The 71,514-nt window shown below is 46.8% G+C and overlaps 7 protein-coding genes and 1 pseudogene across 8 annotated transcripts; all 8 read left to right on the forward strand.

Moving 5' to 3' along the window:
- Positions 1-1,467: 1,467 nt before the first annotated feature.
- Positions 1,468-13,411, forward strand: LOC308174258 (F-box DNA helicase 1-like; annotated as a pseudogene). Its single transcript has 5 exons — positions 1,468-1,608; positions 2,333-3,131; positions 10,708-11,009; positions 11,311-12,694; positions 13,141-13,411. The product of its transcript is annotated as an F-box DNA helicase 1-like (transcript).
- Positions 13,412-14,654: 1,243 nt separating this feature from the next.
- On the forward strand, positions 14,655-18,018 carry LOC308174259 (E3 ubiquitin-protein ligase TRIM35-like; the record flags this gene model as incomplete). Its single annotated transcript, XM_080549332.1, has 2 exons — positions 14,655-15,443; positions 17,776-18,018. The coding sequence occupies 2 exons, from the start codon at positions 14,655-14,657 to the stop codon at positions 18,016-18,018; spliced, it is 1,032 nt and encodes a 343-aa protein (XP_080405458.1).
- Positions 18,019-24,451: 6,433 nt separating this feature from the next.
- On the forward strand, positions 24,452-25,333 carry LOC308174261 (E3 ubiquitin-protein ligase TRIM35-like; the record flags this gene model as incomplete). Its single annotated transcript, XM_080549334.1, has 1 exon — positions 24,452-25,333. One exon carries the CDS (start codon positions 24,452-24,454, stop codon positions 25,331-25,333), a length of 882 nt encoding a protein of 293 aa, XP_080405460.1.
- Positions 25,334-26,498: 1,165 nt separating this feature from the next.
- On the forward strand, positions 26,499-27,243 carry LOC308174262 (uncharacterized protein; the record flags this gene model as incomplete). Its single annotated transcript, XM_080549335.1, has 2 exons — positions 26,499-26,646; positions 26,810-27,243. The coding sequence occupies 2 exons, from the start codon at positions 26,499-26,501 to the stop codon at positions 27,241-27,243; spliced, it is 582 nt and encodes a 193-aa protein (XP_080405461.1).
- Positions 27,244-31,195: 3,952 nt separating this feature from the next.
- Positions 31,196-33,301, forward strand: LOC308174263 (uncharacterized protein; the record flags this gene model as incomplete). The annotated part of the gene is made up of 2 exons (XM_080549336.1): positions 31,196-31,984; positions 33,059-33,301. The coding sequence occupies 2 exons, from the start codon at positions 31,196-31,198 to the stop codon at positions 33,299-33,301; spliced, it is 1,032 nt and encodes a 343-aa protein (XP_080405462.1).
- An 8,071-nt stretch (positions 33,302-41,372) lies between these two features.
- Positions 41,373-42,227, forward strand: LOC308174264 (E3 ubiquitin-protein ligase TRIM35-like; the record flags this gene model as incomplete). The annotated part of the gene is made up of 1 exon (XM_080549337.1): positions 41,373-42,227. One exon carries the CDS (start codon positions 41,373-41,375, stop codon positions 42,225-42,227), a length of 855 nt encoding a protein of 284 aa, XP_080405463.1.
- A 2,013-nt stretch (positions 42,228-44,240) lies between these two features.
- On the forward strand, positions 44,241-46,940 carry LOC308174265 (uncharacterized protein; the record flags this gene model as incomplete). The annotated part of the gene is made up of 3 exons (XM_080549338.1): positions 44,241-45,036; positions 45,149-45,289; positions 46,639-46,940. 3 exons carry the CDS (start codon positions 44,241-44,243, stop codon positions 46,938-46,940), a joined length of 1,239 nt encoding a protein of 412 aa, XP_080405464.1.
- A 1,182-nt stretch (positions 46,941-48,122) lies between these two features.
- LOC308174266 (E3 ubiquitin-protein ligase TRIM35-like) lies at positions 48,123-57,652 on the forward strand (the record flags this gene model as incomplete). The annotated part of the gene is made up of 3 exons (XM_080549339.1): positions 48,123-48,911; positions 49,819-49,931; positions 57,616-57,652. The coding sequence occupies 3 exons, from the start codon at positions 48,123-48,125 to the stop codon at positions 57,650-57,652; spliced, it is 939 nt and encodes a 312-aa protein (XP_080405465.1).
- Positions 57,653-71,514: the final 13,862 nt, after the last annotated feature.

Here is a 71,514-nt window from a genome sequence, read left to right on the forward strand (position 1 = left end):
TATGCGTACGCATGGGTCCCAGTGTGCTTAGAGGTGCGCACAGTTTCACGGCAAGTTCCTTTTTTATAAATCCCAAATTTGCGGGAGGATTTACGTACGCATGTACGTACGCAAGTCACAGAATCAATACAAGAGAAACAAATCCCCCAAAGTAGATTGTTATAAGATAAATTGATTAACAACATTAACCTTCGGTGACCTACCTTGAACAACCTGTGTGGTGGTGAGGATTTTGGCCTTGCGTTTAATGAGGACTGGGTCACTCAGGGGCACGTTGCCTGGGCAGTGCTGGCATACCATTTCCTGTGGAATGAGGTGCCTTGGATACTCTTTTTCCACTGATGGAAGGCGTACGTCTTCAGGGAGAACAGCAGGCAATTTCTTGTGTTTTAGGATATACTGCACCATGCCTTCCATTTTCTTATAATCGGTTGGTGGATACAGAAGATCTCCCAGATCAGTCGTCTCATCATCATGACTGTCTTGGTCCTCTGTTGCTGTGCTCTGGAAGTCCACATCAGTACTCCGGACTTTTCTAAATAGTTCGCAATCTGTTTGAAAGAGGTGCCATTTGGCGATGTATTTATGTGGGCATGATCTCTTAGTCTTTAGGCACGGACAGTGCCAGGTGTTCTTTTTGATGTCATACGACACCATGACTCTTCCCAAACGACTGTAATATGAAAGTGTGGGTTCATAAACTGATATGTACTTTTTGGACTGAGGGGCTCCAACTTCAGTGTGCACAGAGAGAGGCATTTTGTTGTTTTCTGCAAGCTTTTGTCGAGTGAGGCAGAGCTGTTTTTTGTCTTCCCCAAACCACTTGCTGGTAACCATCTCTTTAAGGGTTCCCTCATGAAGTACCGGAGGAGAAGCATATGATGTACAGTATCCTATAGATTTCAGGTGTATGCATTGAAAAGAGACTAATCCACTCCTCCATGCAAACTCCATGTTCTTTTGGCACTCTGCAGATTCACATGAAACATGTTGATTTTCCCCCCATACTTTTAATTGGGCATGCAGAGGAGTGCTGGCACCATGAAACGTCTTAAGGACAGCATAGATCCCATTGATAGGATCTATACAGTCACTTTGAAGGTGGGAAGTTGCTGTTATGTCCTTCTGCTATGTTAAGATGGCAGATAGGACATTTTTGTTTTGATTGCTGATGATGTACCCTTTTCATCTGTCCACCCGGGGGGGTTGGCATTACATCACCATGTTAAGGCAATAAATGACAGAATGGCGGTATTGGGAAGCCTCGAGGAAACCAATGATGGCGTTGCCATTAACATTTTATATCCTGATGGGAGATTGGCAACAAGGACATTTCAACTGTCTCAGCCATTCCAGGTAATTTTTATTTGTAGTCATCCAATAATCATTAACTTTTCTTTCATTGTGAAGGAAAAATAATCAGATATTTTCCTGCAGCATCTCGTTGCCTTTGCGGGGAGCGATGCCATGGCATCCGAGATATTCACTCTGCAGCTGGCAATGACATCGACAGCCATCTCCAGCAGCTGCAGAGGGGATCTCAAGGACCATGGCATCGCTGGTCCCTGCACCATATATGTCTCGTGGCTGTCGAGCAATCAAGTCCAGGTAAGGCAATGCCCTGAACTTTAAGTGTTCATAATCTGTATACAGCTATATGATTGTGTATAATAAATGTTATGCACACATACACACGTTCTGGAGTCTCAAATCAGTAGATCTCTTGAACTCATAACTTTCAGGAGTTGCTGGCATCACCACCTGCCAGTCCATCTCCTCCTCCCAGTCCATCTCCACCTCCCAGTCCTCCTCCTCCTCCCAGTCCATCTCCACCTCCCAGTCCTCCTCCTCCTCCTCACAGTCCATCTCCTCCTCCTCCTCCTCCTCCACCTCACAGTCTAACACCACCTCCCACTCTGTGAGTAATGACTATTGGCTTTACATAGATAATTAAGAAGGATTGAGAGGGATGTTGTGGCTTTAATGAGTAATATGCTAAGAACAGTTACTGTTACATGATTGATAAGAACTAAATACACTAAACACCTTTGGATTCAAACAGAAGAGCTGATCTTCAATATCTAACATTAGTACAACAGTTTACCACCAAATCTTGCTAATTGCATTATTCCATTGTAAGATGCAACATGTAAGACTGTTCCTTATATTTTTGCGCCTGGTGCTGCAGTCGTCTGATAAGGAGCTAGCGGCGGGGAAGAGGGCGCTGAGCGAGGGGGGGGAGGAGCAGCGCAGGGAGGCGGCCCAGGCCTCCAGCAGCCTCATCAGCACACAGCTGCAGCTGCTGGAGTTGGAGAAGCTCTTGGGGGAGTAGAGGTCCCTGCAGGACGCGTACGACCAGCTCCAGGCCGAGGCCACGTTTGAGGCGGACGAGTCCAGACAGCAGCTGGAGGAGAGGCAGAGGGAGGTCACCGCCCAGAGAGGACAGATCACGGAGCTGACCGCCTCCATCCAGACTGAGAGGGACCACAGCAGCCTGACCTCCCAGTCCAGACAGGACAAGGAGAGCACCTCCAAAGAGCTCCTACAGGCTCTAGAGCAGAACACTCTGCTGAGGAGGCAGGTGGCTGACCTGATGACTCAAAACCAACAGCAGGTTTCCAACAATGCAAGTCTTGATCAAAACGTGACAACTGACAATGGAACCATCACAAGCCTCGAGCAAAAGATTGAGCAAGACAAAGGGTTCGTGCTGGAGCTGATGAACCAGACCCGGGAGCTCCGCAGTGAGCTGACCCAGAAGGACCAGAACCTGGCCCTGCTGTCAGGAGACGTTAGTGACATCACGGCTAAGTGCAGCGCTGCGTGCTCTGAGAGGGAGCAGGTCCAGGAGCACAACTCCAGGATGCAGGCTGAGCTCCAGGCCTTCAAGGAGGTGGAGGATAGGAGGGTGGCATCCAACCAGATAGAGGTGGAGGTGTTGCAGGAGGAGGTGGTGTACGCCACGGAGGAGGTGGAGCTGCTGACCAAGGTGCTGGGGGAGCAGACGGCCCTCCTCCAGGCCTCCCAGGACCAGACCGCCCTGAGGGACACCACCATACACACCCTGCAGGACCAGTTACAGATGCTCCTCTCAGAGCTGAACGCAGAGAGGGCGACCAAGAACGCCCTCTGTGGGGAGACAGTCTTGTATGCTCCTAACTTTAACATTCCTTTTTCTCTGCAGACAGACGCATCGGATAGAGGGCTGGGGGCGGTGCTGACCCAGCAGGTGGTGGGAGCCGACCGTCCGGTGCTGTACCTGAGCCGAAAGCTGTCGGAGCGGGAGGGCAGGTACAGCACGGTGGAGAAGGAGTGCCTGGCCATCATAGACCACCTGTTGGCTGACATCAAGAAGGGCTATGCACTAAGGAAGACCACCAGGGCCCAGGCAGACAGGGCCAGCCTGCCCTCTAATGACAAGAAAAGGGATAGCACCCAGCCTGGTGAGCCCCTTTTTAGTTCAGTAGAATCTCTTTCTGAGAGTGTATATTTTCTACATATAGAACATATAGGACCCATATATAACAACATCTGTAGTTCATTGTTTCCCTCTCCTCTACCCTAGAACATGCCAAGCTTGAGCGATCATCAGCCGTAGATACCCAAGATGGCATAGAAGTGGACAAGGTGGCATCAACCATTCAGCAAGAATCGCAGGACAGACTGCCACACACAGGGGAGTCCACATCAGGCCTTCCAACAGGACTCAAACTGGATTCATCAGAGACCATCGCCCCACTCAATCCTGGATTGGATCCCCTGCTCAAGGAGGGATCTTCAGAGAGAGATGAGGGCATGGCTACTGAATCCGGGGTTGAGGTTAAGGATGTGAACCGTAACGAATTATCCTCTACTGGGGATGCTACTAGGGAAGGAAACACAGAAACAAAGGTGATGGATCAGAGAGGGGCTGATGGAACGGTGGTGGATGGGTGTCCAGTGTCAGCACCTACCTTGGCCACAGTTGACGGAGACACAAAGTCCAAAGAAAAGACTGTCGTTGGGAGGGGGATGATGAGCTGATTACGGACAGGTGTCAGTGATCAGACTCGTTATCCCACTGGTCTATTTAACCTGTGTGTTTGTTCCCTCGGGAGAAAGGAGGAGGCAGGAAATACCTGCCACACAGGGCGAGAGAGAGAGAGAGAGAGAGAGAGAGAGAGAGAGAGAGAGAGAGAGAGAGAGAGAGAGAGAGAGAGAGAGAGAGAGAGAGAGAGAGAGAGAGAGAGAGAGAGAGAGAGAGAGAGAGAGAGAGAGAGAGAGGAGAGAGGGAGAGAGGGAGAGAGGGAGAGAGAGAGAGAGAGAGAGAGAGAGAGAGAGAGAGAGAGAGAGAGAGAGAGAGAGAGAGAGAGAGAGAGAGAGAGAGAGCCACGGCAGCAGCAGCAGCAGATCCCGAAAGGGGGTGTGTAGCGGAGACTCCGCGGAGAACTATCCCGGAAGGGGAACAGCTGGGCGGGACGCGCAGGAGCGGCCGCGCGCCAGTGGAGTTCGAGCGGAGATTATTATTATTATTATTTGGGAACATCTCTCTCTCCAGCACGCCTGTGACAGTGACCAACTGTGCAACTCAATAAAATACGTGCTTGTTACACCGTTCCTCTGTGTCGACCTCCCTCTGTGCCTAGAGACCTTTACAATTACTTTTCGTCTCCTTCCTTCTTGCTAGTCTTTGCAGCCTAGAATATGACACACCCATTGACAACGTCACGGTTCTAGTTTTTGGTTCACGCTGAGAACCACTATTTTCTGGTTCCAGCTGCGAACCAACTTTTCATCTTTCACTTCTTTTCACTTTTCCGGAATCGTAATGTACATCCAGGTACTAACCCGGCCCAACCCTGCTTAGCTTCTGAAGTCGGACGAGAGAATAATGTCACCGATCATCCGTATGGAACAACCGTGGGCACCTCCACACGCTACCCACGAGCGAGACTGCCCTGCCCGATCGGACCCTTTTTCGGGAGCGGGGAACATAGGACCCTTTTTCGGGAGGGAGCTAAGGTACCGGGGAACATAGGTACACTCCCCCTGTTGCATAATAGGGATGACATTTATCCGACTTGCTCCAAAAATTTGAGAGTTACAAGTCATGAGATCGAGGCTCATACCAGTTTTAGAGTGAGGCGCTGTGCAACCACGCAGTCACTTCTTACCTATTGTTAGTTACTGTATGTATCAAAATCTGGAGATGCGGTCATGGGATTGTAGCCATTTGTGTCACGTTCTAATGCTTTGGTCTGCATATCGGAATCTGATGTAACGATCTGACTTTTCTTTCAGAAAATGTGAATACATTTCTGCGTTGTTGAAAACATCGCTAGTCAACTAACACAGCTTGTTTTGTGAGCCTGCTAACAATGTAAAGTAGTGTTGTAGTTAAGCAGGTAGCAGTGGGGATTACTCACTGAATCCATTGCGTTGCAGTATTTTGGCGTTTGTGTTGTGATTCTCAACAAACCTCTGGTTTAAATGGCGAAGAAGCTGTTCAAGGCACCAGGGGGGTATTCCACGTATGTTGATTAGCAGATTAGCGTTTAATTTTATTTTTTTTAAAGCCTGCATGGTTGGAGCAACTCGATTGGGATTCAAGCCTCAACTGATCATAGTTATTTTAAGATGGGGGTTCGAATCCTGCTTCTGACATACACTTTTTTTCTGCATTTTGTAAGGCGATCAACTTCTCCAGTATCGATTTAATTGAGTCGTCACTTTACAAGCGAGTTCGTTTAATCTCAACGAGACGTCCTTGATATCACTTCTTAAGATGATATGATCCAATCAAATATTAGGCACCACTACTGAACTGTTCATTAAGATAATATTTATTCAAGCACATCAGCAAGCAATATCATTTCCATGGAAAAGTGGTCTCATCTAGTTTCACCTCTGCAGGCCCGTCTCAGCTAGCCGTCAACAAGTTAACTGCAAGAGCTCCACCAGACCAGACTCCCGTTTAGCCTTGGTACATAGTCTTTATACAATTCATCAAACATTTTGGGCTGGGTGATGCCCCCCCCTCTATCTGGTAGTTTTCCAAGTGTCAGCACAAATCCGTTGCAGCTGCAGAAAGTCTTCTCGTTAGCGTTGGCCTTCAATTCTTCTGGTATGTGGGTGCGAGAGTGTATGTATGTTATCAGCTTGAGTGTCCTGCTAGCGTCTCGTTCCCATGGTGATATCATACTTTGTGAGCAGAGCAGTGAGTTGAGTTCTTATCAGTAGCTTGTGAAAACATTTGAAGTTGCACAGTAATATGAGTTAGGATTCGATTTACAAGTTAAAGTATAGTATAGAAGAATAGACTTATCATTAATCATTAGTTATGAAAGTATAAAATCAGTACAGAAAAATAGAATATCATAACAGCAGGTATACAATGGTTGTTAGCACATAGGTAAAAATAAGTAATTTATAGGCAGTTTGAATCATAAAACGTTCTTTTAGTCAGGAGCTTGTCTTCTTCTTGTCGCTCAAAAACAGAACCTCTCTTTTGGCTTTGCGTGACCTTCCTATTGTTCTCAACTGACCGCATTCACATATTATTTAAATGAGCACATAGTACATGATTTATCACTTCTAGTGATTTTAATACAAATTCCCAACAATTTCGTTGTCTGATGCTTGTATGCAATAACAATAAAGTTGAATCTAATCTAAAAATGTATGACTAAAATGATGGTGTAGGCTAATTTAACTACAATGGCGTTTGAAAGCTTTCTGACTAGTAAATGAACTAGCATTTTAACTGGACCCTGGATTTGGCATACATTATTATTTCTTATGATTACTGATGGATAGATGATTCACTTACTTAGACAGATGTATTTATTGTAAATCTTTTTTTGCATGAAGGCTTCTGTTAAATGTAAAAACTATAAACATTAAATTAAAGCCCACCTCTTTCTCCTGAGGCAAGGATGCTGCCTACACACCTGCACCAGAGACACCGCTCTGTGTTTTATAATGCACAATGACACACATACATCTTTTTACACCCTTTTATCTACCTACCTACATCTATATCTATCTATCTATCAAACTGTCTATATATATATATATAATTATCTATCGTCTATCTATCTCGTAAAAGGTGGGACCTAATATTTCCCAAAAGTCACTTGAGGAACTGTCATTAGGGATTTTGTTTCCGCATGTGAGACATGTTTGCGCATCTAACTTAAACCAGACCATAAACCTGGTCATCTAACTTAAACCAGACCATAAACTTGGTCATCTAACTTAAACCAGACCATAAACCTGGTCATCTAACTTAAACCAGACCATAAACCTGGTCATCTAACTTAAACCAGACCATAAACCTGGTCATCTAACTTAAACCAGACCATAAACCTGGTCATCTAACTTAAACCAGACCATAAACCTGGTCATCTAACTTAAACCAGACCATAAACCTGGTCGCTACCAGTTTGGTTTGTTCGTTTGTACCGGTTTGTTCTGAAGGATTGGTTGCATAGCAACGCAACAACAGCAAATTATTTCAGCCACATTCAGGGAATGGAACTCAATTTGAAATGATCGTAAATTATGAAAACACGCCTGAATTACTTGTAGTCGAGTTTCATAATATGAAATACCCCCCTTAATATAAGAGTGATTGATGTTCTACGTAATGTGTATGATTGGTAAACCAGCAGTTTTATTGACAAATAAATGTACCTCATAGTAGAATTGTTGAAAAGAACACCACATGCTTACAGATGTGACGTTATATGTCCTACATGTACAACAACGATAATGAAATACAACAATAATGTCCATATAGAAAACTATGCGTTTCCACTGAACTAAATAATATTGTTGAGAGGAATTTGATGAGTACTATGAGCAATGGCATTGCTTATTTGATGATTTGGAAGTCAACCCCCACCCCTTCCCCCTGGATCAGAAATCCAATATTATCTTCATTCCAGGAAAGGAAAGCATAATAATATTATAAAGTGCCACCCACACAACCAGATGAAACAGTCCTACTATTCAACATTACAATGAAATATCTGGCATGAAACTCCATCACGTCAATCCAAATATCTATAGAAGGAGAACAACTTTCATTGCCAACACATAATACTTTTTTACGGTCTATTTGACCATAACGCAAAACACTTAGAAAACAGCGAGCTAGTCGTCTTCCATCTATCTTATAGACAGCATGTAGTTGTCTGAAGTCTGAGGTCATGTTCTCACATGAAAGTCCGAATCGAGACCCGGAGCAAGTGGATGAGTTAACAACATTGTTGCATAAATAATTTCTCTGATTTGCGTTCTCACAGCCTTTCATGTAAACGAAGTAACATACGCAATCAAAGCAACAGACGTGGTAGTTGATTGGTCAGATTGATTGATTGCCCGTTGTCCCGCTCTTATACAGATCAATTGACTCTTAACACACCTCACACCACAGGATAATCTTATAGGATAAGAGCCATCCGATAATCGGGCGTTTTCTGTCTTTGGTCGGAAGGGGGAAAATCGGCCCGATTATCTTTGTGTGTACCCGGCTTTAGTTGGCACTGTATCTGGGATGTGATGCTGCTGTTGCTGCAGTGTGAACTAGTGATGGGTATAGGCCCTAGGCCTAATGGATTTATTAGCCCCCCCACTCAGTATCACCACCAGCCGCCACTGCTGGCCTCAATGTCAATGTTTGGTCCTTGTGATGGCTTGGTGTATGATGTGGACCCAGGTGCAATACAGGACAAGGAGTAGATAGTAGGCAACGATTGGCTAAACAAAGTTATCTTTACTGAGGCTATGTCCACACCAATACGTTTTTTTGATAAACGTTTTCCGTATATAAAAATATCACCTTCCACACGAGCACGTTTATAAAAATATCTGCATCCACATGCATACTGAGTTAGATGCGGGGCAGCTCTTACGAAGTATGTTAGTTACTTTTCTGTTCTGTATGTGTGCACAGTTGTGGCACTGCCACATGTGCCATAAATGTATATGGTGCACTATATTTAATTACCCAGAAAATAACTTATGAAAGGGGTTATTGAAATGAAATGTCCTCAAAGTTGTATATGGTGTGGGTAAATGAAAAAGGTTTTGTGCAATTGCCTTTTTGGGGGGGTTTAATTAGGACTGATCAGTCTCGTTGCGCCGTGCGTTTTTTCCATCCTGCGTTGGATTATATGACTTTGATTCAGCCTGGAACCCTGTGGACGGGCCTAATAGGCTAGGGTTGTTGAGACTCATTTTCTTTGATCCAGCTATAGTTCGCATTGCGGACAAACGGGACTGGTTAGGGATTGCTATTTGTGTTGTATATCGTTGTTATGAACTTTCATGTGATTTGGAAATACAGTTTACTGATGATTCAAGCCATTGTTTTCATGTCATATATCAATTTATTACTTTAGCAGAGGGAAGTTAACTCTATCCATAAAAGAATCCGAGTTTGCTATGGCACAGATTTGTTCACTACAGGTCTGATTGTTATAGATGGTGGCCAGTACGGGTACGGAATATATCCATTCACTATATTTGTTATTTTCCTTGAAGTAATTTTGATGTTGACTGTGCACTAGAAGTTTATGTCCTGTGATTGTTGTTGGGATAACAGTGCATAATAATACATGGTAAAAAAATAAAAATAAAATAAAATAAATAAATACAAGATATATATTTAATTAGAGAGAGAGGTCAGAATGAGTGATCAGGAAATCGATGAGCCTGTGGCAGAGGAGCTACCAGGCCACACAGATGACCGGTCAGCTACGTCTTCCCCCACAGGAAGTATTGTTCCTCCAGAGCTCAGGGACCATTGGGTAACAAGACGAAACCCTGTAGGGGAAGTAACATCACTGCTGAGCTCACTATACATATCCCATGAGGATGAAGCAGACGGGGTAGAGGAAGATGAGGGGGAGGAGGACGATGCCAAGGAAGATGCATCCACCTCCATACTCATAGCCCTCAATGAAACGGTTGGTCTGTTTACCGACAAAGTGAATGACCTGGAGGAGAGATTCAACTCATCAGTGGACAGTGCTATAAACAGGGAAGCAGGTCTAAGGGAGTATGTGACCAGGGAAATGGAAGACATGGAATCATGGGTCGTGACCTCTTTTAAACATCTTGATGAGCAAATAGTTGCTTGTCTCAGGAGGCGGGATGAGACGTGGAAAGCAGAGACTCAACGGATGATTCGTGCCTACACCCCTGCTATTCAGAGGACATTCCCCTACACTAGTCATTCCCCTGGCCAAGTCGCTGTTAGCTCAATCCAAGCCCATCCATCCAGCTATGGCCTGCAGAGTAGCTCAGTCCAGGCCCAAGCTCATCTCCCTAGCAATGCCCCTGTGAGTCAAGGCCCAAGTAGCTCTATTAGACACACACCATTTTCCTCCAGCCTGACCTCTCAGGGCCAAACCTCTGCAGGGCGTGGCACTAGCCTCCCCCCACCACCAGGTGTCACCCCTGGCCGAACCTCTATTGGGATGGGCACTAGCCTCCCCTCCACACTAGGGGTCAGCTTCGGCCAACCCTCTCTGGTGATTGACACTAGACTCTCCCCACCACTAGGGGTTCCTCTCAGCCAAGCAGCTGGTGGGCCTGTACACTTTACTAAGCCTCCTATCAGGATGGACTTCCCAGTCTTTGGGGGTTCAAGGGAAGTATCAGATGTGATGAACTTTATTGAGAAGTGTGAAACATTTCTATCGATCAGAACGCTCTCAGATCCAGAACTCATTGGAACGCTGTCCATTGTTCTCAAAGGACCAGCCCACAGCTGGTGGACCGTGGAAAAAAAGAAGGTCCGCAACTGGACAGAGTTTAAAGAAGCCTTCCATGGTGCATTTCTTACCTCTGATTACAAGACGGAGGTGGAGGAGAAACTGAGGGATATGGTCCAGACCCCCACCCAATGTCTGCGAGATTTTGCATATGACTATCGTGCACTCTGCTTGAGGTGGAAGTCTGATATTTCAGAGAAGGAGCTGGTGAGAAAAATCCTCAACAACTGTAACCCCAGGATGATGGTAAGGAAAGGCCAAGCGGAGGCACCTCAGCGCTGGGGAGTGTGGTAGTCTGGGGAGCAGCGCCCAGGGCACCCATGCCCTCACACAGCCCCATTCCGTTGTCCATGGCAACCCTATTCCTAACCTCTTACCGAGAACCCCCACCAAAAAGAAGAGGAGAGAATCTGCTAGATTACTAGCTAGATCTAGTAATCTAGACGTGACGGGTAGAGTCAGGGTCGTCAGTCCTCAGAAGGCCGCCCAGCCTTCCACCCCTGTAAAGACAGAAACACCCCATGCAGTGTTCACTCCAAAACAAAAGGAACCAGAGCCGGAGGAGGAGGCGTTTACCACACCCATGAAGGAGGAGCCTCCATTAGAAATGATGGACTGTCTGGAGGGGCTGACGGAGGCCATGTACGGGGACGACGAGGAGTTTGAGCGCTCCTCCTCCTTGGGAGCAGGACAGGAGGATCCAGGCTGTGTGTTCCAGCAGGAGGAGGACGAGGTGGACGCTCTTCCCGACGCCCACTACGGCCTCCTGGGCACCAGCCAGGCCCTGGTCCAGCCCCAGGGCCACATGGAGGACCTCCCGGGGGAGATACTGATGCTGGTGTTTGGTCTCCTCCCTGCCGAGGACCTCTATCGTCACGTGGGCCTGGTCTGTCACCGCTGGAGGGAGATCGTCACCCAGCCTCTGTTTGTTCCATGGAAGAAGCTGTATTACCGTTACCAGAAAAGAGAGAGAGAGGCCGTTCGGGAGATCAGCTGCATTCTGAAGGCCAACAGCATCACCAAGGAGGACGACCTGAGTGTCATCAACCTTGTCAGGTTCATGGCAGTCCAGTATAAGCCCAGGGAGAGGGTGGAGGCTGCCGCGGTGCTGCAGAGTTGAGGAGCCACAGTCTCTTCCCCCAGGCGGAGGCCTGCCTCAAACACAGGCTCCCTCAACTAGAGGGCATGGAGGAGGGTCCTAACCCGTGGGCGGCCATGACTCTGGTCCTCGTGCTGAGTGACGGAGTGGGGGACGTCCAGGCCCTGGTGGCCCGGCTGAGGCGCTGCCTGGCCTCACACATCGCCATCACAGAGTACCTCAGCGCCGTGGCAACCCTGCTGCTCGCCATGAGGAACAACAACATCAGCATCAGCAACAGGTGGCACTACAACATCTTCTATGTCCTCCACCTGATGGAGAACGCCCCCCCCTCAGCCGTCACCAGCCAGAGCGGCCCCATGTTACACAGGAGACCCCAGTGTCAGGTGACCCACGAACAGCAGCAGATCCTGAACCATGACATCCAGAGCGGCCACGTGGTTAAGATCATGGCCTTTGCAGGCACTGGGAAGACCACCACTGGTGAGGTATGCCCAGCAGAGGCCACACCTCCGTTTCCTGTACGTGGCCTTCAACAAGTCGGTTGCCATGGCGGCGCAGCGGTTGTTTCCCTCCAACGTAGACTGCCGGACGGTTCACTCCATGGCCTTTGCAGCCGTTGGCAAGAAGTATCAGGAGAAGAAGAAGCTGTCGTTCAACGTGAAGCCCTTCTCGGTGGCCTGGGTCCTGCCCAGGGGCGCGGCGGCTTCGTCAACGCCAAGGTGGTCACCCAGACCCTCACCGCCTACATGGCCTCGGCCGACACGCACATCACCCCGGAGCACGTCCCCGCGAGGTACAAGAACACGAAAGGGAACATGCAGATAACCAGCGAGGAACAGACCCCCATGACTTGTCCTATCAGCATTGGTTAAACACTGTGTTAGATCTAGCCAAACTAGAAAGGTCCGTGGCCAGCATGCATAGCGCTCAGGCAAAGAATATTAGTTTATGGACTTCCTTTATAGAATGTATGCAGAGGTGATATGCGTAACTAATGGTTTGTAATGGGGTGGGTATTGATATTTGAATATTATAGTATTTAATGTTTTATGTTTATCCTATTAAGTTTATTTATTTTATTTGGTGGCATTTATGTTGAGCTGGTTTAAATCCTTCTTGAGGGTTTTTGGGCGGAGTAAGACCTTGGTGTGGGAGGGTGGGTAGGGGGAATGTATGCAGGTATGAAATGATGTGTATTTTGGTAATTGTTTTGTCATTGTCCTTTGTGTGTTTGTACATAAAATCAAAATAAAAAATTGATCACAAAAAAACCAGCGAGGAACAGAAGAGGTTGTTTGTGAATGACGCCCAGGAGATCTGGGACAGAATGGTGGACTTGGGACACAGGAGCAGAGATGCAGGATACCACATGTGCGCTGACGGCTATCTGAAGCTGTGGCAGCTAGAGAGGCCGTGTCTGGACAAGTATGATGCTATCTTTATTGACGAGGCCCAAGACTGCACGCCAGCCATCATGTTGTCTCAGTGTTGTGGGAAGATCCTGGTTGGAGACCCGTGGATTTCACACAATCTTTCTCGTGTTTAAACGGCAGTGTAAAACACCCGAAGGTGACTGGCGAGCTGGTAATACCTTAAATTAGGTACATCTAAGCCCCCATCTGTGCCTACCATTTGAAGTTTTGCCAGTTTTAGCCTGGGCCTCCTCTTACTCCACTTTTATGTGTGGGGGTGTTACGTCCACATGTGTCCTTGTTGTGTTTCCTTCCCTTCTGTGTTCTCCTCTATCATTCTCCATCCAGGTATTGTCAATTGGCCAATCATTCCCTCATTCATCATCCCACTCCCATCCAATCAGAAGGCTGCCCATTCTCCAATCAGAGGGCTGCCCGTCTGTTTAAATGCTCCTCCTTGTCTCCCATTGTTAGTTGACTGTTTGGTTGTGTTTTGTTTGTTAGTTTGTCTTGATTCAGTGTAAAAGTGTTGGTTTAAAAGCAGGAGAACTTTGTCAAAAGTTAAAGTAATATTTAGAGGCTCGCGCCCCGTTCAGCTGGGTGCCCCGGCAGATGCTGAGTGGAGACGCTGCGGAGGAAGAGGGGGAGAGCGACGGAGATACCCCTTCTTTCTCCTCCACTCTGGCTGCTTAAGGAGTTTCATATTCATTCTTGAGGCTTGCCTTTGCTCGCTGGCTGTCTGGGGAACTAGAACTGCCTCTCTTGTGCCTTGTGTTCCAGGCACAGAAAGCAGTCTGGTAGTGGGTCAAAACAACAGAAAATGCTGGATTTCTAAGAAGGGCAGATGACTTTGCAGGGAAAGCAGTTTGTTCTGACGTTATGCCTGTTAGCTAAAGTGTGCCTAAGCAATTAAATTACTTCTTGCCTGCTAGCCTCCTTCCAAGTTGGCCTTTATGTGTTGTTTCATTCCTGTGTTTAAGATTGAAGACAATGAAGAGAAGAAGAATGTTGACTTGTTTGATATTTTATTTAAGATGTACATAATTATTTTATGGAAATGTAATCAATTGTTAAATAAATGAATGCACATTGTGGCTGTTAATAAATATCCTTATTACATAACACCTGTAATATTTTGTTACTTCTTCTTCTCCCTAGCGAACATAGAACGTAACAATTCTCCAATCAGAGGGCTGCCCGTCTGTTTAAATGCTCCTCCTTGTCTCCCATTGTTAGTTGACTGTTTGGTTGTGTTTTGTTTGTTAGTTTGTCTTGATTCAGTGTAAAAGTGTTGGTTTAAAAGCAGGAGAACTTTGTCAAAAGTTAAAGTAATATTTAGAGGCTGTTAGAGAAGAGGGACAGGGATTGTGTGACAAAATGGCTGCTAAATCATCTCTCCCAGAGGAGGATTTCTCCTGTCCTGTGTGCTGTGACATCTTTAAAGATCCTGTCATCCTGTCCTGTAGTCACAGCTTCTGTAAAGCCTGTCTGCAGGAATACTGGGAACACAAGGAATCTCGGGAATGTCCAGTCTGTAGGAGAAGATCCTCAAAGCATGAGCCTCTTACCTTTAACCTAGCTCTAAAGAACGTGTGTGAGGCCTTCTTACAGGAGAGAAGTCAGAGAGCTGAGGCAGGGTCTGAGGTGCTGTGCAGTCTGCATGGTGAGAAACTCAAGCTCTTCTGTCTGGATGATAAACAGCCCATCTGTGTGGTGTGTCAGGCCTCAAAGAAACACAAATCTCATGACTGTGTCCCAGTAGACGAGGCTGCACAGGAACATAAGGAGGAACTCCAGACAGCTCTGAAACCCTTACAGGAGAAGCTGGAGGTCTTTAACAAAGTTAAACAAACCTGTGATGAAACATCAGAGCACATTAAGAGCCAGGCCCAGCACACAGAGAGACAGATTAAGGAGGGGTTTGAGAAACTCCACCAGTTTCTACGAGAGGAAGAGGAGGCCAGGATGGCTGCACTGAGAGAGGAAGAGGAGCAGAAGAGACAGATGATGAAGAAGAAGACTGAGGCACTGAGCAGACAGATGTCATCACTTTCAGACACAATCACAGCCTTAGAGAAGGAGCTGAAAGCTGAAGACATCTCCTTCCTGCAGAACTTCAAGGCCAGTAAGAAAAGAGCCCAGTTTACACTGCCAGACCCAGAGAAGGTTTCAAGTTTGTCTTTCTTAAGTCTTTGAATTTAAACGAAACCACTGGTTCTCATTGAATTCACTGTTGCCTTAATATAACCATGACACGTTTTTTGGGGGGTTTATTTGTTTTACAGGTGCTGGGTAGGACGACCAAGCAGGTCAAACACCTGAGGAGGGGGCTAAAAGACACCGGTGTCTGGGAGCTATTAAGTTCCAGGCCAGACACTGTGCCAGTCTTATGGCCAAGAGCCGCAGAAACCAGGATAACGCCACAGGTAATGCAAATGAAAACATTAAAGCTACATGTGACAGCATTTTCTTTTTTGCTGACATGCAGGGGCGAGAGCTGTTTTGTGCTGGAGCCTACCATTCAATAACCACCATTTTGTTTGCACATTCAGGTATGTTGTATGTATGTTGTATCCATGGGTATGGTTTAGTCTTGTGTGTTATAATGATATGAATGGTATGATAACTAATCATTATTTGATGTTATGACAAAGGCTCACCCCTTTCGTCTTTGTGTGCTGGAGATGGGGCGAGAGCTGTTTTGTGCTGGAGCCTACCATTAAATAACCACCATTTTGTTTGCACATTCAGATAAATAAACAGCTTGAAAGTGAACCTGTGTGCCTGCCTGGTCTGTCCGGATTGTGAGGGGTTACACCAGCAAGGCAATAATAAAGGTGAGATGTGACCGTTGACCGTGTGCGGACAACCGCAAGGTGGGGGAGATCCCCAGCAAGGCAATAATAAAGGTGAGATGTGACCGTTGACCGTGTGGGAGGCCAAGATGAAGGTGCACGTGGACAACCGCAAGGTGGGGGATAGGCAATAATAAAGGTGAGATGTGACCGTTGACCGTGTGGGAGGCCAAGATGAAGGTGCACGCGGACAACCGCAAGGTGGGGGAGATCCCCGAGGACGAGCAGCTCAACCGGACAGAGAGCGACGCCGAGAGCCAGAGGGGGGACCCGTGCGACGGGGAGTACTGGTCGGACAGCGAACACAACCGGACGGAGAGTGACGCCGAGAGCCAGAGGGGGGACCCGTGCGACGGGGAGTACTGGTCGGACAGCGAACACAACTTCCTGGACCCCAACATCGGCGGCGTGGCGGTGGCCCCGGCCCACGGCTCCATCCTGATTGAGTGCGCCCGGCGCGAGCTGCATGCCACCACGCCTCTGAAGAGGCCCGACCGCTCCCACCCCACGCGCATCTCCCTGGTCTTCTACATGCACAAGAACCTGAACCAGCCCGTCCACGGCCTGGCCATGTGGGAGGCCAAGATGAATGTGCACGCTTTGTATTTTATGGATGGATAAAGTTGTGAGCTAACTAGCTAACTAGCTAACAGCTAGTTAGCGTGAGCTAAGATGGCGGCAATGTAGCGTGTTCTGAATGTATTGTTTTGCTGACATGCAGGGGCGAGAGCTGTTTTGTGCTGGAGCCTACCATTAAATAACCACCATTTTGTTTGCACATTCAGGTATGTTGTATGTATGTTGTATCCATGGGTATGGTTGTGTGTGCCTGCCTGGTCTGTCCGGATTGTGAGGGGTTACACCAGCAAGGCAATAATAAAGGTGAGATGTGACCGTTGACCGTGTGCGGACAACCGCAAGGTGGGGGAGATCCCCAGCAAGGCAATAATAAAGGTGAGATGTGACCGTTGACCGTGTGGGAGGCCAAGATGAAGGTGCACGTGGACAACCGCAAGGTGGGGGATAGGCAATAATAAAGGTGAGATGTGACCGTTGACCGTGTGGGAGGCCAAGATGAAGGTGCACGTGGACAACCGCAAGGTGGGGGATAGGCAATAATAAAGGTGAGATGTGACCGTTGACCGTGTGGGAGGCCAAGATGAAGGTGCACGTGGACAACCGCAAGGTGGGGGATAGGCAATAATAAAGGTGAGATGTGACCGTTGACCGTGTGGGAGGCCAAGATGAAGGTGCACGCGGACAACTGCAAGGTGGGGGAGATCCCCGAGGACGAGCAGCTCAACCGGACAGAGAGCGACGCCGAGAGCCAGAGGGGGGACCCGTGCGACGGGGAGTACTGGTCGGACAGCGAACACAACCGGACGGAGAGCGACGCCGAGAGCCAGAGAGACTCATCATCGAATGAGAAAACTAATAGTGAGGGGATGAGATAGAAAACTAATAGTGTACCAAGATGATAGAGTACAGTGACAGTACCAGTGGCATTATTAGGTTTTAAGCAAAGCTGAATTAAATATAATAACGATCCTAGGTAGATCATTCTAGAACCCGTCTCAACTGTCTTGAGGTATTCTTCTAGAACCTGGTTGTGTGACTGTGCTGCTGTCTGTCTGCCGCTCCAGACCATCAGGCAGCAGAAGTTCTACCTGACGTCCCAGGCGGGGAAGCTGGAGGCCCACAAAGCCAAGCTGGAGCTCACCACCGCCAAGGCCAAGGTGGACCTCACCGCCCTGGAGAAACAGCTGCAGGAGGCCAACACGGTGCTGGAGGTCACCACCGCCAAGGCCAAGGAGGACCTCACCGCCCTGGAGAAACAGCTGCAGGACCCTTTAAACCGTTACATCATTGATGATGATGGAGTCTGATGAGTCTGATACCCGTGCGACGGGGAGTACTGGTCGGACAGCGAACACAACTTCCTGGACCCCAACATCGGCGGCGTGGCGGTGGCCCCGGCCCACGGCTCCATCCTGATTGAGTGCGCCCGGCGCGAGCTGCATGCCACCACGCCTCTGAAGAGGCCCGACCGCTCCCACCCCACGCGCATCTCCCTGGTCTTCTACATGCACAAGAACCTGAACCAGCCCGTCCACGGCCTGGCCATGTGGGAGGCCAAGATGAATGTGCACGCTTTGTATTTTATGGATGGATAAAGTTGTGAGCTAACTAGCTAACTAGCTAACAGCTAGTTAGCGTGAGCTAAGATGGCGGCAATGTAGCGTGTTCTGAATGTATTGTTTTGCTGACATGCAGGGGCGAGAGCTGTTTTGTGCTGGAGCCTACCATTAAATAACCACCATTTTGTTTGCACATTCAGGTATGTTGTATGTATGTTGTATCCATGGGTATGGTTGTGTGTGCCTGCCTGGTCTGTCCGGATTGTGAGGGGTTACACCAGCAAGGCAATAATAAAGGTGAGATGTGACCGTTGAACGTGTGCGGACAACCGCAAGGTGGGGGAGATCCCCAGCAAGATTCACTGCAGGGGAAGGAGGGAGTGAAGATGAAGAACAACGACCACATCAACCTGAAGGTGGCGGGACAGGACGGGTCTGTGGTCCGTTTCAAGGTCAAGAGACACACGCCGCTCAGCAAGCTGATGAAGGCCTACTGTGAAAGACAGGGATTGACCATGACACGGATCCGGTTCAGGTTCGACGGACAGCCAATCAAGGAGACGGACACACCTGCACAGTTGGCAATGGAGGATGACGATCAAATCGATGCTTTCCAGCAACAGACCGGAGGCCACTAAAAGTGTCATGTACCCCGCCACCCTGTATCTGCGCTTTGTCTCACCGCATCTCGTCCTCACTTGTGCCCAGAACCTGTGAGGTTTAATATTGTGTTTCCTTCCCTTCTGTGTTCTCCTCTATCATTCTCCATCCAGGTGTTGTCAATTGGCCAATCATTCCCTCATTCATCATCCCACTCCCATCCAATCAGAAGGCTGCCCATTCTCCAATCAGAGGGCTGCCCGTCTGTTTAAATGCTCCTCCTTGTCTCCCATTGTTAGTTGACTGTTTGGTTGTGTTTTGTTTGTTAGTTTGTCTTGATTCAGTGTAAAAGTGTTGGTTTAAAAGCAGGAGAACTTTGTCAAAAGTTAAAGTAATATTTAGAGGCTCGCGCCCCGTTCAGCTGGATGCCGTTCAGCTGGGTGCCCCGGCAGATGCTGAGTGGAGACGCTGCGGAGGAAGAGGGGGAGAGCGACGGAGATACCCCTTCTTTCTCCTCCACTCTGGCTGCTTAAGGAGTTTCATATTCATTCTTGAGGCTTGCCTTTGCTCGCTGGCTGTCTGGGGAACTAGAACTGCCTCTCTTGTGCCTTGTGTTCCAGGCACAGAAAGCAGTCTGGTAGTGGGTCAAAACAACAGAAAATGCTGGATTTCTAAGAAGGGCAGATGACTTTGCAGGGAAAGCAGTTTGTTCTGACGTTATGCCTGTAAGCTAAAGTGTGCCTAAGCAATTAAATTACTTCTTGCCTGCTAGCCTCCTTCCAAGTTGGCCTTTATGTGTTGTTTCATTCCTGTGTTTAAGATTGAAGACAATGAAGAGGAGAAGAAGAATGTTGACTTGTTTGATATTTTATTTAAGATGTACATAATTATTTTATGGAAATGTAATCAATTGTTAAATAAATGAATGCACATTGTGGCTGTTAATAAATATCCTTATTACATAACACCTGTAATATTTTGTTACTTCTTCTTCTCCCTAGCGAACATAGAACGTAACAATTCTCCAATCAGAGGGCTGCCCGTCTGTTTAAATGCTCCTCCTTGTCTCCCATTGTTAGTTGACTGTTTGGTTGTGTTTTGTTTGTTAGTTTGTCTTGATTCAGTGTAAAAGTGTTGGTTTAAAAGCAGGAGAACTTTGTCAAAAGTTAAAGTAATATTTAGAGGCTGTTAGAGAAGAGGGACAGGGATTGTGTGACAAAATGGCTGCTAAATCATCTCTCCCAGAGGAGGATTTCTCCTGTCCTGTGTGCTGTGACATCTTTAAAGATCCTGTCATCCTGTCCTGTAGTCACAGCTTCTGTAAAGCCTGTCTGCAGGAATACTGGGAACACAAGGAATCTCGGGAATGTCCAGTTTGTAGGAGAAGATCCTCAAAGCATGAGCCTCTTACCTTTAACCTAGCTCTAAAGAACGTGTGTGAGGCCTTCTTACAGGAGAGAAGTCAGAGAGCTGAGGCAGGGTCTGAGGTGCTGTGCAGTCTGCACGGTGAGAAACTCAAGCTCTTCTGTCTGGATGATAAACAGCCCATCTGTGTGGTGTGTCAGGCCTCAAAGAAACACAAATCTCATGACTGTCCCAGTAGACGAGGCTGCACAGGAACATAAGGAGGAACTCCAGACAGCTCTGAAACCCTTACAGGAGAAGCTGGAGGTCTTTAACAAAGTTAAACAAACCTGTGATGAAACATCAGAGCACATTAAGAGCCAGGCCCAGCACACAGAGAGACAGATTAAGGAGGGGTTTGAGAAACTCCACCAGTTTCTACGAGAGGAAGAGGAGGCCAGGATGGCTGCACTGAGAGAGGAAGAGGAGCAGAAGAGTCAGATGATAAAGAAGAAGACTGAGGCACTGAGCAGACAGATATCATCACTTTCAGACACAATCACAGCCTTAGAGAAGGAGCTGAAAGCTGAAGACATCTCCTTCCTGCAGAACTTCAAGGCCAGTAAGAAAAGAGCCCAGTTTACACTGCCAGACCCAGAGAAGGTTTCAAGTTTGTCTTTCTTAAGTCTTTGAATTTAAACGAAACCACTGGTTCTCATTGAATTCACTGTTGCCTTAATATAACCATGACACGTTTTTTGGGGGGTTTATTTGTTTTACAGGTGCTGGGAAGGACGACCAAGCAGGTCAAACACCTGAGGAGGGGGCTAAAAGACACCGGTGTCTGGGAGCTATTAAGTTCCAGGCCAGACACTGTGCCAGTCTTATGGCCAAGAGCCGCAGAAACCAGGATAACGCCACAGGTAATGCAAATGAAAACATTAAAGCTACATGTGACAGCATTTTCTTTTTTGCTGACATGCAGGGGCGAGAGCTGTTTTGTGCTGGAGCCTACCATTCAATAACCACCATTTTGTTTGCACATTCAGGTATGTTGTATGTATGTTGTATCCATGGGTATGGTTTAGTCTTGTGTGTTATAATGATATGAATGGTATGATAACTAATCATTATTTGATGTTATGACAAAGGCTCACCCCTTTCGTCTTTGTGTGCTGGAGATGGGGCGAGAGCTGTTTTGTGCTGGAGCCTACCATTAAATAACCACCATTTTGTTTGCACATTCAGATAAATAAACAGCTTGAAAGTGAACCTGTGTGCCTGCCTGGTCTGTCCGGATTGTGAGGGGTTACACCAGCAAGGCAATAATAAAGGTGAGATGTGACCGTTGACCGTGTGCGGACAACCGCAAGGTGGGGGAGATCCCCAGCAAGGCAATAATAAAGGTGAGATGTGACCGTTGACCGTGTGGGAGGCCAAGATGAAGGTGCACGTGGACAACCGCAAGGTGGGGGATAGGCAATAATAAAGGTGAGATGTGACCGTTGACCGTGTGGGAGGCCAAGATGAAGGTGCACGCGGACAACCGCAAGGTGGGGGAGATCCCCGAGGACGAGCAGCTCAACCGGACAGAGAGCGACGCCGAGAGCCAGAGGGGGGACCCGTGCGACGGGGAGTACTGGTCGGACAGCGAACACAACCGGACGGAGAGCGACGCCGAGAGCCAGAGAGACTCATCATCGAATGAGAAAACTAATAGTGAGGGGATGAGATAGAAAACTAATAGTGTACCAAGATGATAGAGTACAGTGACAGTACCAGTGGCATTATTAGGTTTTAAGCAAAGCTGAATTAAATATAATAACGATCCTAGGTAGATCATTCTAGAACCCGTCTCAACTGTCTTGAGGTATTCTTCTAGAACCTGGTTGTGTGACTGTGCTGCTGTCTGTCTGCCGCTCCAGACCATCAGGCAGCAGAAGTTCTACCTGACGTCCCAGGCGGGGAAGCTGGAGGCCCACAAAGCCAAGCTGGAGCTCACCACCGCCAAGGCCAAGGTGGACCTCACCGCCCTGGAGAAACAGCTGCAGGAGGCCAACACGGTGCTGGAGGTCACCACCGCCAAGGCCAAGGAGGACCTCACCGCCCTGGAGAAACAGCTGCAGGACCCTTTAAACCGTTACATCATTGATGATGATGGAGTCTGATGAGTCTGATACCCGTGCGACGGGGAGTACTGGTCGGACAGCGAACACAACTTCCTGGACCCCAACATCGGCGGCGTGGCGGTGGCCCCGGCCCACGGCTCCATCCTGATTGAGTGCGCCCGGCGCGAGCTGCATGCCACCACGCCTCTGAAGAGGCCCGACCGCTCCCACCCCACGCGCATCTCCCTGGTCTTCTACATGCACAAGAACCTGAACCAGCCCGTCCACGGCCTGGCCATGTGGGAGGCCAAGATGAATGTGCACGCTTTGTATTTTATGGATGGATAAAGTTGTGAGCTAACTAGCTAACTAGCTAACAGCTAGTTAGCGTGAGCTAAGATGGCGGCAATGTAGCGTGTTCTGAATGTATTGTTTTGCTGACATGCAGGGGCGAGAGCTGTTTTGTGCTGGAGCCTACCATTAAATAACCACCATTTTGTTTGCACATTCAGGTATGTTGTATGTATGTTGTATCCATGGGTATGGTTGTGTGTGCCTGCCTGGTCTGTCCGGATTGTGAGGGGTTACACCAGCAAGGCAATAATAAAGGTGAGATGTGACCGTTGACCGTGTGCGGACAACCGCAAGGTGGGGGAGATCCCCAGCAAGATTCACTGCAGGGGAAGGAGGGAGTGAAGATGAAGAACAACGACCACATCAACCTGAAGGTGGCGGGACAGGACGGGTCTGTGGTCCGTTTCAAGGTCAAGAGACACACGCCGCTCAGCAAGCTGATGAAGGCCTACTGTGAAAGACAGGGATTGACCATGACACGGATCCGGTTCAGGTTCGACGGACAGCCAATCAAGGAGACGGACACACCTGCACAGTTGGCAATGGAGGATGACGATCAAATCGATGCTTTCCAGCAACAGACCGGAGGCCACTAAAAGTGTCATGTACCCCGCCACCCTGTATCTGCGCTTTGTCTCACCGCATCTCGTCCTCACTTGTGCCCAGAACCTGTGAGGTTTAATATTGTGTTTCCTTCCCTTCTGTGTTCTCCTCTATCATTCTCCATCCAGGTGTTGTCAATTGGCCAATCATTCCCTCATTCATCATCCCACTCCCATCCAATCAGAAGGCTGCCCATTCTCCAATCAGAGGGCTGCCCGTCTGTTTAAATGCTCCTCCTTGTCTCCCATTGTTAGTTGACTGTTTGGTTGTGTTTTGTTTGTTAGTTTGTCTTGATTCAGTGTAAAAGTGTTGGTTTAAAAGCAGGAGAACTTTGTCAAAAGTTAAAGTAATATTTAGAGGCTCGCGCCCCGTTCAGCTGGATGCCGTTCAGCTGGGTGCCCCGGCAGATGCTGAGTGGAGACGCTGCGGAGGAAGAGGGGGAGAGCGACGGAGATACCCCTTCTTTCTCCTCCACTCTGGCTGCTTAAGGAGTTTCATATTCATTCTTGAGGCTTGCCTTTGCTCGCTGGCTGTCTGGGGAACTAGAACTGCCTCTCTTGTGCCTTGTGTTCCAGGCACAGAAAGCAGTCTGGTAGTGGGTCAAAACAACAGAAAATGCTGGATTTCTAAGAAGGGCAGATGACTTTGCAGGGAAAGCAGTTTGTTCTGACGTTATGCCTGTTAGCTAAAGTGTGCCTAAGCAATTAAATTACTTCTTGCCTGCTAGCCTCCTTCCAAGTTGGCCTTTATGTGTTGTTTCATTCCTGTGTTTAAGATTGAAGACAATGAAGAGAAGAAGAATGTTGACTTGTTTGATATTTTATTTAAGATGTACATAATTATTTTATGGAAATGTAATCAATTGTTAAATAAATGAATGCACATTGTGGCTGTTAATAAATATCCTTATTACATAACACCTGTAATATTTTGTTACTTCTTCTTCTCCCTAGCGAACATAGAACGTAACAATTCTCCAATCAGAGGGCTGCCCGTCTGTTTAAATGCTCCTCCTTGTCTCCCATTGTTAGTTGACTGTTTGGTTGTGTTTTGTTTGTTAGTTTGTCTTGATTCAGTGTAAAAGTGTTGGTTTAAAAGCAGGAGAACTTTGTCAAAAGTTAAAGTAATATTTAGAGGCTGTTAGAGAAGAGGGACAGGGATTGTGTGACAAAATGGCTGCTAAATCATCTCTCCCAGAGGAGGATTTCTCCTGTCCTGTGTGCTGTGACATCTTTAAAGATCCTGTCATCCTGTCCTGTAGTCACAGCTTCTGTAAAGCCTGTCTGCAGGAATACTGGGAACACAAGGAATCTCGGGAATGTCCAGTCTGTAGGAGAAGATCCTCAAAGCATGAGCCTCTTACCTTTAACCTAGCTCTAAAGAACGTGTGTGAGGCCTTCTTACAGGAGAGAAGTCAGAGAGCTGAGGCAGGGTCTGAGGTGCTGTGCAGTCTGCACGGTGAGAAACTCAAGCTCTTCTGTCTGGATGATAAACAGCCCATCTGTGTGGTGTGTCAGGCCTCAAAGAAACACAAATCTCATGACTGTGTCCCAGTAGACGAGGCTGCACAGGAACATAAGGAGGAACTCCAGACAGCTCTGAAACCCTTACAGGAGAAGCTGGAGGTCTTTAACAAAGTTAAACAAACCTGTGATGAAACATCAGAGCACATTAAGAGCCAGGCCCAGCACACAGAGAGACAGATTAAGGAGGGGTTTGAGAAACTCCACCAGTTTCTACGAGAGGAAGAGGAGGCCAGGATGGCTGCACTGAGAGAGGAAGAGGAGCAGAAGAGACAGATGATGAAGAAGAAGACTGAGGTACTGAGCAGACAGATATCATCACTTTCAGACACAATCACAGCCTTAGAGAAGGAGCTGAAAGCTGAAGACATCTCCTTCCTGCAGAACTTCAAGGCCAGTAAGAAAAGAGCCCAGTTTACACTGCCAGACCCAGAGAAGGTTTCAGGAGCGCTGATAGACGTGGCCAAACACCTGGGCAACCTGCAGTTCAGAGTCTGGGAGAAGATGCAGGGGATTGTCAAGCATGGTTAGTACTGATGAGAACTGGATTAAGAATATCTAATAGATGATATGAATATGTTTGTTACGTCCACATGTCCTTGTTGTGTTTCCTTCCCTTCTGTGTTCTCCTCTATCATTCTCCATCCAGGTGTTGTCAATTGGCCAATCATTCCCTCATTCATCATCCCACTCCCATCCAATCAGAAGGCTGCCCATTCTCCAATCAGAGGGCTGCCCGTCTGTTTAAATGCTCCTCCTTGTCTCCCATTGTTAGTTGACTGTTTGGTTGTGTTTTGTTTGTTAGTTTGTCTTGATTCAGTGTAAAAGTGTTGGTTTAAAAGCAGGAGAACTTTGTCAAAAGTTAAAGTAATATTTAGAGGCTCGCTCCCCGTTCAGCTGGGTGCCGTTCAGCTGGGTGCCCCGGCAGATGCTGAGTGGAGACGCTGCGGAGGAAGAGGGGGAGAGTGACGGAGATACCCCTTCTTTCTCCTCCACTCTGGCTGCTTAAGGAGTTTCATATTCATTCTTGAGGCTTGCCTTTGCTCGCTGGCTGTCTGGGGAACTAGAATTGCCTCTCTTGTGCCTTGTGTTCCAGGCACAGAAAGCAGTCTGGTAGTGGGTCAAAACTACAGAAAATGCTGGATTTCTAAGAAGGGCAGATGACTTTGCAGGGAAAGCAGTTTGTTCTGACGTTATGCCTGTTAGCTAAAGTGTGCCTAAGCAATTAAATTACTTCTTGCCTGCTAGCCTCCTTCCAAGTTGGCCTTTATGTGTTGTTTCATTCCTGTGTTTAAGATTGAAGACAATGAAGAGGAGAAGAAGAATGTTGACTTGTTTGATATTTTATTTAAGATGTACATAATTATTTTATGGAAATGTAATCAATTGTTAAATAAATGAATGCACATTGTGGCTGTTAATAAATATCCTTATTACATAACACCTGTAATATTTTGTTACTTCTTCTTCTCCCTAGCGAACATAGAACGTAACAATTCTCCAATCAGAGGGCTGCCCGTCTGTTTAAATGCTCCTCCTTGTCTCCCATTGTTAGTTGACTGTTTGGTTGTGTTTTGTTTGTTAGTTTGTCTTGATTCAGTGTAAAAGTGTTGGTTTAAAAGCAGGAGAACTTTGTCAAAAGTTAAAGTAATATTTAGAGGCTGTTAGAGAAGAGGGACAGGGATTGTGTGACAAAATGGCTGCTAAATCAACTCTCCCAGAGGAGGATTTCTCCTGTCCTGTGTGCTGTGACATCTTTAAAGATCCTGTCATCCTGTCCTGTAGTCACAGCTTCTGTAAAGCCTGTCTGCAGGAATACTGGGAACACAAGGAATCTCTGAGAGGCCTTCTTACAGGAGAGAAGTCAGAGAGCTGAGGCAGGGTCTGAGGTGCTGTGCAGTCTGCACGGTGAGAAACTCAAGCTCTTCTGTCTGGATGATAAACAGCCCATCTGTGTGGTGTGTCAGGCCTCAAAGAAACACAAATCTCATGACTGTGTCCCAGTAGACGAGGCTGCACAGGAACATAAGGAGGAACTCCAGACAGCTCTGAAACCCTTACAGGAGAAGCTGGAGGTCTTTAACAAAATTAAACAAACCTGTGATGAAACATCAGAGCACATTAAGAGCCAGGCCCAGCACACAGAGAGACAGATTAAGGAGGGGTTTGAGAAACTCCACCAGTTTCTACGAGAGGAAGAGGAGGCCAGGATGGCTGCACTGAGAGAGGAAGAGGAGCAGAAGAGTCAGATGATGAAGAAGAAGACTGAGGCACTGAGCAGACAGATATCATCACTTTCAGACACAATCACAGCCTTAGAGAAGGAGCTGAAAGCTGAAGACATCTCCTTCCTGCAGAACTTCAAGGCCAGTAAGAAAAGAGCCCAGTTTACACTGCCAGACCCAGAGAAGGTTTCAAGTTTGTCTTTCTTAAGTCTTTGAATTTAAACGAAACCACTGGTTCTCATTGAATTCACTGTTGCCTTAATATAACCATGACACATTTTTGGGGGGGTTTATTTGTTTTACAGGTGCTGGAAAGGACGACCAAGCAGGTCAAACACCTGAGGAGGGGGCTAAAAGACACCGGTGTCTGGGAGCTATTAAGTTCCAGGCCAGACACTGTGCCAGTCTTATGGCCAAGAGCCGCAGAAACCAGGATAACGCCACAGGTAATGCAAATGAAAACATTAAAGCTACATGTGACAGCATTTTCTTTTTTGCTGACATGCAGGGGCGAGAGCTGTTTTGTGCTGGAGCCTACCATTCAATAACCACCATTTTGTTTGCACATTCAGGTATGTTGTATGTATGTTGTATCCATGGGTATGGTTTAGTCTTGTGTGTTATAATGATATGAATGGTATGATAACTAATCATTATTTGATGTTATGACAAAGGCTCACCCCTTTCGTCTTTGTGACCGTTGACCGTGTGGGAGGCCAAGATGAAGGTGCACGTGGACAACCGCAAGGTGGGGGATAGGCAATAATAAAGGTGAGATGTGACCGTTGACCGTGTGGGAGGCCAAGATGAAGGTGCACGTGGACAACCGCAAGGTGGGGGATAGGCAATAATAAAGGTGAGATGTGACCGTTGACCGTGTGGGAGGCCAAGATGAAGGTGCACGCGGACAACTGCAAGGTGGGGGAGATCCCCGAGGACGAGCAGCTCAACCGGACAGAGAGCGACGCCGAGAGCCAGAGGGGGGACCCGTGCGACGGGGAGTACTGGTCGGACAGCGAACACAACCGGACTGAGAGCGACGCCGAGAGCCAGAGAGACTCATCATCGAATGAGAAATGATGTCTGTTCAGAAGGTGGCCAGCCAGGTGGCCAGCCAGGCCACCTACCTGAACCAGCTCATGGGGCTCTACCAGCAACTGGGGGCCCTCCAGGGCCACGGCACGCACCCCGCCATGGGCAAGAACCCTGGGCCCTCCAAGGGCCTGTAGGGGGGGCCCCCACTCACTGTCTCAGTGGCCAAGTCTCAAATGAGCTCACCTCCTCATCGAAAGGGATTTCACACTATTTCAATATCACTATTTCACTATTTCGTGTCATTTCAAGAAAAGAGAAGAAAAACTTACATTTCAGGGTAACTGCAGAGTTGAGGAGCCACAGTCTCTTCCCCCAGGCGGAGGCCTGCCTCAAACACAGGCTCCCTCAACTAGAGGGCATGGAGGAGGGTCCTAACCCGTGGGCGGCCATGACTCTGGTCCTCGTGCTGAGTGACGGAGTGGGGGACGTCCAGGCCCTGGTGGCCCGGCTGAGGCGCTGCCTGGCCTCACACACCGCCATCACAGAGTACCTCAGCGCCGTGGCAACCCTGCTGCTCGCCATGAGGAACAACAACATCAGCATCAGCAACAGGTGGCACTACAACATCTTCTATGTCCTCCACCTGATGGAGAACGCCCCCCCCTCAGCCGTCACCAGCCAGAGCGGCCCCATGTTACACAGGAGACCCCAGTGTCAGGTGACCCACGAACAGCAGCAGATCCTGAACCATGACATCCAGAGCGGCCACGTGGTTAAGATCATGGCCTTTGCAGGCACTGGGAAGACCACCACTGGTGAGGTATGCCCAGCAGAGGCCACACCTCCGTTTCCTGTACGTGGCCTTCAACAAGTCGGTTGCCATGGCGGCGCAGCGGTTGTTTCCCTCCAACGTAGACTGCCGGACGGTTCACTCCATGGCCTTTGCAGCCGTTGGCAAGAAGTATCAGGAGAAGAAGAAGCTGTCGTTCAACGTGAAGCCCTTCTCGGTGGCCTGGGTCCTGCCCAGGGGCGCGGCGGCTTCGTCAACGCCAAGGTGGTCACCCAGACCCTCACCGCCTACATGGCCTCGGCCGACACGCACATCACCCCGGAGCACGTCCCCGCGAGGTACAAGAACACGAAAGGGAACATGCAGATAACCAGCGAGGAACAGACCCCCATGACTTGTCCTATCAGCATTGGTTAAACACTGTGTTAGATCTAGCCAAACTAGAAAGGTCCGTGGCCAGCATGCATAGCGCTCAGGCAAAGAATATTAGTTTATGGACTTCCTTTATAGAATGTATGCATAGGTGATATGCGTAACTAATGGTTTGTAATGGGGTGGGTATTGATATTTGAATATTATAGTATTTAATGTTTTATGTTTATCCTATTAAGTTTATTTATTTTATTTGGTGGCATTTATGTTGAGCTGGTTTAAATCCTTCTTGAGGGTTTTTGGGCGGAGTAAGACCTTGGTGTGGGAGGGTGGGTAGGGGGAATGTATGCAGGTATGAAATGATGTGTATTTTGGTAATTGTTTTGTCATTGTCCTTTGTGTGTTTGTACATAAAATCAAAATAAAAAATTGATCACAAAAAAACCAGCGAGGAACAGAAGAGGTTGTTTGTGAATGACGCCCAGGAGATCTGGGACAGAATGGTGGACTTGGGACACAGGAGCAGAGATTCAGGATACCACATGTGCGCTGACGGCTATCTGAAGCTGTGGCAGCTAGAGAGGCCGTGTCTGGACAAGTATGATGCTATCTTTATTGACGAGGCCCAAGACTGCACGCCAGCCATCATGGGCATCATGTTGTCTCAGTGTTGTGGGAAGATCCTGGTTGGAGACCCGTGGATTTCACACAATCTTTCTCGTGTTTAAACGGCAGTGTAAAACACCCGAAGGTGACTGGCGAGCTGGTAATACCTTAAATTAGGTACATCTAAGCCCCCATCTGTGCCTACCATTTGAAGTTTTGCCAGTTTTAGCCTGGGCCTCCTCTTACTCCACTTTTATGTGTGGGGGTGTTACGTCCACATGTGTCCTTGTTGTGTTTCCTTCCCTTCTGTGTTCTCCTCTATCATTCTCCATCCAGGTATTGTCAATTGGCCAATCATTCCCTCATTCATCATCCCACTCCCATCCAATCAGAAGGCTGCCCATTCTCCAATCAGAGGGCTGCCCGTCTGTTTAAATGCTCCTCCTTGTCTCCCATTGTTAGTTGACTGTTTGGTTGTGTTTTGTTTGTTAGTTTGTCTTGATTCAGTGTAAAAGTGTTGGTTTAAAAGCAGGAGAACTTTGTCAAAAGTTAAAGTAATATTTAGAGGCTCGCGCCCCGTTCAGCTGGGTGCCCCGGCAGATGCTGAGTGGAGACGCTGCGGAGGAAGAGGGGGAGAGCGACGGAGATACCCCTTCTTTCTCCTCCACTCTGGCTGCTTAAGGAGTTTCATATTCATTCTTGAGGCTTGCCTTTGCTCGCTGGCTGTCTGGGGAACTAGAACTGCCTCTCTTGTGCCTTGCGTTCCAGGCACAGAAAGCAGTCTGGTAGTGGGTCAAAACAACAGAAAATGCTGGATTTCTAAGAAGGGCAGATGACTTTGCAGGGAAAGCAGTTTGTTCTGACGTTATGCCTGTTAGCTAAAGTGTGCCTAAGCAATTAAATTACTTCTTGCCTGCTAGCCTCCTTCCAAGTTGGCCTTTATGTGTTGTTTCATTCCTGTGTTTAAGATTGAAGACAATGAAGAGAAGAAGAATGTTGACTTGTTTGATATTTTATTTAAGATGTACATAATTATTTTATGGAAATGTAATCAATTGTTAAATAAATGAATGCACATTGTGGCTGTTAATAAATATCCTTATTACATAACACCTGTAATATTTTGTTACTTATTCTTCTCCCTAGCGAACATAGAACGTAACAATTCTCCAATCAGAGGGCTGCCCGTCTGTTTAAATGCTCCTCCTTGTCTCCCATTGTTAGTTGACTGTTTGGTTGTGTTTTGTTTGTTAGTTTGTCTTGATTCAGTGTAAAAGTGTTGGTTTAAAAGCAGGAGAACTTTGTCAAAAGTTAAAGTAATATTTAGAGGCTGTTAGAGAAGAGGGACAGGGATTGTGTGACAAAATGGCTGCTAAATCATCTCTCCCAGAGGAGGATTTCTCCTGTCCTGTGTGCTGTGACATCTTTAAAGATCCTGTCATCCTGTCCTGTAGTCACAGCTTCTGTAAAGCCTGTCTGCAGGAATACTGGGAACACAAGGAATCTCGGGAATGTCCAGTTTGTAGGAGAATATCCTCAAAGCATGATCCTCTTACCTTTAACCTAGCTCTAAAGAACGTGTGTGAGGCCTTCTTACAGGAGAGAAGTCAGAGAGCTGAGGCAGGGTCTGAGGTGCTGTGCAGTCTGCACGGTGAGAAACTCAAGCTCTTCTGTCTGGATGATAAACAGCCCATCTGTGTGGTGTGTCAGGCCTCAAAGAAACACAAATCTCATGACTGTGTCCCAGTAGACGAGGCTGCACAGGAACATAAGGAGGAACTCCAGACAGCTCTGAAACCCTTACAGGAGAAGCTGGAGGTCTTTAACAAAGTTAAACAAACCTGTGATGAAACATCAGAGCACATTAAGAGCCAGGCCCAGCACACAGAGAGACAGATTAAGGAGGGGTTTGAGAAACTCCACCAGTTTCTACGAGAGGAAGAGGAGGCCAGGATGGCTGCACTGAGAGAGGAAGAGGAGCAGAAGAGTCAGATGATAAAGAAGAAGACTGAGGCACTGAGCAGACAGATATCATCACTTTCAGACACAATCACAGCCTTAGAGAAGGAGCTGAAAGCTGAAGACATCTCCTTCCTGCAGAACTTCAAGGCCAGTAAGAAAAGAGCCCAGTTTACACTGCCAGACCCAGAGAAGGTTTCAAGTTTGTCTTTCTTAAGTCTTTGAATTTAAACGAAACCACTGGTTCTCATTGAATTCACTGTTGCCTTAATATAACCATGACACGTTTTTTGGGGGGTTTATTTGTTTTACAGGTGCTGGGAAGGACGACCAAGCAGGTCAAACACCTGAGGAGGGGGCTAAAAGACACCGGTGTCTGGGAGCTATTAAGTTCCAGGCCAGACACTGTGCCAGTCTTATGGCCAAGAGCCGCAGAAACCAGGATAACGCCACAGGTAATGCAAATGAAAACATTAAAGCTACATGTGACAGCATTTTCTTTTTTGCTGACATGCAGGGGCGAGAGCTGTTTTGTGCTGGAGCCTACCATTCAATAACCACCATTTTGTTTGCACATTCAGGTATGTTGTATGTATGTTGTATCCATGGGTATGGTTGTGTGTGCCTGCCTGGTCTGTCCGGATTGTGAGGGGTTACACCAGCAAGGCAATAATAAAGGTGAGATGTGACCGTTGACCGTGTGCGGACAACCGCAAGGTGGGGGAGATCCCCAGCAAGGCAATAATAAAGGTGAGATGTGACCGTTGACCGTGTGGGAGGCCAAGATGAAGGTGCACGTGGACAACCGCAAGGTGGGGGATAGGCAATAATAAAGGTGAGATGTGACCGTTGACCGTGTGGGAGGCCAAGATGAAGGTGCACGCGGACAACTGCAAGGTGGGGGAGATCCCCGAGGACGAGCAGCTCAACCGGACAGAGAGCGACGCCGAGAGCCAGAGGGGGGACCCGTGCGACGGGGAGTACTGGTCGGACAGCGAACACAACCGGACGGAGAGCGACGCCGAGAGCCAGAGAGACTCATCATCGAATGAGAAAACTAATAGTGAGGGGATGAGATAGAAAACTAATAGTGTACCAAGATGATAGAGTACAGTGACAGTACCAGTGGCATTATTAGGTTTTAAGCAAAGCTGAATTAAATATAATAACGATCCTAGGTAGATCATTCTAGAACCCGTCTCAACTGTCTTGAGGTATTCTTCTAGAACCTGGTTGTGTGACTGTGCTGCTGTCTGTCTGCCGCTCCAGACCATCAGGCAGCAGAAGTTCTACCTGACGTCCCAGGCGGGGAAGCTGGAGGCCCACAAAGCCAAGCTGGAGCTCACCACCGCCAAGGCCAAGGTGGACCTCACCGCCCTGGAGAAACAGCTGCAGGAGGCCAACACGGTGCTGGAGGTCACCACCGCCAAGGCCAAGGAGGACCTCACCGCCCTGGAGAAACAGCTGCAGGACCCTTTAAACCGTTACATCATTGATGATGATGGAGTCTGATGAGTCTGATACCCGTGCGACGGGGAGTACTGGTCGGACAGCGAACACAACTTCCTGGACCCCAACATCGGCGGCGTGGCGGTGGCCCCGGCCCACGGCTCCATCCTGATTGAGTGCGCCCGGCGCGAGCTGCATGCCACCACGCCTCTGAAGAGGCCCGACCGCTCCCACCCCACGCGCATCTCCCTGGTCTTCTACATGCACAAGAACCTGAACCAGCCCGTCCACGGCCTGGCCATGTGGGAGGCCAAGATGAATGTGCACGCTTTGTATTTTATGGATGGATAAAGTTGTGAGCTAACTAGCTAACTAGCTAACAGCTAGTTAGCGTGAGCTAAGATGGCGGCAATGTAGCGTGTTCTGAATGTATTGTTTTGCTGACATGCAGGGGCGAGAGCTGTTTTGTGCTGGAGCCTACCATTAAATAACCACCATTTTGTTTGCACATTCAGGTATGTTGTATGTATGTTGTATCCATGGGTATGGTTGTGTGTGCCTGCCTGGTCTGTCCGGATTGTGAGGGGTTACACCAGCAAGGCAATAATAAAGGTGAGATGTGACCGTTGACCGTGTGCGGACAACCGCAAGGTGGGGGAGATCCCCAGCAAGATTCACTGCAGGGGAAGGAGGGAGTGAAGATGAAGAACAACGACCACATCAACCTGAAGGTGGCGGGACAGGACGGGTCTGTGGTCCGTTTCAAGGTCAAGAGACACACGCCGCACAGCAAGCTGATGAAGGCCTACTGTGAAAGACAGGGATTGACCATGACATGGATCCGGTTCAGGTTCGACGGACAGCCAATCAAGGAGACGGACACACCTGCACAGTTGGCAATGGAGGATGACGATCAAATCGATGCTTTCCAGCAACAGACCGGAGGCCACTAAAAGTGTCATGTACCCCGCCACCCTGTATCTGCGCTTTGTCTCACCGCATCTCGTCCTCACTTGTGCCCAGAACCTGTGAGGTTTAATATTGTGTTTCCTTCCCTTCTGTGTTCTCCTCTATCATTCTCCATCCAGGTGTTGTCAATTGGCCAATCATTCCCTCATTCATCATCCCACTCCCATCCAATCAGAAGGCTGCCCATTCTCCAATCAGAGGGCTGCCCGTCTGTTTAAATGCTCCTCCTTGTCTCCCATTGTTAGTTGACTGTTTGGTTGTGTTTTGTTTGTTAGTTTGTCTTGATTCAGTGTAAAAGTGTTGGTTTAAAAGCAGGAGAACTTTGTCAAAAGTTAAAGTAATATTTAGAGGCTCGCGCCCCGTTCAGCTGGATGCCGTTCAGCTGGGTGCCCCGGCAGATGCTGAGTGGAGACGCTGCGGAGGAAGAGGGGGAGAGCGACGGAGATACCCCTTCTTTCTCCTCCACTCTGGCTGCTTAAGGAGTTTCATATTCATTCTTGAGGCTTGCCTTTGCTCGCTGGCTGTCTGGGGAACTAGAACTGCCTCTCTTGTGCCTTGTGTTCCAGGCACAGAAAGCAGTCTGGTAGTGGGTCAAAACAACAGAAAATGCTGGATTTCTAAGAAGGGCAGATGACTTTGCAGGGAAAGCAGTTTGTTCTGACGTTATGCCTGTAAGCTAAAGTGTGCCTAAGCAATTAAATTACTTCTTGCCTGCTAGCCTCCTTCCAAGTTGGCCTTTATGTGTTGTTTCATTCCTGTGTTTAAGATTGAAGACAATGAAGAGGAGAAGAAGAATGTTGACTTGTTTGATATTTTATTTAAGATGTACATAATTATTTTATGGAAATGTAATCAATTGTTAAATAAATGAATGCACATTGTGGCTGTTAATAAATATCCTTATTACATAACACCTGTAATATTTTGTTACTTCTTCTTCTCCCTAGCGAACATAGAACGTAACAATTCTCCAATCAGAGGGCTGCCCGTCTGTTTAAATGCTGCTCCTTGTCTCCCATTGTTAGTTGACTGTTTGGTTGTGTTTTGTTTGTTAGTTTGTCTTGATTCAGTGTAAAAGTGTTGGTTTAAAAGCAGGAGAACTTTGTCAAAAGTTAAAGTAATATTTAGAGGCTGTTAGAGAAGAGGGACAGGGATTGTGTGACAAAATGGCTGCTAAATCATCTCTCCCAGAGGAGGATTTCTCCTGTCCTGTGTGCTGTGACATCTTTAAAGATCCTGTCATCCTGTCCTGTAGTCACAGCTTCTGTAAAGCCTGTCTGCAGGAATACTGGGAACACAAGGAATCTCGGGAATGTCCAGTTTGTAGGAGAAGATCCTCAAAGCATGAGCCTCTTACCTTTAACCTAGCTCTAAAGAACGTGTGTGAGGCCTTCTTACAGGAGAGAAGTCAGAGAGCTGAGGCAGGGTCTGAGGTGCTGTGCAGTCTGCACGGTGAGAAACTCAAGCTCTTCTGTCTGGATGATAAACAGCCCATCTGTGTGGTGTGTCAGGCCTCAAAGAAACACAAATCTCATGACTGTGTCCCAGTAGACGAGGCTGCACAGGAACATAAGGAGGAACTCCAGACAGCTCTGAAACCCTTACAGGAGAAGCTGGAGGTCTTTAACAAAGTTAAACAAACCTGTGATGAAACATCAGAGCACATTAAGAGCCAGGCCCAGCACACAGAGAGACAGATTAAGGAGGGGTTTGAGAAACTCCACCAGTTTCTACGAGAGGAAGAGGAGGCCAGGATGGCTGCACTGAGAGAGGAAGAGGAGCAGAAGAGTCAGATGATAAAGAAGAAGACTGAGGCACTGAGCAGACAGATATCATCACTTTCAGACACAATCACAGCCTTAGAGAAGGAGCTGAAAGCTGAAGACATCTCCTTCCTGCAGAACTTCAAGGCCAGTAAGAAAAGAGCCCAGTTTACACTGCCAGACCCAGAGAAGGTTTCAAGTTTGTCTTTCTTAAGTCTTTGAATTTAAACGAAACCACTGGTTCTCATTGAATTCACTGTTGCCTTAATATAACCATGACACGTTTTTTGGGGGGTTTATTTGTTTTACAGGTGCTGGGAAGGACGACCAAGCAGGTCAAACACCTGAGGAGGGGGCTAAAAGACACCGGTGTCTGGGAGCTATTAAGTTCCAGGCCAGACACTGTGCCAGTCTTATGGCCAAGAGCCGCAGAAACCAGGATAACGCCACAGGTAATGCAAATGAAAACATTAAAGCTACATGTGACAGCATTTTTTTTTTTGCTGACATGCAGGGGCGAGAGCTGTTTTGTGCTGGAGCCTACCATTCAATAACCACCATTTTGTTTGCACATTCAGGTATGTTGTATGTATGTTGTATCCATGGGTATGGTTTAGTCTTGTGTGTTATAATGATATGAATGGTATGATAACTAATCATTATTTGATGTTATGACAAAGGCTCACCCCTTTCGTCTTTGTGTGCTGGAGATGGGGCGAGAGCTGTTTTGTGCTGGAGCCTACCATTAAATAACCACCATTTTGTTTGCACATTCAGATAAATAAACAGCTTGAAAGTGAACCTGTGTGCCTGCCTGGTCTGTCCGGATTGTGAGGGGTTACACCAGCAAGGCAATAATAAAGGTGAGATGTGACCGTTGACCGTGTGCGGACAACCGCAAGGTGGGGGAGATCCCCAGCAAGGCAATAATAAAGGTGAGATGTGACCGTTGACCGTGTGGGAGGCCAAGATGAAGGTGCACGTGGACAACCGCAAGGTGGGGGATAGGCAATAATAAAGGTGAGATGTGACCGTTGACCGTGTGGGAGGCCAAGATGAAGGTGCACGCGGACAACCGCAAGGTGGGGGAGATCCCCGAGGACGAGCAGCTCAACCGGACAGAGAGCGACGCCGAGAGCCAGAGGGGGGACCCGTGCGACGGGGAGTACTGGTCGGACAGCGAACACAACCGGACGGAGAGTGACGCCGAGAGCCAGAGGGGGGACCCGTGCGACGGGGAGTACTGGTCGGACAGCGAACACAACTTCCTGGACCCCAACATCGGCGGCGTGGCGGTGGCCCCGGCCCACGGCTCCATCCTGATTGAGTGCGCCCGGCGCGAGCTGCATGCCACCACGCCTCTGAAGAGGCCCGACCGCTCCCACCCCACGCGCATCTCCCTGGTCTTCTACATGCACAAGAACCTGAACCAGCCCGTCCACGGCCTGGCCATGTGGGAGGCCAAGATGAATGTGCACGCTTTGTATTTTATGGATGGATAAAGTTGTGAGCTAACTAGCTAACTAGCTAACAGCTAGTTAGCGTGAGCTAAGATGGCGGCAATGTAGCGTGTTCTGAATGTATTGTTTTGCTGACATGCAGGGGCGAGAGCTGTTTTGTGCTGGAGCCTACCATTAAATAACCACCATTTTGTTTGCACATTCAGGTATGTTGTATGTATGTTATATCCATGGGTATGGTTGTGTGTGCCTGCCTGGTCTGTCCGGATTGTGAGGGGTTACACCAGCAAGGCAATAATAAAGGTGAGATGTGACCGTTGACCGTGTGCGGACAACCGCAAGGTGGGGGAGATCCCCAGCAAGGCAATAATAAAGGTGAGATGTGACCGTTGACCGTGTGGGAGGCCAAGATGAAGGTGCACGTGGACAACCGCAAGGTGGGGGATAGGCAATAATAAAGGTGAGATGTGACCGTTGACCGTGTGGGAGGCCAAGATGAAGGTGCACGTGGACAACCGCAAGGTGGGGGATAGGCAATAATAAAGGTGAGATGTGACCGTTGACCGTGTGGGAGGCCAAGATGAAGGTGCACGTGGACAACCGCAAGGTGGGGGATAGGCAATAATAAAGGTGAGATGTGACCGTTGACCGTGTGGGAGGCCAAGATGAAGGTGCACGCGGACAACTGCAAGGTGGGGGAGATCCCCGAGGACGAGCAGCTCAACCGGACAGAGAGCGACGCCGAGAGCCAGAGGGGGGACCCGTGCGACGGGGAGTACTGGTCGGACAGCGAACACAACCGGACTGAGAGCGACGCCGAGAGCCAGAGAGACTCATCATCGAATGAGAAATGATGTCTGTTCAGAAGGTGGCCAGCCAGGTGGCCAGCCAGGCCACCTACCTGAACCAGCTCATGGGGCTCTACCAGCAACTTGGGGCCCTCCAGGGCCACGGCACGCACCCCGCCATGGGCAAGAACCCTGGGCCCTCCAAGGGCCTGTAGGGGGGGCCCCCACTCACTGTCTCAGTGGCCAAGTCTCAAATGAGCTCACCTCCTCATCGAAAGGGATTTCACACTATTTCAATATCACTATTTCACTATTTCGTGTCATTTCAAGAAAAGAGAAGAAAAACTTACATTTCAGGGTAACTGCAGAGTTGAGGAGCCACAGTCTCTTCCCCCAGGCGGAGGCCTGCCTCAAACACAGGCTCCCTCAACTAGAGGGCATGGAGGAGGGTCCTAACCCGTGGGCGGCCATGACTCTGGTCCTCGTGCTGAGTGACGGAGTGGGGGACGTCCAGGCCCTGGTGGCCCGGCTGAGGCGCTGCCTGGCCTCACACACCGCCATCACAGAGTACCTCAGCGCCGTGGCAACCCTGCTGCTCGCCATGAGGAACAACAACATCAGCATCAGCAACAGGTGGCACTACAACATCTTCTATGTCCTCCACCTGATGGAGAACGCCCCCCCCTCAGCCGTCACCAGCCAGAGCGGCCCCATGTTACACAGGAGACCCCAGTGTCAGGTGACCCACGAACAGCAGCAGATCCTGAACCATGACATCCAGAGCGGCCACGTGGTTAAGATCATGGCCTTTGCAGGCACTGGGAAGACCACCACTGGTGAGGTATGCCCAGCAGAGGCCACACCTCCGTTTCCTGTACGTGGCCTTCAACAAGTCGGTTGCCATGGCGGCGCAGCGGTTGTTTCCCTCCAACGTAGACTGCCGGACGGTTCACTCCATGGCCTTTGCAGCCGTTGGCAAGAAGTATCAGGAGAAGAAGAAGCTGTCGTTCAACGTGAAGCCCTTCTCGGTGGCCTGGGTCCTGCCCAGGGGCGCGGCGGCTTCGTCAACGCCAAGGTGGTCACCCAGACCCTCACCGCCTACATGGCCTCGGCCGACACGCACATCACCCCGGAGCACGTCCCCGCGAGGTACAAGAACACGAAAGGGAACATGCAGATAACCAGCGAGGAACAGACCCCCATGACTTGTCCTATCAGCATTGGTTAAACACTGTGTTAGATCTAGCCAAACTAGAAAGGTCCGTGGCCAGCATGCATAGCGCTCAGGCAAAGAACATTAGTTTATGGACTTCCTTTATAGAATGTATGCAGAGGTGATATGCGTAACTAATGGTTTGTAATGGGGTGGGTATTGATATTTGAATATTATAGTATTTAATGTTTTATGTTTATCCTATTAAGTTTATTTATTTTATTTGGTGGCATTTATGTTGAGCTGGTTTAAATCCTTCTTGAGGGTTTTTGGGCGGAGTAAGACCTTGGTGTGGGAGGGTGGGTAGGGGGAATGTATGCAGGTATGAAATGATGTGTATTTTGGTAATTGTTTTGTCATTGTCCTTTGTGTGTTTGTACATAAAATCAAAATAAAAAATTGATCACAAAAAAACCAGCGAGGAACAGAAGAGGTTGTTTGTGAATGACGCCCAGGAGATCTGGGACAGAATGGTGGACTTGGGACACAGGAGCAGAGATTCAGGATACCACATGTGCGCTGACGGCTATCTGAAGCTGTGGCAGCTAGAGAGGCCGTGTCTGGACAAGTATGATGCTATCTTTATTGACGAGGCCCAAGACTGCACGCCAGCCATCATGGGCATCATGTTGTCTCAGTGTTGTGGGAAGATCCTGGTTGGAGACCCGTGGATTTCACACAATCTTTCTCGTGTTTAAACGGCAGTGTAAAACACCCGAAGGTGACTGGCGAGCTGGTAATACCTTAAATTAGGTACATCTAAGCCCCCATCTGTGCCTACCATTTGAAGTTTTGCCAGTTTTAGCCTGGGCCTCCTCTTACTCCACTTTTATGTGTGGGGGTGTTACGTCCACATGTGTCCTTGTTGTGTTTCCTTCCCTTCTGTGTTCTCCTCTATCATTCTCCATCCAGGTATTGTCAATTGGCCAATCATTCCCTCATTCATCATCCCACTCCCATCCAATCAGAAGGCTGCCCATTCTCCAATCAGAGGGCTGCCCGTCTGTTTAAATGCTCCTCCTTGTCTCCCATTGTTAGTTGACTGTTTGGTTGTGTTTTGTTTGTTAGTTTGTCTTGATTCAGTGTAAAAGTGTTGGTTTAAAAGCAGGAGAACTTTGTCAAAAGTTAAAGTAATATTTAGAGGCTCGCGCCCCGTTCAGCTGGGTGCCCCGGCAGATGCTGAGTGGAGACGCTGCGGAGGAAGAGGGGGAGAGCGACGGAGATACCCCTTCTTTCTCCTCCACTCTGGCTGCTTAAGGAGTTTCATATTCATTCTTGAGGCTTGCCTTTGCTCGCTGGCTGTCTGGGGAACTAGAACTGCCTCTCTTGTGCCTTGTGTTCCAGGCACAGAAAGCAGTCTGGTAGTGGGTCAAAACAACAGAAAATGCTGGATTTCTAAGAAGGGCAGATGACTTTGCAGGGAAAGCAGTTTGTTCTGACGTTATGCCTGTTAGCTAAAGTGTGCCTAAGCAATTAAATTACTTCTTGCCTGCTAGCCTCCTTCCAAGTTGGCCTTTATGTGTTGTTTCATTCCTGTGTTTAAGATTGAAGACAATGAAGAGAAGAAGAATGTTGACTTGTTTGATATTTTATTTAAGATGTACATAATTATTTTATGGAAATGTAATCAATTGTTAAATAAATGAATGCACATTGTGGCTGTTAATAAATATCCTTATTACATAACACCTGTAATATTTTGTTACTTCTTCTTCTCCCTAGCGAACATAGAACGTAACAATTCTCCAATCAGAGGGCTGCCCGTCTGTTTAAATGCTCCTCCTTGTCTCCCATTGTTAGTTGACTGTTTGGTTGTGTTTTGTTTGTTAGTTTGTCTTGATTCAGTGTAAAAGTGTTGGTTTAAAAGCAGGAGAACTTTGTCAAAAGTTAAAGTAATATTTAGAGGCTGTTAGAGAAGAGGGACAGGGATTGTGTGACAAAATGGCTGCTAAATCATCTCTCCCAGAGGAGGATTTCTCCTGTCCTGTGTGCTGTGACATCTTTAAAGATCCTGTCATCCTGTCCTGTAGTCACAGCTTTTGTAAAGCCTGTCTGCAGGAATACTGGGAACACAAGGAATCTCGGGAATGTCCAGTCTGTAGGAGAAGATCCTCAAAGCATGAGCCTCTTACCTTTAACCTAGCTCTAAAGAACGTGTGTGAGGCCTTCTTACAGGAGAGAAGTCAGAGAGCTGAGGCAGGGTCTGAGGTGCTGTGCAGTCTGCACGGTGAGAAACTCAAGCTCTTCTGTCTGGATGATAAACAGCCCATCTGTGTGGTGTGTCAGGCCTCAAAGAAACACACATCTCATGACTGTGTCCCAGTAGACGAGGCTGCACAGGAACATAAGGAGGAACTCCAGACAGCTCTGAAACCCTTACAGGAGAAGCTGGAGGTCTTTAACAAAGTTAAACAAACCTGTGATGAAACATCAGAGCACATTAAGAGCCAGGCCCAGCACACAGAGAGACAGATTAAGGAGGGGTTTGAGAAACTCCACCAGTTTCTACGAGAGGAAGAGGAGGCCAGGATGGCTGCACTGAGAGAGGAAGAGGAGCAAAAGAGTCAGATGATGAAGAAGAAGACTGAGGCACTGAGCAGACAGATGTCATCACTTTCAGACACAATCACAGCCTTAGAGAAGGAGCTGAACTTCAAGGCCAGTAAGAAAAGAGCCCAGTTTACACTGCCAGACCCAGAGAAGGTTTCAGGAGCGCTGATAGACGTGGCCAAACACCTGGGCAACCTGCAGTTCAGCGTCTGGGAGAAGATGCAGGGGATTGTCAAGCATGGTTAGTACTGATGAGAACTGGATTAAGAATATCTAATAGATTATATGAATATGTTTGTTACGTCCACATGTGTCCTTGTTGTGTTTCCTTCCCTTCTGTGTTCTCCTCTATCATTCTCCATCCAGGTGTTGTCAATTGGCCAATCATTCCCTCATTCATCATCCCACTCCCATCCAATCAGAAGGCTGCCCATTCTCCAATCAGAGGGCTGCCCGTCTGTTTAAATGCTCCTCCTTGTCTCCCATTGTTAGTTGACTGTTTGGTTGTGTTTTGTTTGTTAGTTTGTCTTGATTCAGTGTAAAAGTGTTGGTTTAAAAGCAGGAGAACTTTGTCAAAAGTTAAAGTAATATTTAGAGGCTCGCGCCCCGTTCAGCTGGGTGCCGTTCAGCTGGGTGCCCCGGCAGATGCTGAGTGGAGACGCTGCGGAGGAAGAGGGGGAGAGTGACGGAGATACCCCTTCTTTCTCCTCCACTCTGGCTGCTTAAGGAGTTTCATATTCATTCTTGAGGCTTGCCTTTGCTCGCTGGCTGTCTGGGGCAGCGTTTCTCAACCTTTTTTCAGTCACGGCACCCTTCAAAAGTCGATAAAATCTCAAGGCACCCCAGTCTAAAATATAGCTATTCAAAAACGACACTGCATCACCCAGACAGCCCCACACACACACACACACACACACACACACACACACACACACACACACTCAGCGGCTATTGATACAAATAAAAGTTGTATTATTATTATTATTATTGAGAGAGAGAGAGGAGGGAGTGAAAAAGGCAAGTGTGCATCAAAGGCATCAGGCACGTAACCGTGCTGTATAAACATGACACAGTGACCGAACAAACGCGGGAATTTATGGAACACATTCATTTTCATATTCCCACATTTGATTGGAAACACCTATCCAGTCCATTCAACGTAAACACCGGGGATGCAGAGTTATTAAGCCAGAAAATGCGTCTCTCTCTCCCGCTGCGCGCATCCTTGTCTGGATGTATTAAATTCATTGCATGAAAACGAAACTGTGCGTTATTTCCCGAACTTTCCAACCCTGCTTAGCTTCCGAAGTCGGACGAGAGAATAATGTCACCGATCATCCATATAGAACAACCACCTCCACACGCTGCCGGCGAGCGAGACTGCCCTGCCCGATCGGACCCTTTTTCGGGAGCGGGGAACATAGGATATCCGGTATTGACATTGTGACATGGGAAAGGGGCGCGCGAGACAGATTTTGATGATGTATTGCATTTATTTATTTATAGATTTATTCATTCATTCATATGAACGTCAGAATATAGAATTATTTGACGGCACCCCTGAAGACGCCAGGCGGCGCCCCAGTGTGCCGCGGCACCCCGGTTGAGAAACGCTGGTCTGGGGAACTAGAACTGCCTCTCTTGTGCCTTGTGTTCCAGGCACAGAAAGCAGTCTGGTAGTGGGTCAAAACAACAGAAAATGCTGGATTTCTAAGAACGGCAGATGACTTTGCAGGGAAAGCAGTTTGTTCTGACGTTATGCCTGTTAGCTAAAGTGTGCCTAAGCAATTAAATTACTTCTTGCCTGCTAGCCTTCTTCCAAGTTGGCCTTTATGTGTTGTTTCATTCCTGTGTTTAAGATTGAAGACAATGAAGAGGAGAAGAAGAATGTTGACTTGTTTGATATTTTATTTAAGATGTACATACTTATTTTATGGAAATGTAATCAATTGTTAAATAAATGAATGCACATTGTGGCTGTTAATAAATATCCTTATTACATAACACCTGTAATATTTTGTTACTTCTTCTTCTCCCTAGCGAACATAGAACGTAACAATTCTCCAATCAGAGGGCTGCCCGTCTGTTTAAATGCTCCTCCTTGTCTCCCATTGTTAGTTGACTGTTTGGTTGTGTTTTGTTTGTTAGTTTGTCTTGATTCAGTGTAAAAGTGTTGGTTTAAAAGCAGGAGAACTTTGTCAAAAGTTAAAGTAATATTTAGAGGCTGTTAGAGAAGAGGGACAGGGATTGTGTGACAAAATGGCTGCTAAATCATCTCTCCCAGAGGAGAATTTCTCCTGTCCTGTGTGCTGTGACATCTTTAAAGATCCTGTCATCCTGTCCTGTAGTCACAGCTTCTGTAAAGCCTGTCTGCAGGAATACTGGGAACACAAGGAATCTCGGGAATGTCCAGTTTGTAGGAGAAGATCCTCAAAGCATGAGCCTCTTACCTTTAACCTAGCTCTAAAGAACGTGTGTGAGGCCTTCTTACAGGAGAGAAGTCAGAGAGCTGAGGCAGGGTCTGAGGTGCTGTGCAGTCTGCACGGTGAGAAACTCAAGCTCTTCTGTCTGGATGATAAACAGCCCATCTGTGTGGTGTGTCAGGCCTCAAAGAAACACAAATCTCATGACTGTGTCCCAGTAGACGAGGCTGCACAGGAACATAAGGAGGAACTCCAGACAGCTCTGAAACCCTTACAGGAGAAGCTGGAGGTCTTTAACAAAGTTAAACAAACCTGTGATGAAACATCAGAGCACATTAAGAGCCAGGCCCAGCACACAGAGAGACAGATTAAGGAGGGGTTTGAGAAACTCCACCAGTTTCTACGAGAGGAAGAGGAGGCCAGGATGGCTGCACTGAGAGAGGAAGAGGAGCAGAAGAGTCAGATGATGAAGAAGAAGACTGAGGCACTGAGCAGACAGATATCATCACTTTCAGACACAATCACAGCCTTAGAGAAGGAGCTGAAAGCTGAAGACATCTCCTTCCTGCAGAACTTCAAGGCCAGTAAGAAAAGAGCCCAGTTTACACTGCCAGACCCAGAGAAGGTTTCAAGTTTGTCTTTCTTAAGTCTTTGAATTTAAACGAAACCACTGGTTCTCATTGAATTCACTGTTGCCTTAATATAACCATGACACGTTTTTTGGGGGGTTTATTTGTTTTACAGGTGCTGGGAAGGACGACCAAGCAGGTCAAACACCTGAGGAGGGGGCTAAAAGACACCGGTGTCTGGGAGCTATTAAGTTCCAGGCCAGACACTGTGCCAGTCTTATGGCCAAGAGCCGCAGAAACCAGGATAACGCCACAGGTAATGCAAATGAAAACATTAAAGCTACATATGACAACATTTTTTTTTTGCTGACATGCAGGGGCGAGAGCTGTTTTGTGCTGGAGCCTACCATTAAATAACCACCATTTTGTTTGCACATTCAGGTATGTTGTATGTATGTTGTATCCATGGGTATGGTTTAGTCTTGTGTGTTATAATGATATGAATGGTATGATAACTAATCATTATTTGATGTTATGACAAAGGCTCACCCCTTTCGTCTTTGTGTGCTGGAGATGGGGCGAGAGCTGTTTTGTGCTGGAGCCTACCATTAAATAACCACCATTTTGTTTGCACATTCAGATAAATAAACAGCTTGAAAGTGAACCTGTGTGCCTGCCTGGTCTGTCCGGATTGTGAGGGGTTACACCAGCAAGGCAATAATAAAGGTGAGATGTGACCGTTGACCGTGTGCGGACAACCGCAAGGTGGGGGAGATCCCCAGCAAGGCAATAATAAAGGTGAGATGTGACCGTTGACCGTGTGGGAGGCCAAGATGAAGGTGCACGTGGACAACCGCAAGGTGGGGGATAGGCAATAATAAAGGTGAGATGTGACCGTTGACCGTGTGGGAGGCCAAGATGAAGGTGCACGCGGACAACCGCAAGGTGGGGGAGATCCCCGAGGACGAGCAGCTCAACCGGACAGAGAGCGACGCCGAGAGCCAGAGGGGGGACCCGTGCGACGGGGAGTACTGGTCGGACAGCGAACACAACCGGACGGAGAGCGACGCCGAGAGCCAGAGGGGGGACCCGTGCGACGGGGAGTACTGGTCGGACAGCGAACACAACTTCCTGGACCCCAACATCGGCGGCGTGACGGTGGCCCCGGCCCACGGCTCCATCCTGATTGAGTGCGCCCGGCGCGAGCTGCATGCCACCACGCCTCTGAAGAGGCCCGACCGCTCCCACCCCACGCGCATCTCCCTGGTCTTCTACATGCACAAGAACCTGAACCAGCCCGTCCACGGCCTGGCCATGTGGGAGGCCAAGATGAATGTGCACGCTTTGTATTTTATGGATGGATAAAGTTGTGAGCTAACTAGCTAACTAGCTAACAGCTAGTTAGCGTGAGCTAAGATGGCGGCAATGTAGCGTGTTCTGAATGTATTGTTTTGCTGACATGCAGGGGCGAGAGCTGTTTTGTGCTGGAGCCTACCATTAAATAACCACCATTTTGTTTGCACATTCAGGTATGTTGTATGTATGTTGTATCCATGGGTATGGTTGTGTGTGCCTGCCTGGTCTGTCCGGATTGTGAGGGGTTACACCAGCAAGGCAATAATAAAGGTGAGATGTGACCGTTGACCGTGTGCGGACAACCGCAAGGTGGGGGAGATCCCCAGCAAGATTCACTGCAGGGGAAGGAGGGAGTGAAGATGAAGAACAACGACCACATCAACCTGAAGGTGGCGGGACAGGACGGGTCTGTGGTCCGTTTCAAGGTCAAGAGACACACGCCGCTCAGCAAGCTGATGAAGGCCTACTGTGAAAGACAGGGATTGACCATGACACGGATCCGGTTCAGGTTCGACGGACAGCCAATCAAGGAGACGGACACACCTGCACAGTTGGCAATGGAGGATGACGATCAAATCGATGCTTTCCAGCAACAGACCGGAGGCCACTAAAAGTGTCATGTACCCCGCCACCCTGTATCTGCGCTTTGTCTCACCGCATCTCGTCCTCACTTGTGCCCAGAACCTGTGAGGTTTAATATTGTGTTTCCTTCCCTTCTGTGTTCTCCTCTATCATTCTCCATCCAGGTGTTGTCAATTGGCCAATCATTCCCTCATTCATCATCCCACTCCCATCCAATCAGAAGGCTGCCCATTCTCCAATCAGAGGGCTGCCCGTCTGTTTAAATGCTCCTCCTTGTCTCCCATTGTTAGTTGACTGTTTGGTTGTGTTTTGTTTGTTAGTTTGTCTTGATTCAGTGTAAAAGTGTTGGTTTAAAAGCAGGAGAACTTTGTCAAAAGTTAAAGTAATATTTAGAGGCTCGCGCCCCGTTCAGCTGGATGCCGTTCAGCTGGGTGCCCCGGCAGATGCTGAGTGGAGACGCTGCGGAGGAAGAGGGGGAGAGCGACGGAGATACCCCTTCTTTCTCCTCCACTCTGGCTGCTTAAGGAGTTTCATATTCATTCTTGAGGCTTGCCTTTGCTCGCTGGCTGTCTGGGGAACTAGAACTGCCTCTCTTGTGCCTTGTGTTCCAGGCACAGAAAGCAGTCTGGTAGTGGGTCAAAACAACAGAAAATGCTGGATTTCTAAGAAGGGCAGATGACTTTGCAGGGAAAGCAGTTTGTTCTGACGTTATGCCTGTTAGCTAAAGTGTGCCTAAGCAATTAAATTACTTCTTGCCTGCTAGCCTCCTTCCAAGTTGGCCTTTATGTGTTGTTTCATTCCTGTGTTTAAGATTGAAGACAATGAAGAGGAGAAGAAGAATGTTGACTTGTTTGATATTTTATTTAAGATGTACATAATTATTTTATGGAAATGTAATCAATTGTTAAATAAATGAATGCACATTGTGGCTGTTAATAAATATCCTTATTACATAACACCTGTAATATTTTGTTACTTCTTCTTCTCCCTAGCGAACATAGAACGTAACAATTCTCCAATCAGAGGGCTGCCCGTCTGTTTAAATGCTCCTCCTTGTCTCCCATTGTTAGTTGACTGTTTGGTTGTGTTTTGTTTGTTAGTTTGTCTTGATTCAGTGTAAAAGTGTTGGTTTAAAAGCAGGAGAACTTTGTCAAAAGTTAAAGTAATATTTAGAGGCTGTTAGAGAAGAGGGACAGGGATTGTGTGACAACATGGCTGCTAAATCATCTCTCCCAGAGGAGGATTTCTCCTGTCCTGTGTGCTGTGACATCTTTAAAGATCCTGTCATCCTGTCCTGTAGTCACAGCTTCTGTAAAGCCTGTCTGCAGGAATACTGGGAACACAAGGAATCTCGGGAATGTCCAGTTTGTAGGAGAAGATCCTCAAAGCATGAGCCTCTTACCTTTAACCTAGCTCTAAAGAACGTGTGTGAGGCCTTCTTACAGGAGAGAAGTCAGAGAGCTGAGGCAGGGTCTGAGGTGCTGTGCAGTCTGCACGGTGAGAAACTCAAGCTCTTCTGTCTGGATGATAAACAGCCCATCTGTGTGGTGTGTCAGGCCTCAAAGAAACACAAATCTCATGACTGTGTCCCAGTAGACGAGGCTGCACAGGAACATAAGGAGGAACTCCAGACAGCTCTGAAACCCTTACAGGAGAAGCTGGAGGTCTTTAACAAAGTTAAACAAACCTGTGATGAAACATCAGAGCACATTAAGAGCCAGGCCCAGCACACAGAGAGACAGATTAAGGAGGGGTTTGAGAAACTCCACCAGTTTCTACGAGAGGAAGAGGAGGCCAGGATGGCTGCACTGAGAGAGGAAGAGGAGCAGAAGAGTCAGATGATGAAGAAGAAGACTGAGGCACTGAGCAGACAGATATCATCACTTTCAGACACAATCACAGCCTTAGAGAAGGAGCTGAAAGCTGAAGACATCTCCTTCCTGCAGAACTTCAAGGCCAGTAAGAAAAGAGCCCAGTTTACACTGCCAGACCCAGAGAAGGTTTCAAGTTTGTCTTTGAATGTAAACGAAACCACTGGTTCTCATTGAATTCACTGTTGCCTTAATATAACCATGACACGTTTTTTGGGGGGTTTATTTGTTTTACAGGTGCTGGGAAGGACGACCAAGTCTAAGTTCCAGGCCAGACACTGTGCCAGTCTTATGGCCAAGAGCCGCAGAAACCAGGATAACGCCACAGGTAATGCAAATGAAAACATTAAAGCGACAGCATTTTTTTTTTTGCTGACATGCAGGGGCGAGAGCTGTTTTGTGCTGGAGCCTACCATTAAATAACCACCATTTTGTTTGCACATTCAGGTATGTTGTATGTATGTTGTATCCATGGGTATGGTTTAGTCTTGTGTGTTATAATGATATGAATGGTATGATAACTAATAATTATTTGATGTTATGACAAAGGCTCACCCCTTTCGTCTTTGTGTGCTGGAGATGGGGCGAGAGCTGTTTTGTGCTGGAGCCTACCATTAAATAACCACCATTTTGTTTGCACATTCAGATAAATAAACAGCTTGAAAGTGAACCTGTGTGCCTGCCTGGTCTGTCCGGATTGTGAGGGGTTACACCAGCAAGGCAATAATAAAGGTGAGATGTGACCGTTGACCGTGTGCGGACAACCGCAAGGTGGGGGAGATCCCCAGCAAGGCAATAATAAAGGTGAGATGTGACCGTTGACCGTGTGGGAGGCCAAGATGAAGGTGCAACGTGGACAACCGCAAGGTGGGGGATAGGCAATAATAAAGGTGAGATGTGACCGTTGACCGTGTGGGAGGCCAAGATGAAGGTGCACGCGGACAACCGCAAGGAGGGGGAGATCCCCGAGGACGAGCAGCTCAACCGGACAGAGAGCGACGCCGAGAGCCAGAGGGGGGACCCGTGCGACGGGGAGTACTGGTCGGACAGCGAACACAACCGGACGGAGCGGGCGCGGCAGAGGCAGCAGGAGGCCGCTCTACTGGGCCTCTCCCAGGAGGAGATCAAGGCCTACGGCAAGAAGCGCAAGTACGGGGCGGCGGCGGCGGCAGGGGCTAGTCCGGGACCAGGCCAGACCAAGGACAAGAGAGAGGGGCCCGTGACGCGGCACGCCCCCTCTCCCCTTCCCCCCCACCACCACCGCCTCTCTCCCAGATACGCCCACTGTATCTGTCCAACTTTATCGACTGCCTGTGGTCATGCATGACAGGATTTGAAGGCCATCTTTCCACAGACACACAGCAACCTTGACTGAATACAGTCCAACTACAGTGGAAGCATAGACTTAAAACAATAAAACACTTGCTGAAGACTCTAAAACTGTACATTCGATATATCACCATAGCAACTTCAGAATGTTGACCGTGTGGAAGACGTCGTGTGCAGTCAACGACCGTTGGATTGATTATTGATTCTTCCCTCTCTCTCTTTATTGCTCTGATTATGAGCAATAATCAGAATAAACAAGCTGGCAGACTCCGTCGCCTTACGCAAATTCCCTCAAATTCTACCGGTAAGAATCAAAAGAGTTTCTATAAGTTAAAGAGCTAGCTACTATGCCAGGGTTCGACAGTGCGACTGTTTTGGTCGCATTTGCGAGTGAATATATTTCTGTGCGACTTGGAAATACATTCAATCACACCAGTGCGACCCAAAAAAAAAAAAAAAAAAAAGCGTAACTACTGTCATGCGCAGTCAATCTTATGTTCGTTAATAAGATCGCAGCGCATCTAAACCAATGCAATCCTTTGAAAACAGAAAAAAAAAAAAAAACAGACACGTGACCCGCAAGCACAACAAGCTCGCATTTACATTTGAAAATCCTGTCAGAAAAAGACCGCTGTTAAAATGAATCCGATTACGGCATACTTTAGCAAGGCTAATGTTAGCACCGTTCCAGACAGAGAGGAGGTAGAGGGGGGTAGTGGAGTCAACATTACAGCTGGAGACGAGAGTGACGAAGAAAACATATATATCCTCCAGTAGGTCCAGGCACGAGCGGCCCCGGGGCGACTTCCTCGACACCCTGGCCACCGAGGTCACCTCGTTCAGCAGCACCAGATGCACAAACAGGAGAGACACTCGACCGAACATCGTTGAGCACTTGAATGCGTCGCAGCCCAAAACCCACAAAAATGTCGACAACTATGTAATTTACAGAAGAAGAAAAAACACGAATCAAGAAAATATATTAATTTTTCGTCTCAGTTGTATATTAAAGTTGTATCCGAGTTCCCTCCCGTTTTGGCGTTGCGTAAAAATGTTTGACTTTCTCCACTGTGCGTAAAAGACTTTCCTATTCAGAGGTAAAGTAAATCAAACAGTAAATGGAGGCTAGACCATGCTGCTTTTAAAGCCATACCAACACTTTTCTTTAAATATGTTATGATTATGATAATTTGTTGTCGTCATACGAAAATTGCGCAATTTTCATTGTGCTACTGAAATTCTTGGTGTGCTACTAATTTTTTTGACATGGTAGCACAGTGCTACCTGGGGAAAAGGTAAGCGTCAAACCCTGTACTATGCTATCTATTTTAGCTAGCAAGAGAAACGTCACTCTCCAAACGTCACTCTCCAAAGGTCTAAAGGTCTTGATATTCCGCGAGTGAACGCTGGCGCGATTAGCTGCCGCTGCTCCGGTTGTTTTGAATGTTTTTATGATTATTAGTTTGCAGCAGATCATCTACTCCTGGCGAACGTGGTACCATTGGTCTCTACCCTGGGCTTACTGTCAAATCGATCTGTTTGTCAGTATTGTGTTTGTGTTAGCTCAAACGTTACCGTTGGGGAAAACGTCTGCTATCAAGAGCAATAATGATTTAAGGGCACTGTGGAACTGCGTTCTAGACAGGCAGATAGCCGAGTTGAACTGCCGATTTAAAGAGGACACGTATGGGATCATGCAAGCTTCGGCTTCCTTCTTACCGGCGTCCGCCACTTTTGGCGTGAAAGAACTGTTGAAAGCACCATGTGATTTATATGGGATTGCAATCAGTGATGCGGAGTACACTTTTTTCACCCAACACATGAGACGCAAAAATGATAAAGAGAACTTCCCTTCATTAATCGAAATACTCGATAGCTGCCCTGCAGACATTTTCCCCAATGACATCTGTCTCTTAAGGGCCATCATAACGCTCCCTATGACGTCCTGCACTGTTGAGACTTTTCGTGCGTTTGTGGGAAGTGCCCTCTAGTGGTTTGTTTGAACCACAGCATTAGACAGATGGGTTGCTTTTCCTAGTTCAGGACACGTGACCAGATCTAGACAGATATATCCAAAATATAGACTAAGCTATAGAATATGCACACTCGGTGACGATAATAACCGACCAACAGACTAAAATGAACATGCATATCAAAATGAAATGAATAAGAATAACAGACAAAGTATCACAACAACAAGTGTTAATGAACACTAAAGGAGCGTACCTCCCATGTCGTGCGTGCGCTTGAATGCCTTGCGTGTGTATTATAATAACTTGTTTGGCTGTCCGTTGCATTCTCTGGGTAGACAGGTACTTTATTTATTTTCCGTTCGTTTCATGGTCTGCATAGTGATCTCCTCCAGTCCCTGCGAATATTTTGCGTGCGTGCGTGTGTGTGCATGCGTGTTGGTCGTACTCAAATGTTTCGAGCACCCACGGACAGAAACATAAATCGGCGCCTATGATCGCGAGCCCGGTTGTGTTCCATCCATCTGGCTGCTCATACATAGGTCTAAAACGTGCGGTGATGAGTTTCACTCAGGCCTACCCAGATTTTTCCAGGCCTACCCATCAGCCACTTTCTGTATCCGCCACTGCCTCTCACACTCTTGTGGACATGGACTTAACAGAGTATAGGAGCTTTGTGACGGGGCCCCCTGGAAGCATACAGGAACCACAACAGCCAATACTGGATGGTCTATTTAACCAGTGTGTGTTTGTTCCCCCGGGAGAGTGAAGGAGACGGGGAAAACCTGCTGAGGTGTTGGAGAGAGACTGAGTGAACCAGAGAGCTGTACTTGTTCTTTATTCTTTATTATTTAGAAAAGACTCGCTCAGCACGTCAGTGACGTTGCTGAGCCGTGCTGTCCGCCAATAAAAACATATTTACAGCCGTTCCTCTGTACCTAGGTCAACTGAGTTGATTCATTGAAGAAGTCCAATGCCAGTTGAGCATCATTGAACTTATAGTAACATTACATCAATTCTACTTCTGAGTAAAACCTGCCAAGAAAGATTGCTCATTAAAATGTTTGAGATTTCTTCTCAAGACCACATGAGATTTGTTATTTTCTAAGCCAATGCTTCTGACACACTTCTCATAGCCAGACCTATCTCTCCACACTTCGCTTCGCGCTGTACCAGCGCTGGAGAATATATACTTTTTGCGCAAGTGGGCACGCACGAGACACAAGAGTTTTTGCAGGGTGAGATGTCTGCAGATGAAAGTAAGCAAGTTGAAACGTTAGCAAATATACTTGCTGAGTGTTCTGACAGAGAAAGGTTGTTATTATTGTGACTAGTGTCTGATTATAGTTCCATGGTGTGAATAGTGTCAAAGAACTAGCTAGCCAGCTCAGAGGTGATGAGATGAGCTAGTCTGCTGCACACATGCCAGCTAAAGAGCTAACTGGAGGCACTTTATTATTTTACTTAAAGTAGATATACAATCTTTCTTATTCTGCTAGAATTGGGCTTCATGGTAATACCATAATGGTATATTTACAGTACATGGACAGTGGATTGAAGCATTGGAACAAACCCTCACTCATTGAAAATGTCTGTTTTCTATAGATGGATATACACTTTATTTTTTAGCAACCCAATATTCAATTCGAATTATGTTATGAATTGATATGGATCAATTTATACCTCTTATTAAATTATACATACTCTGGTTGTTATGTTTGCCTTTTGGTTGACAGCAAAAGAGGGAGAGGAGGGTAGAGAAGGAGAGAGAGCAGGATGGTGTCAGCACACCAAAGAGAGAGAGCAAGAACCAGGTGAGAAAGTAGACAGGTAGTCAAGACAACATATGCCACAGTCCATGCCACCCCCGCCCCAAGGCAGCAACCAACGGAAACACTGAGAGCAGATAGCTGAACTGTTCAGTGTCAAGCCTGGAGAAATGGAGATGGAGGTTATAAAGCTCCAGAATAATGTCCAGCTACATTCACAACATTTCTGGAGCCTGGTAGACCCAAGCAGCCCTGAAAGTATTTGTTGTATTTGGCTCTACATGCCTTTGAGAATCAGATTTTTTCTGATATGAATGTAATGAAATCTACTACTTCTGAACAAGACTGACAGATGAGCATCTAAATGACTCTATAAGAGTGAACCTAAGTGGATGCACTCCAGCATACACCACTCTTGTATACTCCATGCAGTGACATCCATCTCAAGTGTAGGAATGCTACCGTAGCTGGCTAGCACCTGGTGGTAACATTAGCTACAGTAGCTAGCTAGCACCTGGTGGTAACGTTCGCTACCTTAGTTAGCTAGCACCTGGTGGTAACATTAGCTACAGTAGCTAGCTAGCACCTGGTGGTAACGTTAGCTACCTTAGTTAGCTAGCACCTGGTGGTAACGTTAGCTACCTTAGTTAGCTAGCACCTGGTGGTAACATTAGCTACCGTAGCTGGCTAGCACCTGGTGGTAACATTAGCTACCTTAGTTAGCTAGCACCTGGTGGTAACGTTAGCTACCGTAGCTAGCTAGCACCTGGTGGTAACATTAGCTACCGTAGCTGGCTAGCACCTGGTGGTAACATTAGCTACCGTAGTTAGCTAGCACCTGGTGGTAACGTTAGCTACCGTAGCTAGCTAGCACCTGGTGGTAACGTTAGCTACCGTAGCTAGCTAGCACCTAGTGGTAACGTTAGTGTAAGAGTCTCTAGGCACAGAGGGAGGTCGACACAAAGGAACAGCTGTACAAACGTGTTTGTTAACGTACAGCACGGCTCATCACCGTCACTGACGGGCTAACACACACACTGCACCGTCACTGACGGGCTAACACACACTGCACCGTCACTGACGGGCTAACACACACACCCACACACTGCACCGTCACTGACGGGCTGAGCGAGACGTTCAAAATAATCAAGAATAAATACTAAGTGCAGCGCGCGGCCGTCACTGCCGCTCAAACTTTCCATACAGTGTGTGTGTGTGTGTGTGTTGTGGTCGCTCGTATCTGTGGACTGTTTAGCTCTAGCCACCGGCACAGTTGTTGTCAGCTCCAGTGAGAAGCGAGAAAAAGGCTTTTGAATGCCGTGTGTACGTCTTATATAGGCGGAGGGTCCCGTCCCTCGTGACACAAGCGTCGCCTTGGCCAGCCAATGGGCTGGCGCAGTGTAATTCAGTTTCTGATGAGGTCACGCAGGGGGCGTTCCCATAGTGAGATACCAAACGAATACTCTGAAACTGAAGGCACTACAACTAGAAATCAGACAGTAACTAATTTTTTTCTACAATGCTGAATGCTGCTGTTTAAATTGTTTTAACTTGAAACCAGTTGGTCACTGAGTAGTGAGTAACAGTGAGTACTGTTTTTGTTGCTTGAATAAAGGCTGGCAGTCTTTAATAGCCAATTGTTGTGGACTATACTGGGGAAGTATTTGTTATTATTCAGGAGTAAAACAATAAATACAAATATCGGATTGATATCGGTATCGCAGATACCTGAAGCCCAGGTATCGGTAGTGAAAAAATGGGATCGGGACATCCCTACCTAATTTCAAAATGTAAATGTATCATGAGACTTGTTAACCAAGGGCAGTGTGGTGAGTGGGAATGTAACGATGGACATATATGTGCTGAGAGAACATTCCACAACAAACAGTATCAAAACTAAACTTCAAAATGGGAATTTCTTAACAAGGTTCCCATACGTAGGGACGTCTACAGCTCCATGAGGGCTTTTATTTCATTAATGCGTGACGCCTTCTTGTCGGTGGGGTTCTTGGAGCCGAAAGCCTTGTCCACCAGATCCTGCTTCTGCCTCTGAATCTTCACCATGTTCGCCTCCACAGAGTCCTTCACGATGAACTTGGTGATGAAGACGTCTCTCTTCTGGCCCAGGCGGTGACAGCGATCCACACACTGGTCCTCTGCTGCAGGGTTCCACGCTGGATCCATGAGGAAAACACGGGAGGCGGCTGTCAGGTTGAGTCCCACCCCGCCAGCTTTGAGTGACAGCAGCATGATCGTGGGGCCGTCAGGAGCGGGGCTCTGGAACTCCTGGATGACCTGGGTCCGCCTCTTCTTTTTTTTTTCCCCAAAGATTCAAACATTTTTACAATATAATTGAACACATTTTTTCTTGTTTCCCCGCCCCCTTGTATCCACCCCCTCCCCCCCCACCCCACCCACCATTGTGCGGCAACGCCCAACGACAACACAACACAAAGATAATAATAATAATAAGACAAAACACACATACCTACATACACACAGACACACACAATAATACATTCATTAGGGATGCGCTATGATATTAACAGCAATTCACATCACTGTGCATCCCTACAAGAAACACTGTCCATCAAACAATAGTACCTGAAGCTGTCCTTCTTGCCATAACATCTATATGTGGTTGCCATATTTTTACAAAGTCCTGACTCTTTTGTCTTATATTATTGTATATTTTATCTAATGGAATGAAGCTAGAGATTTCATTTAACCAATGTGATATTGTAGGAGAGTAATCGGATTTCCAATGGATTGCAATACACTTCTTTGCAGCAATCAAAGCAAGATCAATATATTTTTTTTGAAATTCATTCCAAGGATCCATATTGATTGTGCCTAAAAGACACAAGCGAGATGATTTTGCAATGTGAATATTTAAACATAATGCTATCGTGTCAATCACAAAGTTCCAAAATGTTAACAACAAATTACATGACCAAAACATCCCAGTGAGCAATATCTTTTCAACCTCGCGTCTACGCTTGGCCATCATATAATCCTGCTATATTACGGCTATATTTTCTACTTATCTTAAATGCATTAAAACCGTTATTAAACCCCTCTAAACTGTCAGAATACGTCCCAGACGTCATGTAGTATGAGATTCATATAGTCTAGCATAGTTATCCTAGCAGAAGTGGTGGTTTAAATTGCGTCTATACGTCGCTGTCCTTTAACCCAGATAAATGCGGTCTGTGTCTAAACCTGTTTTAGTCTAGCAGCACGTTGAGTTTAAATTAATACCCTAAACGCCTGTAGATTGTCAAAATATGTACCACACCGTCATTTAGTCTGAGATTCCATGTAGTCTAGCATAGTTATTCATGCAGAAGAGGTGGTTTAAATTGCGTCTATACATCGCTGTCCTTTAACCCAGCTAAATGCGGTCTGTGTCTAAACATATTTTCTACTTATCTTAAATGCATTAAAACCGTTATTAAACCCCTCTAAACTGTCAGAATACGTCCCAGACGAGTTGATACATCCACACACAGGTAGGTATCCTCATTTCCTATTGTTATTGTTTAATTTTTCAATTCCTTTCTTTTTCAAAATTCGGTTCCAGGTGAGGTGATAGATAAATGTTCTACTTTTCCTCTATTAGGTCTGTGATACATGTAAGCATTCCGGTTCCAGGTAAGTAGTAGGTAAGTATTCTACAATCCTCTTTATTTCATATCCGATATACAGGAAAATATTAACTGTAACTTCTCACTCTTATAAACTAAAATTTCCTCTGGTTTTCAGGAAAAAACTACTGGTGACCAACACCATCCACAACTGAGGGTCTCCGGTGGGTACCAACATGAGGTAGGTACAGAGGTCACAAAATTCGGATCCATAGAGGGAAGATGGGGGCCGGGGGGCCTTGATATTTTTAATGAGGAAGATCCCGCCAATAACAAAAGTGCTAAAAATAAGTGCTGGTAACAACTCAAGTATTGAGGGGGGTCTCAATCCATAACGCCTCCACCTCATAAATGATCCTAAAACATCACACATACACATACAATATAACATATAAATAAATAAATAAGGGCGTTCTCCCTCTTTCAGTCTCCCTCCCGTTCAAGTTCCCCACTTCTCCTCTCATCATTTTAATGATCCAATTCGTTCAGCCCCCCAGGATCGACAGTACCTAATTTTCTAATCCACTGTCTCTCTCTGGCGAGCCTTTGTGCTCTGGACCACCTCGTACCCGACTCCAATCCCGCTATGAGCAAGTTGGTGCTCCCATGTCTCCTAAAGTGCGTGTACAGTACAGTCTGTTTATCCGTTTTCTCAATTGTATACAGGTGTTGTTTGAGTCTCTGTAAGAGGCTATTCTTGGTCTGTCCAATATACAGTCTCCCACATGTTCCACACTGGATACTGTAAACCAGATTAGAAGACTCAGGCCCCACGGTCTGCCACACCGGTGCACACAAGACAGTTAACTAGCTACAACACATCCCTCAACACAGACAAACACATCACTCAACACAGACAAACACATCACTCAACACAGACAGACACATCACTCAACACAGACAAACACATCACTCAACACAGACAAACACATCACTCAACACAGGCAGATACAGTAGATAAATGACACAAATCAGAACCAGCTAGGTCAATTCACTGACTTAAACACTAATTAAGCATAACAATGGTGGCAACAACGTATTTATCTGACCCACACAACACACACTCATCACTACCAACACACAACACACACACACACACTCATCACAACCAACACACAACACACACTCATCACTACCAACACACACACACTCATCACTACCAACACACACACACTCATCACTACCAACACACACTCATCACTACCAACACACACTCATCACTACCAACACACACTCATCACTACCAACACACAACACACACACACACACACTCATCACAACCAACACACAACACACACTCATCACTACCAACACACACACACTCATCACTACCAACACACACTCATCACTACCAACACACACTCATCACTACCAACACACACTCATCACTACCAACACACACACACTCATCACTACCAACACACACTCATCACTACCAACACACACACACTCATCACTACCAACACACACTCATCACTACCAACACACACACACTCATCACTACCAACACACACTCATCACTACCAACACACACACACTCATCACTACCAACACACACTCATCACTACCAACACACACACACTCATCACTACCAACACACACTCATCACTACCTACACACACTCATCACTACCTACACACACTCATCACTACCAACACACACACACACACACTCATCACTACCAACACACACTCATCACTACCAACACACACACACTCATCACTACCAACACACACTCATCACTACCTACACACACTCATCACTACCTACACACACTCATCACTACCAACACACAACACACACTCATCACTACCAACACACACACACTCATCACTACCAACACACACTCATCACTACCTACACACACTCATCACTACCTACACACACTCATCACTACCAACACACAACACACACTCATCACTACCAACACACACTCATCACTACCAACACACACTCATCACTACCAACACACACACACTCATCACTACCAACACACACTCATCACTACCAACACACACTCATCACTACCAACACACACTCATCACTACCTACACACACTCATCACTACCAACACACACTCATCACTACCAACACACACACACTCATCACTACCAACACACACTCATCACTACCAACACACACACACACTCATCACTACCAACACACACACACTCATCACTACCAACACACACTCATCACTACCTACACACACTCATCACTACCAACACACACACTCATCACTACCAACACACACTCATCACTACCAACACACACACTCATCACTACCAACACACACACACTCATCACTACCAACACACACACACTCATCACTACCAACACACACACACTCATCACTACCAACACACACACACTCATCACTACCAACACACACTCATCACTACCTACACACACTCATCACTACCAACACACACACTCATCACTACCAACACACACTCATCACTACCAACACACACACACACTCATCACTACCAACACACACTCATCACTACCAACACACACACACTCATCACTACCAACACACAACACACACTCATCACTACCAACACACACACATAAAGTTTCTAGTTAACCCTAACTCTAAAAGATGGAGATTTTGAGATTGAGATAACGTTTATTGCCACTATGCGTTACACATATAGGAATTTGCTTCGTCACCACAGCAAGTGCGTTTATACTTTTTTCACATATCAAAAAACAGGACAACACAACAACAACACAGGACAGACAACAGTGCATTGGATAGTGCGGTATACAGTAAAGTGCAGTGCAGAGTTTTTTACAGTGAGTCCAGTTCAGTCCTGGGCAGACTTGGGGGCGGGGGGGGGGGGGGGGAAGCCAGAGTCATTTAACAGCCTGGCGGCTGAGGGGTAGAAGCTGAGCCTGTGGCGGGCCTTAAGTGCCTTAGGCAGCCGCAACCTTCTTCCAGAGGGAAGCAGGGTGAGGAGGCCGTGGCCGGGGTGGAAGGGGTCAGCCATGATCTTCCTTGCCCTCCTCAGAGCCCTGGTGTCATGCAGGGAGTTGAGGGAGGGCAAGGGACAGCCGATCACCCTCTCTGCTGAACGTCGCACCCGCTGCAACTTGGCCTTGTCCTTGGTCGTTGCAGCAGGGAACCAGGTGATGATGGAGTGGGTGAGGATGGATTCTATGATGGCCGTGTAGAACTGGACCATCATGGACCTCGGCAGCCTGAGTTTCCTCAGCTGCCGGAGGAAGAACATCCTCTTCTGGGCCTTCTTTGTGAGGACCTCGGTGTTCTGCTCCCACTTTAGGTCCCGGGAGATGGTCATGCCTAGAAAGCGGCATGACTCCACGGAGGCCACCGGGGTACCTCCCAGCGTGATGGGAGGGGGCAGGGCTGCTTTCCTTCGGAAGTCCACCACCATCTCCACTGTTTTTAGAGCATTTAGCTCCAGATTGTTTAAACTGCACCATCTCTGCAGCCCCTCGATCTCACCCCTGTAGGCAGATTCGTCCCCCCCGGAGATGAGGCCCACCAGGGTGGTGTCGTCTGCAAACTTCAGGAGCTTGACCGAGGGGTGGCGGGAGACACAGCTGTTGGTGTAGAGGGAGAATAGTGCTGGAGACAGGACGCAGCCCTGCGGGGAGCCCGTGCTGGTGGTCCTGGAGCTGGAAATGCTCTTCCCCAGCTTCACCCGCTGAGACCTGTCAGTCAGGAAGTCCGTGATCCACCTGCAGGTGGAGACCGGCACCTGCAGCAGGGATAGCTGGTGCTCCAGGATGTGTGGGAGGATCGTGTTGAAGGCCGAGCTGAAGTCCACGAACAGGATCCTGGCGTAGTTGCCTGCAGTGTCTAGGTGTTCTAGTACGTAGTGCAGAGCCATGTTCACGGCGTCCTCCGTGGATCTATTGGCTCTGTACGCGAACTGCAGGGGGTCCAGCACAGGATCCGTGATGAGCTTCAGGTAGGCCAGGACAAGGCGCTCCAGGACCTTCATGACGACGGAGGTCAGAGCGACGGGTCTGTAGTCGTTGAGGCCTGTGACCTTGGCCTTCTTGGGGACGGGGATGATGGTTGATGCCTTGAAGCACGCTGGGACGTGACACAGCTCCAGCGAGGCGTTGAAGATGTTGGTGAACACCGGGGCCAGCTGGTCGGCGCAGTGCTTCAAGACAGAGGGAGAGACGGAATCCGGACCAGCTGCCTTCCGGGGATTCTGCCTCTTAAACAGTCTGTTTACCTCTCGCACTGTGACAGAGAGAGGGGGTGGGGAAAGGGGGGTGGGGGTGGGCGGGGCGGGTGAGGAGGGGGGAGGGAGGGGGGGGGGGAGCGGGGAGGGTGGGGGTAGCAGGAGGGACATTGGCCCCCCTGGGGGACGGGGGTGGTGGTTGTAGCCGGGGGGTGTGGAGGGAGAGGGCGGGGGTGGGCGGGAACCTCTCTTTCTCAAACCTACAATAGAACTCGTTCAGCTCGTTAGCGAGGGGGAGGTTGTCGGACATCAGCGGGGACCTGGGTTTGTAGTTGGTGATGGTCTTTAGGCCTTTCCAGACGGAGGCGGAATCCCCCTCAGAGAGCTGTTTCTGCAGCTTCTCCGAAAAGCGATGCTTCGCCTCCTGGAGAAGAGCCTCATCTGGTCTAAAAGGGTCTGGATGGTCGTTAAATAGGTCCCGCACCGCTTTGAGCCCCAATGGGTTCTCTATATTTGTATACAGGGAGTCAATATCGACCGAGAAAAGCATCGAACCAATAGGAACCTGGATGTTTTTAAGTTTTTCCACAAATTCATATGTATCTTTAATGAAACTTTCATGAATTTGGGATAATGATTTTAAATAAAAATCGATGAATTCTGCTATTCGATAGGACTTGCTCCCACAATCGGACACGATCGGCCTTCCTGGGGCACTGTCCAGGTCTCTGGCACTGTCCAGGTCTCTGGCACTGTCCAGGTCTCTGGATCCTTGTGGATCTTTGGCAAGAGATACAGTTGCCGTGGACGTGGCGTATCCTCCCCATACAGGTAAGTCATTTGTTTGGCCGATATAACTTTCTTTTCATACAGGTGAGACACCGTCGCTCTAATCTGTTTCTGGGTCTCCAGTTGCAGAGAGCTAGTTAAAGGTAAGTAGTGTGTTCTATTTTCCAATTGTCTGTTAGCCTCTGTCAAATATTGATTTTTTATCCATTATTACAATTTTAGAGCCCTTATCGGCAGGCTTAATAATTATATCCTGGTTCTTTTTTCATTTGTTTAATGCTTTTCTTTCCCCTTGTGACGGGTTACTTTCTTTTTCACAGGCCCAACGGATTCCCTCCAGGTCCCGTACATCTTCCCTGATCAATCCCTTAATAGGGTCCAAGATGGAATTCCAATTAGGTTCCCAATGAGAGGGGTTGATGAACGGTTCCCTGATGAAATCCGTGGTAAACCGGAAATGATCTAAACGTTTCAAACGCCTGTGATACTTTGCTAAATCTCTTTGTAAATCTTCTCTGTCTGTTACAGATGGCGTAGGAATAAAGAAGAGGCCCCTCTCCAGCAGCATTTCTTCTTTTGTGGATAGTTCAAAGGTAAGTGAAAGATTTAAAATATTAGAAAAATTTAAAATATTAGAATGGGGCTTGGTAAGTGTCCCAGGTCCCCCTCTTTTCAGTTTAACTGTAGCATCCATGCCTCTAACATTTTTTGGCCTGTAGCAGGGGTCCAATGTATCGGATCCCTCTCACAAGCTTTGAAGTCCCGGGCCTCCACCCCTCTCAGGGTCCTGTATGTGGACTGCACATAGGTGTTTGTTTCTTCCAGGAGGGCCCGTACTGGGGCCTGCAACCTGGGTGAGTATTGTGTCAATGTAACAAACACCTCTGCCTGAGGGAAAACCACTCTTGCCCTCGCCATCAGCTGTTGGAATTGCTTTTTCGAGAGCAGGTTTCGAGAGCAGGTTTCCACTCAGACAGTTATTCAATCCCACCACAAAGACCACTTTGTGAGTGGCAGGACTAGGGTTTGTGAGTGGCAGGACTAGGGTTCAACTTGTTCCAAATATCCCTCAGATGGAACATTTTGGCCCCCGGGAAACTGTCAATTTGTACCAGTGGATAGTTGAAAGGGGGGATTCTATTGAGATTCAAATCCCCCACTATCACCACTGGTTTTCTAATCTCAAGGTCCCACACCACACTTTTTTGATATGCACTGCGGTGATAGAGCGGTCTGTCCAGGTCAGGGTCAGGGTCAGGGCCAGGGTCAGGGCTAGAGTTAGGGCCAGAGTTGGGGTCCAACACCAGATTAGGGAGGGGAGGGTGGGGGTTGTGGTTAAGGTGAAATACAGGTCCTTCGGCTTCCGGTTGAGACACGGACAAGATGGCAGCATAAAGAAGGCTCTCCCGTTCAATTACGTTCTTAAAGTCCCTCAAACTTAGAATTTCATACTAAATTTCATACCAAATAAATAGTGAAAGAGGGCAGAGATGAACACTAGGAAAATGGACAAGAAGCAACTGCAGCAACAGTTTCCAATCGAAAAAAGTCGTAGCAACTCTCCCAATGCTAGCAATGATGAACACGATGGCGACTCAATGCTCCCGGAAAACACAGTAGACTTGGGTCTGATTCTGAGAGAACTGAGAGATTTCCGACGGGACAATAAGACCCAACTCGAGGATATAAAAGAAGAAATAAGGAGTGCAAACGTTAGACTGGAGGAGGCAGAAGGGCGAATTGTGAATGCCGAGGAGAGAATTCAGAACACGGAAGATATCCTGACAGAAATGCTAAAGCTACAGGCCAGGACAGAAGAGAAGCTAACCGACCTAGAGGGCCGCTCCAGACGAGATAATATCCGAATCTACGGTATTCCGGAGGGGGCAGAAAAGGACTCCTCGTCGATTATCACATTCGTGGAAAAACTACTCCTAGAAAACCTCGCCATACCGAACACAACAAGTCTACAAATTGAGAGAGCCCACCGTGCCCTCGGTCCGCAGCCACCAGCAGAGGCAAAGCCAAGATCCATCCTGGTTAAGTTCCTCAGCTTCAGAACCAAAGAAACGACGCTCCGCGCGGCATGGCAAAAGAAGGGATTCACCTGGCAGGGGACGCGAGTCAATCTGGACAACGATTATGCTCCACGCATTCTCCAAAAGCGAAAAGAATATGCAGAGGCCCGGAGGATCCTGAAGGATAAAGACATCTACTTCCAAACGATGTTCCCAGCCCGGTTAAAGGTGAAATATGACGAGGGGATCAAGATCTACGAGACCGTGGAAGAGGCGACGCAGGACATGGCTAACAGAGGTCTCCCCATCAAGCCCATCGGAGCCCCGGAGACGCTGATGGAGCAATTGAGGCAGCTGACATGGCAGACAGGCGGCAGGCGGACCGGGAGACGTGGCAGAGGAGACGCAGGCTACAAAGAGAAATTGCAACGCTACAGAAGAGACCCCCCACCCACAGACGGGTAGTCCGGTAAAAGCTGAGTGAAATGATTAGTTATAAGCAACGACTGCCCTACTAATCTACTCAGAATTAAACGGACACTTTGGGTGGGTGAGTTCAGCTCATACTATTGAAACTGTTTGCTGGTTAGTATAAAAAAAAAAACGTGAGTTACCTAGTTGAATAATTAAAATACAAATAAGAATTGGGAAAGGAACGAACGATGGAACCTTCTCATACTGTTATCTCCAAGGGCCCTCTCTGTCTACGGGAGAGGGGTTTTCCCTTGGAGCCTATTGTTTTAGGCTCGTGGAGGGTTGTAGTAGTGACCCCTACCTTGGAAGTAACTCAAGTACTTTTTTCTTTTACTTGTTTTTGTAATGTTATTATTAATGTTTGTTTACAACTGTTTACTGTAGCGACTGGGAAGCTTTTCATGTACATGATGGAAATATCACATGTTATAACCTAAATACAAGATATAAGAATAGTTTCTTTTAACGTTAATGGTTTACTTAACCCGATAAAAAGAAGGAAGATCCTAACAAAATTAAAGAAAGATAGAATACAAATAGCATACCTACAGGAATCCCACCTTACCAATACAGAGCATGCCAAATTGAATAAACTGGGTTTTAAATATGTATATTCATCCTCATACGAACCAGGTCATAGGAGGGGTGTGGCCATACTGTTATCAAATACAGTGACCTATGAACACATATCAGAGTTTAAAGATAAAGATGGTAGGTTTATAATGATAATAGGGAAAATAGAGGGAACCCTAGTGAGTTTACTGAATGTATATGCTCCTCCTGGTAGTGACTGGACGTTTTATAGACAGATATTTGATTTAATGGCCACAAAATCTCAGGGAATCTTAATCTGTGGGGGGGACTTTAATGTTCGTTTAAACCCAAGATTGGATGCATCTAGCGGTAATCCAGAGTCAAAACCTATAAGTAGGAAGATAAAAGCATTAATGAAGGAAATGGGAATCATAGATGTTTGGAGAGAATTGTATCCATCCAGCCGGGACTACACCCACTACTCCTCCCCCCATGCCGTATACTCAAGGATAGATTATTTTTTTATTTACAATAGAGACCTACATAGAATAAGTCAATGTGACATAGGACCGATTGCCCTCTCTGATCATAGCCCTATTTACATGTCTGTGTGTCTCAATAGAAAGCCAAGGTCTACAATATGGAGGCTGAATTCAAGTATCCTGAATAACCCAGAGACAAGGGAGGCCATGAAGACTGAAATTAGAACATATCTTGAAATAAACGATAACGGGGAAGTGGCTCCGAATATGCTCTGGGATGCACTTAAAGCAGTAATGAGGGGTAACATCATCGCCACTACTTCACTTATAAAAAAACTTAGAGGACAAAGACTGCATGACCTGGAAATTAAATTAAAACATCTACAAAGACAACACAGTAACAATTTGGATAACAGGGTAAAACAAGAAATGAAAGACATAAGGAACGAGATAAATGAAATAGGCAATCAGGACATACAAAAAAAACTATTATTTACAAAACAAAGATACTATGAAGTAGGTGGGAAATCATTGAAACTCTTATCATATAGACTAAGAAAACAACAAGCAGATAATGCAATCTATAAAATAAGGAACCCCGAATCCGGAGCGATAGAATGTAAGCTAGACAAAATTCAACAGAGTTTCGAAAAGTTCTATAAAACACTATATTCCCAACCACAAGTGGACAACAACCTACAGATTGAGTCATTCCTAGCCTCTCTTGATTTACCCTCTGTCACTAATGAACAAAATAAAGACTTGGTAGCCGAAATAACAATAGAGGAATTACAATCAGCAATTTCGAGATTGAAGGCAAACAAATCCCCGGGTTCAGATGGTTTCACTGCTGAATGGTACAGATCATTTAGAGAACAATTAGCTCCAACATTACTGAAGGCATTTAATTGGGTACTACAGAAAAGGGAAATTCCACCCTCGTGGAGGGAAGCAATAATTTCAGTCATACCGAAGGAAGGGAAAGACAAACTAGATTGTAATAGCTATCGCCCTATCAGTGTTCTCCAGCTCGATTATCGACTGTTTACATCAATACTATCCAGAAGAATAGATAGGATTCTACCTAAACTCATTCATTTAGATCAGACAGGATTCATTAGACAAAGGCAAACACAAGACAACATTAGAAGGTCATTGCACATTATCAGACATATCACACAACACGGAATAGAGGCAGCTCTTGTAAGTTTGGACGCTGAGAAAGCTTTCGATTCAGTTAGTTGGACCTTTTTATACAAGGTACTATCGAGATTCGGCTTTCATGAGTCTATTATTGCAACTTTCCAAGCATTATATGATAGCCCATCCGCAAGGATCAAAATTAATGGTGCCCTATCGGGATCCTTCACTCTGGAAAGTGGAACCAGGCAGGGATGTCCCGCCTCCCCACTCCTATTCAGCCTTTTTATTGAGCCTTTGAGCCAATGGATAAGACAAAATGTTGAAATTAAGGGAATAGACATGGCAGCTGGTGAGCATAAACTTGGTCTTTTTGCGGATGACGTCCTGGTATATCTAACACAGCCCACACAGACAATCCCAAAATTGATGGGTTTATTAGAGGAATATGGGACACTTTCAGGTTACAAACTAAATATTCAGAAGACCCAGGTACTAACACTTAACTATGACCCACCCAACGATATTAGAGGGAAATATAACCTGAAATGGGATGCAGATTCAATAAAATACCTAGGTGTTAACCTGCCAAAAGATGTCTCAAAATTATCTGATCTTAATTATGGCCCTTTGAATGTAAAACTAAAATCAGATGTACTACGGTGGAGTCTCATTCCCTTCTTGAGTTTGAGCTCTAGGGTGGAGTCTGTTAAGATGAACATCCTACCAAGGTTACTGTATTTATTCCAGACTCTTCCAGTGGAGATACCTGCTAAGCAATTTATAGAATGGGACAAATTAATATCTAGATATTTATGGCAAGGGAAAAAACCCAGAATCAGATACAAAACTCTACAGTTAAGAAAAGAAAACGGGGGATTTGGCCTTCCTTGCTTACGAGAATACTATTGCGCAGCTCAATTAAGGCCTGTAGTGTGTTGGTGTACTCCATCATACTCTGCAAGATGGAAGGAAATTGAGAGTGCAATGACAGAAGGGGTTCAAATAGCAGCGATAGTTGCAGATAGTGAATTAATAAACAACATGACAAATAAAAATAATCCCTGGATTAACGTGGCTTTGAAGATTTGGCAGGAGACAGTGAAACTGTGTGGTATAAAGGACTCACTTAAAATGCTAAGATGGTGTGCATATGACACAGACTTCCCTCCAAACAAAACAGATGCTAGATTTAAAGTCTGGGTTGGAAAAGGCCTTTCGAACTATTTAACTTTTGTCCACAAGGGGGCATTCCATAGCTTTGAATCGCTACAGAGAAAACATGGTTTGGAACAAAATGATTTCTATAGGTATCTCCAGGTCCGACACCATTTCAATCAGAATTTACGGGGAGTATCAGAAGAGGGGGTAACAGGAATTATGGAAGTATTTACATCAGCAAGCAAATCATTGATATGCAACAAGGTGGTATCTAGACTATACAATGGCTTCCGCCAGATCAATCTCAAAACAGTCAATACAATATATATTAAAGAGAAATGGGAGAAAGAGGGTAATTTTACTATTTCTGGGGAGGATTGGGACAGATTATGTAAACTACAATGGGAAACGACATGCTCAAATACGTGGCGAGAATTTAGTTGGAAAAACCTTACAAGGTTTTTTATCACCCCACTACAAAAACGACATCAGGGGACGGGTGTAGCGTGTTGGAGATCCTGTGGACTGAATGAAGCCAATCACTACCATGTATTCTGGGAATGCCCAAATCTAGTCCCATTTTGGCGGGAGATACACAATAATCTGGAAGCTATTTTTGAAATTAACATCCCCTTCAAATGTGACACCTTATACCTGGGAAACATCTCATTCGAAAATTGGGACAATAACGACAGAAAATTGATATTGATACTTCTGGTAGCAAGTAAAAAGGCTATCACAAGAAAATGGTTAAAGCCAGACGTACCCACAGTGGATGAATGGATAGATATAATTCATGATATATATGTAATGGAAAAGATGTCATACTCCCTTAGAATTCAGGTAGAAAAATTCTATCGGATCTGGACGAAATGGACTGGATATGTTAAACCTGTAAGGTCAGATTTCTGTTAAATTGTTAAAAGAACATGAGAGGGTGATGTAATTGTGTTTATTTTCTTGAATCATTTTCTATTCTAATCTATCATATGTAAGATGAAAGCTCCCAAAGTTCACTCGCTATTGTTTTTCTTTTTTCTTTGTTTGTTTTTGTTTTTGTTTTGTCTTGTCTTTACTTTACTTAATATAAAAAAGAAAAAAAGACTTTGGTCATAGGAACTGAGTTGATTGTGATATGTTGAATGTAATGACGATTGTTGTAACCAATGACCATTGACAATAAAAAGAAAATTTCAAAAAAAAGAAATACAGGTCCTTCAACTTCTCTCTGTGTCGGTGCGCGAGAGTGTACTGTGTGTTATCTCCTTCTGGCCTCCCGTTGTCATGGTGATAACTAACTACCGCAAAATCCCGAGGCCGGTGGGGCCCTTTCGTAACGGAGGTTAACTCAAACGGATGTAGCGGTACATTTATTTTAAGGCTGCATATAGCCTACAGCAGCGGTTCCCAACCTTTTTGGACTCAAGGCCCACTTTAAAATCTCAAAAGTATTTGCGGCCCACACAGGCATTTTATGCATGCGTAAAACATTTTTTGGGTGTCTGTAATGTTTTTTATTATTAAGAAATAAGACTTTGTCATTTAACTCGTTATGCTCGCGGTGCTATCTGTTTATTCGTGCTTCCCCGAGCATCCACAACTCTCTCTCTCTTACTCGTTCTAATAATAACTCTGACCTCTACAGGTCGATGATATATATAGCCGTGCTATAATAGACACATCATTACACATCATTACATCTCCTTTCCTCAATATACAACTTTCAATATAAAACAAATTGTCGAACGCACAACCTTTCAATTAAACTCACATATATTATTAGCTTTACATTCTTTACAAATATATTCTCACTTGAACATGAATACATAAAATATAAATAAATAAAGACAGCTTTCGAGGTTTTCAACATTTAACACACCTTTCAATTAAACTCAAATATTCAATATCATTCTTCTTTCTCTTATTCTTTTAGAAAACAAAAAAATACATATCAGTCTCTCTGGTGGTGTGTCAGGCTTTGGTTGGTGGAGGAGAATCATCAGTCAGAAACTGAAGAGTCCTAAGCAAAAACATATATAATTCTCTTATTCTTTCATATGCATCATCATACATACAGTGCAGTAGGCCTAATAATAAAAATAAAACCAACAATAAGCACACATTAATGTTGACTCACCTAATGAGAAGGCTGATGTTGCACGGCAGACACCAAATGCTTAATGTCTGGCTTAAGGGATGACAGCCTCAGTCGAAGATCTGGCTCAACATTCAGTTTATTCCTGTATTTTGTCTTTAATGCCACAAGAGCCGAAAAGCCAGTCTCACAGAGATATGTCGTCGGGAAAGGCATCAGAAAGCGCACAGCTCTGTTGGACAGCTCAGGATACTCCGAGGCAACGTGAAGACAGAAGTTTGTCAGGTGCTTCTGTGAGAAAGTCAGTTTCAACGCGCTGTCGCAGGAGAGATTGTCCTGCTCTTTTGCGCTCAGGCTTGCGAGGGCCTCGTCACTGTGGCTGGCGAAGGGGTTTTCAATCCAGCTGCACTGCACGTCTGGGATGGGGAAGTATTCGCGCAGCTTGGTCCTCAAACCATGCAGGTGCTCTTTGATGTGATTGATATTTTGACAAAGGAAGAAATGCAGGTTCCCGTCACCATGATCAGACAGATTCTCGAAAGAGTCAAAGTTTGACTGCTCAACTCGTCTGGCCCACACATTCATTTTTCTTATGGTCGCTTCTATTTTATTCTGAACATTGAAAATGGTCACTGCTTTTCCTTGGAGACTGAGGTTGACTCCATTTAAGTGGTTGAAAATATCGGCCAGATATCCCAATTTAGCCAACCATTCAAAATCCCTGAAACATGTGCGAGTTCAAACTGTGTGTCGATGAAAAACACCCTGACCTCATCACGCAATTCAAAAAGTCGCGTCAGTACCTCCTCCACATTCTCTTTGCAGACTGAAGCTATAAACGCCTCTCGCTTCGACATTGTTAATGCCGTGAGATAGGTAGCTGGGTAGGTTAGGATAGGTAGCTATCCCTCTTGAGAGCCACCGGACTTCGGTATGTAACAGAAGCTGGTTATGGTCACTGCCCATCTCGTCACATAAAACTGAAAATAAACGTGATTGCAGTGGGCGGCTTTTGATAAAGTTGACTGCTCTGACTGCCTCGTCTAGAACAGTCTTTAGATCTGCAGGCATTGTCTTCGTAGCCAGCGCTTCTCTGTGTATGCTGCAGTGGACAGACACGCTTCTCTGTGTATGCTGCAGTGGACAGACACGCTT

The sequence above is a fragment of the Nansenia antarctica genome (genome assembly GCF_963989245.1).
Source record: "Nansenia antarctica genome assembly, chromosome: 19".
NCBI classification, from domain to species: domain Eukaryota; kingdom Metazoa; phylum Chordata; class Actinopteri; order Argentiniformes; family Microstomatidae; genus Nansenia; species Nansenia antarctica.